The sequence below is a fragment of the Mytilus californianus genome, unplaced genomic scaffold, assembly GCF_021869535.1.
Source record: "Mytilus californianus isolate M0D057914Y unplaced genomic scaffold, xbMytCali1.0.p SCAF_3, whole genome shotgun sequence".
NCBI lineage: Eukaryota > Metazoa > Mollusca > Bivalvia > Mytilida > Mytilidae > Mytilus > Mytilus californianus.
In genome coordinates this window covers 129632166-129704254 of record NW_026262679.1, presented here as the reverse complement: position 1 = coordinate 129704254, position 72089 = coordinate 129632166, and the positions used below count along the sequence as shown (strand labels likewise).

General features: G+C 32.5%; 1 protein-coding gene across 1 annotated transcript; it reads left to right on the top strand.

Annotated features, from left to right (window-relative positions):
* Window positions 1-29077: 29077 nt before the first annotated feature.
* On the top strand, window positions 29078-59619 carry LOC127736196 (collagen alpha-1(XXV) chain-like). Its single transcript, XM_052246790.1, has 13 exons — window positions 29078-29205; window positions 40623-40674; window positions 41360-41386; window positions 45600-45689; window positions 47635-47715; window positions 48880-48960; window positions 51469-51651; window positions 52059-52130; window positions 54018-54044; window positions 54597-54686; window positions 55987-56055; window positions 58721-58824; window positions 59468-59619. The coding sequence occupies exons 2-13, from the start codon at window positions 40626-40628 to the stop codon at window positions 59483-59485; spliced, it is 891 nt and encodes a 296-aa protein (XP_052102750.1). The 5' UTR covers window positions 29078-29205; window positions 40623-40625; the 3' UTR covers window positions 59486-59619.
* The last annotated feature ends 12470 nt before the right edge of the window (window positions 59620-72089 follow it).

Genomic DNA, 72089 nt, shown 5'->3' with positions numbered 1-72089 from the left:
TCTTTCAATAATCTATATATCATTCGGGGAGTTTATAACACAACACACACTTAACATAATGCCATAACTTCTTTGTTCAATATTACTAGTGTATATGTTAATTGCCTATTGGAATTCCAACAATATTTCAACTCATTTTGGTCATTTTTCGGGACTCTATTCATTTGGTCAATTTATTGTTTTCACTCAATGGCCTCTAAGTTACTTTTTTACTTTTACCTAGGGCATTGATTTGATGAACACTTATGAGCTAGTCGTCACTCAGTCCGTTTTGCTGTTGACGATTCTATTCTTTTTTCAACAAACCTTTTGGTTAAGAAAGGCGCTAGTAGTTTTTCGATGTTCACATCTCGTAAATCGATTAGAGAGAGACAAATCAAGATAAAAAACAGAGACTGAGGGAATTCCATAAACTCCAAAAAGGAACGAGAATGGGTGTGTCTACAAGGTAATCATCTCCTGCTATTACTAGACCAATTCTAATCTGAATTTTATGCGACTGTCAGAGTGAAAGGTTTAGCTGGCTATGAAACCAGGTTTAATCCACCATTTTCTACATAAGGAAATGCCTATGTCAAGTCAAGAATAAACAGTTGTTTTCCATGCGTTTTATGTGTTTGAGCTTTTAATTTTGCCGTTTGATAAAGGACTATCCGTTTTGAATTTTCCTTAGAGTTCGGTATTTTTGTTATTTTACTTTTGATCTGAAACGGTTATTTTGATCTAAACAGATCTCAAAAGATTAGACAATAATTCATTAAGTCATCTTCAGTCTTAACCACTGCGGTACATTCAGTGCTGTTCAGACAATTAGCTTGTAATCAATCAAATCTGTTCAGTCTATGTTCAGACTATTCAGTAGTCGTTATTTACCTGTACACATTAATATCATACTGAATTGTCTAAAAAGCTACTGAACAGTGATTGAATAATTTATTGTTCAGACTTTTTAGATATTGTTAATATCAAATTGACCGTTTAATACTTTTAATGCATTTACAAGTGTAAGCATGAATCACTCGCCATGCCAATTCAAACAATGTAAAATTGTCACAATCGGGAATAGGACACAGTCGTTAAAATTAAAGATCAGACGACTATTCGGGTATCTAAAGATCTAAGACCGCGAAAACATGTTACTAGTCAGTTGAGACATCAACATATCGTACAGATCAACCAATTCGTGATGGTGATGTAAATCCTATGTAGATTTAAATCGTTATTCCTCATAACTCTGTTTGAGCAGTCTTTGTGTAAGGAGAACACAACTGTTAACGTCCGCATAGTGCGAAAACGCACGAATGTAACGTATTTACTAAGATAAGTAAACGCCATACGCTTGAGCAGAGGACATGTAAATGCTGAGAAATGGAAAGTTGACAATTGGTAAGTTGAAGTTCTCACGTTTGTCATATGTTCTAGTATGAAGTCGATCATATGTCAATATCGAGGAAAAGATCAATTTATGAAGCATACTTCTACTTTCGGTAGTATCCTTAATTTAAGTTTACTGGGATATCAAAGGTGTAATCACTTAAAATGATGTTTATTGAGTGCATTAGTGAGGAAAGAATAAAAAAAGTACGGTTCCAACCCCAACAGGAAAAGTTGACCTTAAGCTTTGCCTTTTATGTCCCTTATGGTCATTTAGCTTCTAATTAAATATTAACGAATTTATACATCCATGATTTTCAAATATTTAGGCCTGAAAGTTTCTGTTGAAGATAGGTCCAGAAAAGCGCTTCGGACACACGAAATTCATCAAGCATAATTGTCAATAACTGCCATTCAGTACATTACTTTTTGTTAGAAGTATTTAAATATCATGATTTGTATTTAAGCAACAGTAGTGTATCGATGTTCAAATCCCATAAATCGATTAAAGCAGCAATCAAAACTGAGGGAATCGCATGAACTCCGTAAGAAGCGAGACTTGGTTAACGACGGCGTAAGCGTCTCAAGCTATGCATGCATCACCCGCCATTCGATAAAAGGTCCAAACTTTTCCTACATATTATAGTTAATGAGACTTTTTTTTTATAATTAACAGTATGCTTATCACGTTTTTTTTATAATAGGTACAACATTAGCCTATTTCCTGTTTGTTTGAATTTTCACATACTTTTTCCGAACATGAATTGAATCTGGACAGAAGTTGTAAAAAAATGGGACAATTCTTTTGGCATAGTTGAATGGGGACTTGAACCTTTATTTCGTATATAATAAAGATGTATCCTCACAAGTGAAAGCAATTTTGAATTGTTCATTAAGGATGATAGCTGGCGTATGGGTATCACTGTATAATAAACCATCGTTTCCCTCTGATTGGAGACACCTCAGTTGTTTGTATTTACTTTTAATGCATTGTCAGAAGGTTTTATGATTTTCCTCTAAAGCTCCTGAGAGCTATTAACATCTTGCATATATTTAATTTGATCTTTCCTTATCAGTATGTGTGCTGTTGCTTTGATTTTTCATATGTCTCAATGGGGTTTAATGCCAGTCTTTTTAGTCTTGTTACCAACTTCAAGCTGTTTATGAATATCTTTATTAGCTGAAGGGTTTGTATAGTTAGACTAATTCGTATTACTTGGTACATAATCTTCTAGTATTTTATTACTGTCAATTTTAAATTTATTTCACAACTGATCTTTAAATAAATCTACTTTAGCTTGTGATAAGGGCACAGAAACAAATTAAGTAGTTAAGGATTTTATTTTCTGTAAGTCAACTTTGTCAATAAATACATTTCATGCTGGGGTTGTTTGGCTCTCTTGGGCCTGCAGATTGCATCTACCAATACAATATTCTGATCAGATATTTCATTTCATTTTAGTTATCAATGCAGGTTGATTTGTTCAAAAAGGTTAATGATGTTTTCTTTCCTAGTTGGAAATTCTACGACCTTAAACTGCGAAACTACTTGGTTTAGTATTCATGTGTCAAGATTATATTAACACAGAAGTAAAAGAGCTATGAACTTCATACAAAACACACACCTGTTTATAAAATAAACTGAATAAAAACAGAATCAAATATTGTCTTTTGCAAGATATAAACGGTAAGCAACTCATTCATATTATATCTCAATCGTGGAATGAATGCACTAGTCTTTTGTTTATAAATATCTCCATTTTAGGTTTTCTTTGTCACGTCCTGGTAGAACAAAACTACTATGTCGACTTATGGCCACACATAATCTTTTCTCGAAATTCGGAAGTAGTGGCTCTTGGACGAATTAAAGGTTAAAAGTGTGAATGAACTGTAAATAATCTCAAAACAAGGACGATACTTATAAAATAATATTAACAACAGAAAATATTAAAAATCTAATACTAGTTCTTGTTATAATGAACGTTTTCAATACTTATCACCACGTTTGTTAAGAGTCCTTTTTTAAAACACATCTGAGCTATATTTGCGTTTTATATACACATACATATTCTAAAACAATTGCGATTTATGCATATTCATTCAAGGTATACATAAACAAATGCTTTTATCCTTTAAACAGACATTTTACAGATATTTCCTGTGCATGTATTGCAGTGTTAGTAAATATAGTATTATAATAGTTAGAGTTGAACTGTGTTTATACCATAATAGAGTAATGCTTGATTGATGTGTGCTGTGCTTACTGTGGATTAAATAACACCCAATTGAAAGATACACCACTCACATGCCATTTTGTCGACCAGCACTTTCCACACAGTGCATAACTGTATTTGTCATTTGCAGTTAATTAGATTAACCTGAGAAAAATCCTCTTTTATGTCCTCATTCAGGTCTCTTTTAACAAGGTTTTATTGGTGAGAAGGTTCGTTGTTATTTTGTATTGACAGTGGTTTACCATATTCATTTGCTCCGTAAGCAACCTTTGGCAATTATATTAAAGGAATGCATGCTAGAGGGAATTGAAACCCTTTTAACAAATCAGTAGACAATTCTCAGAAGTATCGTATGACTTTTATTACAAAAGCTACGTATCCGACAGTCATATTAGTGAAAGGTTTAGCCAGCTATACAACCAGGTTTAATTTTTACATAAGGAAATGCATTACCAAGTCAGGAATATGACAGTTGTTTTCCATTCGTTTGATGTGTTTGAGCTTTTGATTTTGCCATTTGAAAAGGCACTTTCTGTTTTGAATTTTCCTTGGTGTTTGGTATTTTTGTTATTTTACTTTTTATATAAGAACATGTATGTCTTCCAAAATGTGATTTAGCTATTTTCAATCAACGTAGTCAAGTCACAAAAAGGATATTATTTGCATTTGCAGTTATTAAACTACTAATACTAAAGATATTCTGGCTTTTGAAAATCAACTTACACGAAATAAAATGATATCTTCATTTTAAATTCTCGCCAATAGCAGAATCATTCCTATGTTTTCATTGATAGCTCTAAATAAAAGAATTGATAAAAGTTACAATGCACTAAATAATATGCACGTCTAGATTATATGTCCTTGTTCTACGTATTCAACAGTCTGAAGCCGTTTTCACACATTCCAAATAAGAATAACCAATTGATTGTTGATATCAACAATAAATTCCAAATAAAGACATTATTATTGCCATTCTGTGTAGATCAGCAATTTTTTCACGTCGTCATGTTATATTAATGTTCCTTCATATAGTTATTAGAAGCTTGATTGTTTTCTACTGGGATCATCAAATTTGTACAATGTATTGATGCGAATTGGAACCGGTAATATAACAATTAATGAATGTAACTTAACAGACCTTAATGAGATGCTCTAATCCACCATTTTCTACATAATGAAATGCCTGTACCAAGTCGTTGTTTTCCATTCATTTGATGAGTTCGAGTTTTTGATTTTGCCATTTAATAAGGGACTTTCCATTCTGAATTTTCCTTGGTGTTTGGTATTTTTGTTATTTTACTTTTTAACAAGCAACGTGTCAATATCTGGTCATTTTCATTTTTCAAAAAATACATTGTAAGGTATAGCAATTGTAAACTGAATACTGAAGTCGTCTTTTAAAATACGAAAATGTAAAATGAATAAGAATTATTATTAGAAGCTAATATTTCCATTCATCGTATTAATTTCAGACTTTCATATTTGATGACAGAATTTGTATGTATTGATGTAGCATAATGTTGTTTGTGTATATAAGTTAGACAAATCATTCCTACCAATCCGTCTTATTGAAATACGGGTAAGATAGCAGTTTTGAACAAGTTACAAATTAAATGGCCTTAAAGCTTGTATACTTTTTGCCAGTGTAGTTGTCTGTCTTCTTTGGCCTTTTGTAATTTCTCTCACTAAGTCTATGCCATTTCTTATTTCTGTCTTATTTTTAACACTTTTTCTATTTATCAGATTGGATAGAAACAAGCAATGCTGACGCTCAAAGTAAACGTCTATATTCATGATTCTTAAATTTGCAATGTAAAATTTGGACTGTGGTTACTGATATTCGAAGGTAGAAAATAAAAGATTGAAATAAGCAGCACTAGTTTTACTGTAAAAACAGTGTCGTTTACTCCCATTCCCCTAAAACTTGATAACCAAATTAAAAATCAAACATTTATTACAATTGCTAACAGTTTGATACAATTCAATGAATGGTTTTTGTTGTGATCTAATATCCTGAAAACATGAAAGATATTACCATGAAATGACCAAATATTCTATTGGTTCTCAGGTTTTTCAACAAAGCATTTATTTAAGTAAAAAGGAAACAGAAACATGGATAGATTCGAGCAATCAAAGCGCGATTTTATTTAATATTTTTGGTTCTTTTACTTTCTTTCTAACGATTTTTTTAGAATTTGTGTCTTTGCTATTCATAAGCATGAAAAATTGAAATAATACTTTATAGATACTATGGATCCGCGATGCTTTTTAAATTTAGCTTAAACTCAATGGTACCGGAAATAACAGAATAAAATTTACCAGACATAAAATATCTATACTTCTTTGAATTGAGGAAGCATGTGAAAAGGATAAAGCAAGTACCTGCTAAGTACTTAATTCAACAACCTCATAACATAACAGAACATAACAACATTAGAAGAAAAGCTTCAAAATACGGTCTTAAAGAATGTTCACGCTCTTTAGTAATTGAAAATCTCATAAATCTAAACTGAATATTGTAGCCATTTTTTTCACAATAAATAATCAATTATTTAACAAGAAGCAATTAATTTCTTACATAGAATTTTAATTTTATATTCAACAATATTTTACCGATGTTCAAATTTGAAAAATTATTTTATCTACTTCTGGCTTTTACTTTAGCAAAACCTGAATGTAAAAACTAATCTTAAACATGTTATAAAGAATGTGACGAATGAAGTATATGACAGTACATCGACATTCTACCAATATATGTAAAAATACTTAGTTTCGAAAATAATTGAGTCGAATTTTGGCTGAACGATTAACTGTCGGTCCCGCCTCAATTATTGAAGATATTGATATCTAAAATTAACAAATAAAATAGAAATATGAGATTTAAAGTAAAAAATGGTAACAGATTATGTGTTTTGTTAAAAAAAAATCGTCGAAAATACGCTAATAGATGATTTCTAACCGAAATTTTAACGAAAGATTTAAAACATAAAAACCTTTATATTTCAAAAACTTGATTATATTGACAGGAAAAAACATTAAAAATCATTACATCATATTGTTTTTTAGAAACATAAAACAAAACCGTTATATCGAGTTCTAAAATAAAAAGGTGATGTTTCAATTTTGTAACAAACGTATTTTACTGTATTATTTATTTGTAAATTATGTAACTTCTAAACAAAAGTAAAAACGCATCCTGTTAATACAACTGACTGATCATTTTCATGAAAAATTAAAGTATGGCGTTAATCACTTCTCAAAGTACTTTCGAAATTACTTTACTTCCTACAACATAAAACTATAAATATATTTTGAAATGATGCATGCATTTAGAAACTGTATTTTAAAAATAAAACAAAATGAATAAAAAAAAGACGTAATTTCGATAAGACAATAAACCATGGACACAAAAAGACATCTAGAGAAATTATGGCTAATTTTTTTTTCTGTTTAACATGAGATATGGCATGACAGTTATAAATAATTTAATGTTTCTAGATATTTGAATTCTTGTTCGTTAATAATATTGTAAGGTGTCTAAAGGTCTTCCTCCAGTGGGGGACTTAATTGTTACAAGTTTAGTTTATGATGACGTCGTTCTCACAACAAATGAATCATTTACTTTTCATAAATGCATTTACAAGTTAACATTGGTAGAACATATAAAAAAAGACAGTACTAGTAGCTTGCAAAATTTCACAATCTTGTAATATGGATTTTCCACTAAGGTACGAAGTGAAATAATACTGCGAGTATTAAAAATCAAAATTTTCATTTTCCCCAGATGTGTATTTGGCAAAACTTTTAGGAATATTTGGTCCTCAATGCTCTTTAACTTCGTACTTTATATTTGGTCCTCCATCTTTTGTCGATCTACTTTCTAAAAACAACCATTCGGATGTATTGTCCTGAAATGCAGAAAATATTTAAAACTAAACTTTTAGCCAAAAAAAAACTAAAAAAAATTAAACAAAACTGGAACATTTTTGCATTTTTGTATTTATCAATTAAATCTAATCATTGAATATATACCAGTTACTTTAGATATTCCTAAACTATGAAATTCTTATATGCCTTGTTTTTAAATTTGCAGTACAATTTCTGAATGACTTCGTATCTTGTTTGTTTGCTCTTTCAGTTCTTATTTTTTTTAATGTCTTCTATGGTAATCTCCTAGGTTATAAAGACTCAAACCAGAAGCGGAAGATACCAAAGGTAGAAGGGAGAATCAAAAAACAGAAGCGGAAGATACCAAAGGTAGAAGGGAGAATCAAAACACAGAAGCGGAAGATACCAAAGGTAGAAGGGAGAATCAAAACTCAAATAGAGACCGATAAAATTATCGCAAACAACTATAACCACAAAAAGACAAACATGTCCGCAAACACTACATCAGAAACTAAGGACTGAGCAATACAACCTTGCCAAAAACCGGAGTGCTCCAAAAGGGTAAGCAATCCTGCACCACACCCGTCGTGATGTTCATGGTTAGTACAAATTCAGAGTTTAATCTTATACAATGATATCACAATTGAGAGAATAATGACGGGAGTGTGGCTACGATAAGTGGAACATATCCGTGGTCATCTGTGACATACATATTCCATAATGATATTTATATGTTGATAAAAAATGTTTATCCACAGTAGTCAACCGATTGTCATCTTATTAGCAATTGCTTTGTTCTTTAGTAATAGGAAAAAGAGATGTGGCGTTTAATTCAATAACACAGCAATTAAACGACACAAAATAAATATCTGAAGGTCAATATTCGGTCATCAACAATATTTAAGTTGAGGATAAACAGAGACAAGTCTATATAAGATCTAACATCTACACCAACAACCCAAAATAACAAAAAGCTAAAACTAAAATCTACCATTGATCAGTTTCCTGAATGAACATGTAGAAACAAGGTTTTTTTTATATCTCAACCCGCCACCGTTTAAATTTCGATCATTGTAATGACAAAAGATAAATAAAGAGTAAAATCAATACTGAGAAGGAATTAATTCTGTAAAACCGTAAAAATATAAACAAAAACTGTGTAAAAGTAAACCAGTATTGAACACATGCTTATCAAATAATGATCGCAATGAGTGATAGAAGCTCAAATTTCTTAACCTGATGGTTCAATATCATGCCGTTTTACATAGTAATATTGTCAGATGTACTTCGGAGTAGATTTCATAAGCAACCTAATAAAAAAGTAGTAAATCTGCACAGAGAGTCAATATAGAAAACACAAAACAAACATTTGCCCATAGTTCAAACTATAAATTAGTAAGCTGATGTTAATCTCTTAAATAAAGGCAACAGTAGTATACCGCTATTCGAAATTCATAAATCGATTGAGAAAAAAACAAATCCGGGTTACAAACTAAAACTGAGGGAAACACATCAAGTATAAGAGGAGAACAACGACACAACAGAAACTCAACACTAAAATGCAACACACAAAAACAAACTATAATATAACAATGGCCATTTTCCTGACTTGGTACAGGACATTTTAAGAAAAAATGGTGGGTTGAACCTTGTTTTGTGGCTAGCCAAACCTCCCGCTTTTATAGCAATGTTAAATATAACATTAAAATGACAAGATTACATGACAGGACTACAATACAAATAAATGGGAGAACATACAGGACAGAGACACACACAAATAATAGCTATCAAAAGGTTCCAGGCTTATAATTTAATACGCCAGACGCGCGTTTTGTCTACTTAAGACCCATCAGTGACGCTAAGATCAAAAAGTTCGAAAGCCAAAACAAGTACAAAGCTGAAGAGCATTGAGGACCAAAAGTTCCAAAAAAATACAAGACGCAATGATTAATGAAAATACTTTTTTATAGGTAGAATCATTCTTCCTTAATTATTTTATATATTAATGATAAAAAAAAACAGAAATAGTTTTGACTGTTATTCTGTTATTCAAGCTTTAAATAAAACCATGAAAATATTACGCCTCTATGAAATCTAAGACGGCACTGCAAAAAAAAATGCAATTATTAGACCATTGCATGCATATATATTTCACTAAGTCCTCTGTGCACGTTTTTTTTTTTTCTTTGACATTTATTACAAATCCATAACAAATGATCGACATTAACATTCTGTTTGGTGATTGTTGATTGAAAACAATGGCTTATAATTAACTTTCGGGTTTTGGTGTCGAAGTTTACCGATCGTCAAATTGATAAACAGTCAACACAGAATCAAGGACTAAGTGTATGGTATACGTGAGATGATAGAGCGATATGTTTTTGTTGTTCGTTTTATATTTTCCGTGCGTTCCCATTTCTTAATTAAACAATGTCATACACGTTGTTAAATGAGTTGGGGTATTAAATAAAGGCAACGGTAGTATACCGCTGTTCAATAGTCATAAATCGATTGAGAGAAAACAAATCTGAGTCACAAACCAAAACCGAGGGAAACACATCAACTATAAGAGGAAAACAACGGAACAACAGAAACACTGAACTGCTACAAAAACAAACGTCAACTTACATAGAAACGGACTACTTGATAACAACTGCCATATTCCTGACTTGGTACAGGACATTTTTAAGAAAAAATGGTAGGTTGAACCTGGTTTTATGGCTAGCCAAACCTCCCGCTTATATTGCAATGTTAAAAATACCGCTAAAATGACAACATTACTTGACAGGAATATAGTACAAATAAACGAAAGAACATTCAGGACAGAGAGATACATTAATAAATAATATAGTACATTACAACATGTAAACCACAGAATAACAACGAATACCTTCCATTAATTTACGACAGTACACCGCAATAGAATTATGAACTTTGCGTCACACGAATGTATCAACGCACAAATGGTGACGTCACAGGTAAATTTCTAAAAATAGAATATAAAATTGGGATTAAGTTTGTAATGGTGTTATTTTATGTATTTTCTAACCATTACAAGAATATTAATATAGAATTTTGATAGCTATGGTGTAATTATTTGTATTTTCTAACCATGTCGGTTTTTCTTTCAAATCAAAACTGTGCAAAAACAAAAACCTGTGCATATAGTTGCTTTAAACCAAAAATCATATAAATGAACTAGTTGACCAATTATCCTAACCCTACATACATATAGAAAATAAAAATAGAATTCAAACCACAAACGATAGGACATAACACAATATCGAAGCAGACTCACAAAAGACACATCGTAACTAAATACTAGTACATGAATGTTGGATGTATAAATACCGAAACACGTCTAATAGCAATGCGAATTCACACACGGCAAAACAGTCATATTCGGGAATAGGTCACGTTCGGTACTTAGCAAACCAAACGACGTAGATGGTAAACTACAATCTAAGACGTGGTAAAAATGTCGTTAGTTAGTTTAGACACAGACACATCGTATAGATCAACCAATTCGTGATGGTGTCCATAAAATTTTCGGAGTGTCATTTTTAATCTTTCCTCCTCATAACTCTGTTGGAGCAGTTTCTGCGTAAGGAGCACACTCCTGCATATGAAGTCCGTATAATATGAACATGCACGAGCATAACGTATCAACTGAGATATGTAAACACCATACGATGGGGCAGAGGGTATGTTAATGCTGAGAAATGGGAAATTGATAAATGGGAAGTTGGAATAGTCCCGTTTGTCATAGATTTTAGTGTGAAGTCGTCTATCTGTGTCAATATTGAGGAAAAGATCAAGGTATGAAGCAGTCCTTCTAGTATCAGTAGTATCGTTAATTTCAAGTTCACTGGGATATATGAGATGTAAGTACTGACGACTAAAATATGGGTTAAAATATTTCCTTCAGAATCAGTTATTACTATCTTCCTACCGCGTTTGTTTACTGTTGCTTCCATCACGGTTTTATACGATCATGATTATGAAATTAAACTACTAGTGTAACGAATACGTAGTTACTCTCAAAGAAACGACATTTGCATCAGATACAGGAAGGTTTTTCATCATTTTATTTAATCTTTCGGTATTTAAATTCAAGGTTTCACTTAATGATATTATGATAGAGCAATTTGAGAAACAAGACCTGCGAATTTGTCTAGGGACTGAATGCATCTCTTGTCTTCTACTAGGGGTTTAATTTTAATATCTTTATCATTTGGTGTGTTCATTTATTTGTTCTTTCTGGTCACTGTTAAGTTTATATGTTTGTTTAATATTATTGTTTGAAAAACAGGATTTTTCTACCTCAGGAATAGAATGTACCATAGCTGAATTTGACTAACCCTTTCGGAATTTTTAATCATCAATACTCTTCAACTTCGTACTTTATTTGAATTTTCACTTTTTTATTCGAGCGTCACTGATGATTCTTTGGTAGACGAAACACGCGTCTGGCGTACAAAATCATAAGCCTGGTATCTTTGATGACGTTTTCTTTTTTTACTTTTCAACTTATTTACGCACGAAAATAAGACATAATAAAGTTATCTTTGTCATTTTGATGCACATAATTTTGTTCTTAAGTGACAAGCTTTGAAAATGAAACTTTTTAATTACTTGTGGGTTTTACTTTATTTTAGTATACGTTCAAATATGGTTAATACTTTTACTATCACAAGAAATGAAACGTGATCCTATTAAGACATCAAAAATAAATTATGGAAGTTTTTCTTGACTATTATCTTTCTCATACCCACTGCATTGAATAATCGCTTCCAATTACCATTTCCTTTTTTACCTTTAATCAACAAACATCAATAGCCTTAGTAGGCATACAATATAAAAGATACATTGGCTTTCTCACGTTATTCATGGACAAGCTTGCTACTTGACAAGATCAATGAAGCGATGGATTATTGTCTTAACTATCAGGCGATTGTGTAACTGCTTCCTTGGAACGATGCTTAGACATTGATATAGTGGAGAGATAAAACGAAAGCACTTTTGATACTTTATATTTGAGAAAAAAATATCTGTTAAATTTATGAGATAAACTTTTCATACTTACATGTATTTAAATTATTGATTATCACACGTGAATTCAAACCAATTAAAGTTATAGGTAGAAACTTAAAAGTTATTGGAAGCAATGAATTTGTTTGGAAGATGTGCTCGTCAGACAAACCAACCGAAAATGAAAAATGGAATTTATATCTGCATTTAAAAATTATATATTTTTCGTTGAGTTTGAATGTTGCATTATGTGTACTCTGTCTTTACCTTGTTGGAATTTCATATCAGACATGTACTTCTCTTAGTTACTTACATTTTGACCATGAAGACTCCCAGATTAAAAATTCCAACCACAGGATACATCGACACAAAAGAGCTAGCTTTAGATCGTATAGAGAGGTAAGATTTCATTTAATGGGGAATAAGTTTACTGCTATAATACTTTATCCAGATTTGTAACTCTACGTTGGTGTATACGTTTTTTGTATTTAACCAAATTTTGTTATAACTCTCAATTCAATATACTTAATCAACTTTTGTAACTATATCCGTTAAATGTATTTTCTTGTTAATGGAAAGAAAAAACAAGATAGTATTTTGACCTTGAATGAAGTAAATTTAATCAAGGGAAACTAATTTATGGACTGAAAAGTCGAGTTTTCTTGGCAGCCTGAAAGTTCACTCAATCTAGGTATAGCTTATAATTAGAGAAATAATGTTTAAAACATATTTCTCCAGTGGGAAATAACAACATGTTCTTTACACGTGCACTCCTATAAAGAAATTGAATAGCTGCCTCAGAAAAAAAGGTGAATGAGAAACGTCAAACTAGAAGTAATGTCATCACTTTGAATGGATATATCCTCAATGACATATGTTATACGTTTTCGAATGAAGCACGTTTAAACTGTGAAATACTCGACGCTTTGTAATCAATTTTGTAAAACGAAACGCTAAAAGTTATTGTTTGCACGTGTGTCCTGCTCTTCCATATGTCCCTGTAATTAGAGTATGTGTGTATCAACTTTAAATTAAAGGCTCCTAACTATCAACTGGTACATATAACTTATATGTTATTAGTTCTATTAAAGAATGCTTAACATTTTGCTCTTGACGGGATCTGTTGGGAAGAAATTTTTCACGTTCAAACTAGGCCATAGGAAGATAATTTCGAGAATTTAAAAGGTTAAAATAAGCAAAAAGGGTTGATAAAAACTGCAAACATTCTTTATGTGCCTGTCCCAAGTCAGGAGCCTGTAGTTCAGCGGTTGTTGTTGGGTCATGTCTGTCATATTTGTTTTTTCGTTAATTGTTTTGTTATAAATTAAGCCGTTAGTTTTCTCAATTGAATGGTTTCACATTTTTCATGTCGGGATCTTTTATAGCAGACTATACGGTATGGGTTTTCCTCATTGACGAAGACTGTTGTCTATAATTGCTCACATTCACTACATTTGAACTTTGATGGATAGTTGTCTAACTGGCAACATCTCCTTATTTTTATATAGCTAGGAATATCAAGCAACTATGCCAAATCATAAGGAAGCTATAGAAGATTTGGTAATCAAAGATTTTTACAGGATACTTGCGAACAACTTTTTTCAAGGTTATATTAAAATATATATACTTGCATCGTGGTATGCTTGCAATTAGGTTGTCAGTTTTATTAAGGCTTCATTGAAAAATTTATACTTATGAGTTTTTGGAGCCTAAGTGAACAATGATATTTGAGGTTCCTTTACATCTTCCGTCTGGCAATAAAACAAATTTTAAGAGTAAAACTGTTAACTGAGTAGGATACGTAATTGCACAATCCGGTCTGTCTTGATACGTTAAAATCAAGACCTCCTCTAAAGGCAAAGGCCACACATGTGAGAAAGAAACTACATCGACAACTGTTTGGATGGGTATGTTAAAAGATGACCTGATGTTTGGCTGAATTCAGATAATACTAAAGCACCTTTTTTTCAAATTGCAGACCAAATTAATCGCCTCTTAATCGTCCAATCGTCTTAAAGCTTCTATCTCTATTTATTAAAAAGAATTATATGAATTACCTAAAATATTAAACAGCACAACAGACACACATACCACCAACACTCGACTAAGACAGACGCACACACAAGGACAAGCAACAATGAACAAGACATGGTCCATATAGCCTGACTTGGTACAGGCACAACACTCGACTCTACTGATAAGACAGACGCACACACAAGGACAAGCAACAATGAACAAGACATGGTCCATATAGCCTGACTTGGTACAGGCACAACACTCGACTCTACTGATAAGACAGACACACACACAAGGACAAGCAACAATGAACAAGACATGGTCCATATAGCCTGACTTGGTACAGGCACAACACGTAGTAAGGTTAAACCAGCCCAAAGTGTGAACAAGCCTCCCTCTTTGCTGTTCCAGAACAAATGTCGTCATAGTAAAACACACAATGAAAAAACTGTATAGTCTAGCTTCAAACAGCATGATCATTAACTTGATCAAGAAATAGAAATGGCACATAATTTGGAAAGCAGGGTCTGAAATCTACTGAAGGTAGCCACAGCTGTAGGTTAAATACTGCCGCCCATATAAACAACTGTATGTAAATACTGCCGCCCATAAAAACAACTGTATGTAAATACTGCCGCCCATCAAAACAACTGTAGATATTTGATGAACACAAGTTGCTAAAAGGGCATTGAACGGTAAAGAAATCAATGTCATTACCACGTAGGATTTGATATAATTGTAAATTCATAAATATATAATATTAGGTATGGCGTCAAAACGATTGTTGTAGAATTGATTAGACAACAAAGAACGACGCCTGTAAATATCCCATCAGCAGTGACATTTAAGTCAAAATTAAACAGGTTGTTATTTCAAAATAAGTTACTTAAATGTAAAGGGCAATCTTTATTTTAAACAGGGTAGTAAATGCAAAGGAGATAATTTTCAATACAGGATTACTTTTAATTTTATCGGCTATAAAAGTAAACAAAAAAGCCGTGTCATGATATTCATAGAATTCTACTGGCATATCCTTAACAGAGGGTGTGTATGGGGGTTTACAGAATGGAGAATAATGGGCAAAAAATATAAAGAATAGAGAAAAATGGAAAAAAATAAAGAATATAGAATAATGAGGTGCTTAGATATAAAGAATACAGAATTATGGAGAAAAAATAAAAAGCATACAGAAAAGTGGCCTAAAAATTAAAGAATACAGAAATGAATGACCCCCATCCAGACCCTCATAACACTCGTCATCTTAAATTGGAATGTATGTAGCGTATGCAATATAATAAGAACGTTATACACGTTATAACCTACAATATTCAAACTGGTAAATTGAAAATAAAGTTACTAAATATAAAAAATAGGGATTTAAGGACACAAATATCCACTAAAGATCAAAGTGTGATTTGTTTTTTTTTTTTTTTTTTTTTTTTTTTTTTTTTTAATGTATTCTTTTTTGCATATAGTGTAAATAACTGCGTCAATAAGTTTTCATACACAAAATACACTTTAATAGCATACGAAATGTACAATTATGTCCTCTGTTCTCATTCATTTATAATTATGTCTATGAGCTATGATCAGTTTCTTCGATTTTTCTATCATCCCATCCCACGACAATCTTCATGTTCAGTTAACTTGATTTCTTGACATAAACGCCATAATTTCTCCTAATTAAGATTGAGTATATGTGTAAAGGAGTAACAAAATTAATGTACGTCTATTAAGAAATTTTCAAATGATTACAATATAAATAACGGATATGGTCTTATTCAACTTTATTTTAATTTATAAGGAATGCACGCACATATAGTAGCGAAGTATAACAAGTATCTGTAAGTCCCACAGTACAACACAGTTAGATGTTTTACCTGATATGTTTGTACTTTAACAAAGCCTTGATTTATGTACTTACAAATACATACTCGCTAGTTTGCGTGTCAAGTATATAGCATGTACAATCTTATTAATACGACTTTTCTCAGTAGGGCAGATAAATCTCGATTAACTTTCAGGTTACATTGACAGGAATGGTTTATATTATTTATGACATCACGTTTCCCTGGATCATTTATTTCTTTAAGGGTTGATCGTTAGTCTTACAAAAGAGGGGCGAAAGATACCAGAGGTACATTCAAACTCATAAATCGAAAATAAACTGACAACGTAATGGCTAAAAACAAAGACAAACAGACAAACAATAGTACACAAAATTAAAGACTAAGCAACACGAACCCCACCAAAAACTGGGGGTGATCTCAGGTGCTCCGAAACGGTACCTGCTCCACATGTGGCACCCGTCGTGTTGCTCATGTTAGTACAAACCGGTAAAAGGTCTTAATTCGATAGGTCACATTTGTAAAAAGGGAACGGGATTGTAGTTACGATATAAGGAACATATCTGCTATCATCTGTGAAACGGATATTCCATAACGGTCAACCAACTCGTGATGGGGACCGTAAAATTACAAAGATGTACTTAAATCACATGTACAGTAGCGAAATGTGTATGCTTCGATGGTAACAATAGTTCCTTCCACAATTTGTTTATGTATTTACTGATACAAAGTATTTTGATTCACTAGAATTCATATATGTTTATTAGAGACGCATCATCCATATTGATAGTTAATAATATTGATTGATTGAATGATTGATTGATTGATTGATTGATTGTTGCTTTCCTGCTTAACGTCCAATGGCAGATATTTCAGGATATTCAGGAAGAGAACAAATAACTAATGCAACGATTCAATGTAGGTAGGTTCTTCGGTAGACCAGGATAAAGGTTGGGTGGACCGTAACTGGAAACTGATGAGCACTCGATTAATATGTTCATTTCACTTCCAATCTCTAAAATGTGAAGTGTTTCTTGAATCTGATCCTTTTTACTTCAAATATTTTTAAATCAACTTTTCCAATCAAAAAAACTCCAAAAGTTGTAAAAGAAATTAAAAAAAAAAATAAAATCAGGAAAAGTTAGTAAACTCAGATAACAAAAATTCACATTAATGAATATCATTTTTACATATTAACTTTATATACCATATGAATATAAAAAGAGTAGAGACACTATCCTTGATTTTCTCCAAAACTTTGGTCTAACCAACTAGATGTATTGTCCGAGAAAACGATGTTATGACATACTTTTTATAAAAGAGCACGAAGGAGCTTCCAGCATTTTGACATTTAATAACAGAAGCGATTGTCGGAAACAGAAGAGGTTAGAATAAAGGTTCAAGACATCGTACTTTTGAATTTAGAAACAACAAGATAATGTAAAATAAATTAAAGAATTTTAATTTTTTTTTTGGAAAAACATATAGAAAAAGCTTCAATTTACTTAAAAAGGAGAACTAAAATTCATGGTTGTACTATTAAAAATGTATGATTTCACTTCCATGATATAATAATGCTTTGTATTTCACTGTTGTTATCTATACTGATATATATTATATCATGGAAGTTGATTGAATTCATTTGAGTTGGTTGAATTGTTTATACAAGTTGATATCTTTAAGAAACAGTGACAATCACATAAGGCATTGTATTAAGAATTGAATGCTTCTTCTTGTAACTTCATTGGGGTGTAAAAGCGTTGACCGAAGTACATTTTGTATGAAGTGCGGAAGCGCTTAATTCTAAAAATGTGCGCACGGTCAACGCTTTTACAACTCTATGAAGTTACAAAAAGAAGCATTCAATACTTATAGTTACATTTTTCAGATAGGATCATGAAAACACGATTTTTATCAAGTTTTTATTTAATTTACCTGTGCACTTTATTGTGGGACCTCGTGTCATCATGAATGATAAATTTCATTGTGTAATGAAGTTGATTAAGGAATAACGCGAGATTGCAGTTTGCCAATCAGAATAACGTATTATAATGAAACATACATCTAATTTAATTATTTGGAATTAATATACGGAATTAATGTAAAGACGAATTTCATTTTATACTTCAGTGTCCGAAATATATTCAATTACTAAAACATGTTATAGAACAATATCATTCGATGAAACCATCTGCGTTGAAATTAGTCGAAATTTTGAGCGTGGACAATGTAAATACTAAGAAAAAGCTGTTAGTCTTCGTATTACACTGTTGTTATCTATACTGATATATATTATATCATGGAAGTAAAATGATACATTTTTAATTGTACAACCATGATATTTAGTTGCTATTGTAATGGGTTTAAAAAGTGCATGTTTAACTCCATGTTGGAACACATTTTACTGTGTTTGGGGTTGAAATAGTTTAAAAACTATTGAGCGAATTCATTTAAATTTCTGTAAGAGAGTTCGAAAAGTTCTAAAACAGTACTTTTTTTATTTTTTATTAAATTAGTTTGTGGGCAGCTTTTTAATTTTCTCTTTACAATCGGGTAAGATTAAGGTGGTACCTAACACTACAGGGAGATAACTCTGTAAAAATCAGCTAAACGTTTTAATTACGTTGTATTGTTAAGGAAATATTAAGCTTCTCAATGATCAAAATTAGTGTTTGTCAAACTGCTATATAACAAACGAAATTTTTCTGATAAAGTGGTTGGTTCAAATTTTTGAAATTTTTATATTTTTGTCAAAGGGTCAAAGTAAACATTTTGTCAAAATTTTATGAAAATTAAACGAGCCAAATTAATATTAGTCAAGGTGTTGGGTACCACCTTAATAATGACTTAGTTTGCTTTAGGGTGTAAATTAATACTAAATAAACTATATCACAGTAGTACGTTATATAGGTCAATGCTTTGTTCAAAAACCAGAACTAACTTAGATTCATTAAAGTATTATTAATATAGGTTATTTCTTTATTGGCCCCGGTTTAGATTAGAGGTTAGCTGCATCGTTTCCGAAACCCTGAAGGGTCAAGGACCAATACAACTAAACGTGATCCGTAACACTGCCAATTCAGAAACAGAGAATTCATAATTAAAGCACACGCTATTTCTTAACGGAATAAACATTTTAACATGGTACCATAATACCAAGGTGTAAATAAACTATTGATCTAATGGCGTTGACTCAGCTGGGTAAGACATTAACTCGATATTTTATAGTTTATTGTCTGAACAGTATTAAATTAGTATATATGATCTGCAGGAGAACTTTTATATGTATATAGTCCATACGCTAGAAGTCAAACGAATTGCAAGTTTCACTATAGAAACCAATCTATTACAGTAGGTTTTACAAACGACTAAGCTGTATAAGATTTGCTCATTGTTGAAAGTCGTACTATGCCCTATGGCTGCTTACGTCATTTTGAACACATGGGCAACCATACAACATCTACTTATTTTTGTATAGCACTGTGGATTTGAGTACCCGTTGTCTTTTATCATTAGTAATATTAATGGTTATGGTATATCGTTATACAATACAATGCGTATTCATTATTCGTTAAACCGACAGTAATATTGATAGTTATGGTATATTGTTATACAATATAATGTGTATTCATTATTCGTTATACCGACAGGATATTGACAATATCCTTACCAACATTATATCTATTTCTTTGTCTCAACTATTTAATGATTGGACATGAACGTTATGCAATGCATTGTGTTTATTCTCCAAAACATTACTTCCGACTTGCATCCATGTTTTGAGTTCTACGTCTTAAATAAAGGATTTCTCGCCTACTCAAAAAAAGCAATCGCATCAACCTGCTTGAAAAGCTAATAATCTTTAAAAAAAACAATGGTTCGTCTTAACATGCAACTGTCATTATGGCGGCAACGTTGCCATGCATTCTGTAAAAGGTGTTAGCCAATAGTATCCGTTAATAACTAATTTCCATTTTGTCAATAAAACACACATTAAACACACTATAATATTCATTAAAGTCGTTAAGTTATAAATTAAATTTGTGTACTCTTTAAAGTGAGTCCCGAGTGACATTCGAACTGTTATTTTTTTCTGATAGATCTATCGGGTTTATTTTTCATGGTTTGCAACTTTCATTAGAAGAATCTGAAAGTGTTGTTTAACTAAATCATACATATGTAATACGAATAAAGTATCTTTATTAGTGTGTTTAACTAAATCATACATATGTAATACGAATAAAGTATCTTTATTAGTGTGTTTAAATAAATCATACATATGTAATACGAATAAAGTATCTTTATTAGTGTGTTTAACTAAATCATACATATGTAATACGAATAAAGTATCTTTATTAGTGTGTTTAACTAAATCATACATATGTTATACGAATAAAGTATCTTTATTAGTGTGTTTTCAGTAGCTGTCAATTTAAACAGTTCGAAATCAAAAGAAAGGCACCAAAAGTTTGGGTCAATTAAATGTTGCATTTACACATTTGCTCTCTTGGTTGTGAGTGTTCCCTTTTAAAATGTTAAGTTATAAAATTATTTCCATATAGATAGACAAGGTTTTTAAAACGATAAATGTCGTAAATAAAGAAAACATCATGACTTTTCTATTGATATAAGATAAACCGAGAATATTTCGTAATGAAACGCATTAAAACTTAGCGTCAGTTGTCTCAATTGGGTAATATAATACCAATATACTACCTAACTTGTGCCATGTACATGAACAAGCGAATTAGCAAAATGTACATGTAATATTAGTATTATTATTTTTAATATAATTTAAGTTTGCTAAATAATATGATACATCCGTCGGAGACAGAAAAATTTTACTGTACAGATATCGAAACTTTTCATAAATCAAATTATTGATCAAATATCTTAATGATATATTTGAAAATGAAAGTCTGTATCTAGTTTCATCAATTTATTCCTGCAGTTAATGATAAAGGAATCATTAGAATGGCTATAAAGCTTTTAAGATATTTGCGTAATACTACACATCTCAACAAGTATAAATTCTAATGATTTCATTTATTTAGAAACTTAATATCTCTAAATTATCGAATGTTGACTAGTGAACATTTTCATGATGAAACTTCTCAATACAGATGTTTTACATGTATTTGTACAGGAAGTTTTGTATTCAGCAAGTGATTTCCTACTTTGCGATTAGATGTTAATTGTAAAGTAACATTGTAGATCATTGTACTTTTGTCTGAATTTATCACATCCAATGGTTTTCAAATAAGCACGGAAATATATCTACGGAATCTAGAATAGTACAAGCCACATGAATTTACAAAAAAAATAGATAAAAATATAGGTTCTGTGAATTCAAAATGTTCCAATTCAAATGCGTATTATATAAACATAAACATAATACGGGTTATGTTCTTCTCATATATTTTATGATGGTATGATACTCAACCCCTAACGGGAGGGATTGTCCTTGATTTTCATATGATGAAGACATAATCTTTCAATCAGTTTAATTGAAGTCTGGAGCTGGCATGTCAGTAACTACTTGTAGTCCTTTGTTAATTTATGTATCATTGTCATTTTGATTAGTTTCTTTTGTTACCTATTATGACATCGGACTCGGACTTCTTTTAAACTGAGTTTTACTGTGCGTATTGCTGTGTGTTTCTTTATTCTACATTGGCTAGAGGTATAGGGGGAGGGTTGAGATCTCACAAAACATGTTTAATCCCGCCGCATTTTTGCGCCTGTCCTAAATCAGGAGCCTCTGGCCTTTATTAGTCTTGTATGTTTTTTTAATTTTAGTTCATTTATATGTTTTGGAGTTTAGTATGACGTCCATTTTCAATGAACTAGTACACATTTTTATTTAGGTGGCCAGCTGAGGACCACCTCCGGGTGCTGGATTTTCTCGCGGCGTTGAAGACCCATTGGTGGCCTTCGTCTGTTATCTGCTCTTTGGCTGGGTTGTCTCTTTGACATATTCCCCATTTCCATTCTCAATTTTATAACATATTGAAGTTAAAAACGAAAAAAGATAACATTAGTTTTATGCTATAAAAAATTATAAAAACTAAAAGATTACTACTTAGTAAATCGTACTACCGAAATAGATTCTGTTTTCTCACATGTACATTCCGGCTTTCAGTACCTTTAAAGTATCTATCTCAGAGAGTGTAGTATTGGGTTGCCTTTTTGATACGATGATTGTATGACCTCAAAGAGAAAAGGTCAAAAGTGTGAAATAGGATAAGAAGGATTTAGTTCTATTTAAGAACTGTAGAACTTAAGAATGCCTTCCTTCCACAATTTATTCCACTCTGTGTCTTGGAACTTATTCAGCCAATTCTTTATTGGCCCTGAGATACAATATTATTACGTGATACCGTGTCGAAAGTTATAAAGAAGTCAATGATTACATTTTCAATTTGTAAAACCGACATCAAATGATTTAATGAAGTCGTTTAAATTTAAAAAAAAAAAAATTATCTGTACTCTCTCTCCGAACGATATTTGTTATTTTCGTGTTTTTATGTCCTTTGTAACTTACTCGCATTAATTACACATTAAGGCTACTGGCATATTATTTGCAAACCTTTCAATTTGAAGAGATTTTAGGATGTCAATTTTTCAATGTCAGAATAAACATAATATATACAAAACGTTCATTTTTGTACAGCACTTTCTTTATTACATATTAGAATTTCGGAAATTTATGATGTCTACCTCTGCCATCTTTGGAAAATCCTGAAACCACCACTAATACGTTTTATGTATTATATATATATATCAATAAACGGGTTGAAATTGAGTCGTTTAATATCAAACTTCTGACAAACTGTCCAATGTTACTTAACTAAACGTTTTATTTAAGGCGAAAAAGAAAACATTTGATTTAATTGAAGGTTGCATAATTAAAAATATTCTTAAACCCCTGCCGGTTGATTGTTAAGTTTTTGTCACAGTATTCTGCGCTCTTAACTTTGTATTCCGCGATAATAATAAAAGATGTTTAGTATACCTCGATTAGACAGCAACCTAACGACACTAATAACAAAAAAGCATATAAGAAGTAAACGTATCGTCTTCAAAAAAACCTTGCCTTTCGGTCTTCAAAATTATACTCAGTTATCGAAGTTCAAATATGTGCTCGAAAGCACCAAATCCAGTATTGTGATTGGATGAGTTTGTGTACGATTATCGACTGTAACCCTAGGTGTCCACACAAGAAGAGATATTCGTCTTAAATATACTTAACAGTTCTGCACAACAAGGACATCAGACAGAACGTGATGAAATCATCAATCAAACACTTAATAATTTATGGACGCTAAGCACCCAACCATCAATCAATCAACCATCACAATATAGACATCACTTGGGATTACACATATCTGACAATGATCAGAGAACTTGAAATTTAGAAAGATCTGAAAGATTAAATATTGGAATCAAAATACGTTGTTATCACTTGTATGGAATAATAAATCATAACAATTCTACAACCAGAAGCAGAAATTTACATAAATATTCAATTTCAAACGAACTAACATCACAAAACATAAATGATTAAAATTCTTGTCAGCTATCTGTGAAATTTCACAATTATTATGTGGTTTTTAATGCATTGACGTGAAATATAGAGATAACTGTGTATATGACATTATTTTCAGCTGTTAAGATATCCCCTGAACATTGTTTAATTACAAAAATATTGGCATTCATATCCACACCTCTTTTGCACAAAAAGATGGTGTTGCAGTATGAATTTTTTAAGCTCTTGAATTAGGAATGAGAAATCGTACATAAAAAAGGGGGCAAGGTTAAGACAAATAAATAGTCGACATGAAATATTAATAAACATTATGAACAGTAGATAAACTCATCATAGATACCAGGATTAAAATTTTGTACGCCAGACACGCTTTTCGTCTACGAAAGACTTATCTGTGACGCTCGAATCAAAAAAGTAAATAGGCCAAATAAAACACGAAGTTGAAGAGCATTTCCATCAATATAGTCTCAGAAGCAAAAGGTTTACAATAAGGCTTAAAAACAACATGATGACACGTGAGTGTCAAGTTCAAATATTAAATTAATTTGCTCCAGACCTGTCCACTGTCTTAACAGAACTAAACTAGGGCTATTTCGTGGCGGCCAGTTTTTTATTGGTGGAGGAAGCCGGAGTGCCCGGAGAAAACCACCGACCTTCGATAGGAAAACTGACAATCCTAGTCAATTAAGATTGGAGTCGAGTGCACCCGCACGAGCGGGGTTCGAACTCACAACCTCAGTGTTGACTGGCTAGTGATTACAGTAGTAACTACTTAGACCACTCGGCCACCGAGGCCCCCGATTAAGTATGTGAGCAACGAACGTTACATATACACCAAAATGGCTTTGTACTCAAATTTATAGTCTGAATATTACAGAAATCATATAAGTTAAGCACTTGTGGATCATTTTCGCTAAGTTGCATGATGCGTATATGGTGCAATATTACAAACTCTTTTGTTACCGACATGTGTATGACTTACGAGTATTTTTACTCTTTAAGATTTTTTGTGAAAAAAGCCGATTAAATAACGAGTAAGATAACGTATCGATGTAAGAAGTAACAGAAAGTTGTATTTATCGGAAGCGGCGATGAGAATCGGTGAAAGGCAGATTATTTTTTATATTTTACAAATCCCTGTTAATGTAGAAAAGAAAAGCAATCAAACATCTGTATAGAAAGTTTTGATGTGCATCAACGAAAATTACAGATTACAGTTTTGTAGTAAATGTACTATCAAATAGAAATTCATTATTATACTTGAGAAAATATATGGAGAATACTTCCACTTCATGTGTTCAAATCATTAGTGGGTGAATTTATTGGTTTCTTTCCTCTTCCAACAGTTGCAAATTACAAACTATTCATTAGACAGTGCTTCAGTATATTTCATTTAGATGCCATTTCTTCGCCCCGATAACAAATCTTGATCTTCATAACAAACACAACAAAAGGGATCATCGACAGCTAATGCAGGAAGCAGTATTGCTTAAAGCATCAATTACCAGGTTCAGAAGCAGCGGACGACGTTAACTGTGCTGGTTGATTTCTGTCAATTATGAGGTTCAATCAACAAACAGCCTTGCCAGGAACCAATCTAAATGCTTCGTGATCACATCAAGCAATACGTGTAAAGTTTTACAATATTTCCTGACTGACATTAAGGAATCAAGGACAAAGTCTGTAGGGACTTACACAATTCACATGTTTATTCATTATGGTTGCATGTTTTTATTTGATGTTTCGTTATTTATTTTTTTATCTTACATATAATTGCCAATAAAAGTGGTAGCGATACATACATATTACATAAAACTACATTAACCAGCTTCATTTAGTCATATATAGAGTTTGGCATCAGTATTTGTTTAAACAATAATCGAAATTGTCTTAGTTTCCGGTAAATACCAATTTTCTGTCCATTTACACTAAGCAAATTAAATAAAAATATGTCAAGTCTATATAAACATGAAGATTTCTGTTTAAAATGAATTTAACCCGCCACATGTGTCTGTACTGTCGGGAACATCGTCAGTGTTTGTCCTTAGTTTTATACCACATGTGTCTGTACTGTCGGGAACATCGTCAGTGTTTGTCCTTAGTTTTATACCACATGTGTCTGTACTGTCGGGAACATCTTCAGTGTTTGTACTTAGTTTTATACCGCATGTTTCTGTACTGTCGGGAACATCGTCAGTGTTTGTCCTTAGTTTTATACCACATGTGTCTGTACTGTCGGGAACATCGTCAGTGTTTGTCCTTAGTTTTATACCGCATGTTTCTGTACTGTCGGGAAGATCGTCAGTGTTTGTCCTTAGTTTTATACCACATGTGTCTGTACTGTCGGGAACATCGTCAGTGTTTGTCCTTAGTTTTATACCGCATGTGTCTGTACTGTCGGGAACATCGTCAGTGTTTGTCCTTAGTTTTATACCGCATGTTTCTGTACTGTCGGGAACATCGTCAGTGTTTGTCCTTAGTTTTATACCACATGTGTCTGTACTGTCGGGAACATCGTCAGTGTTTGTCCTTAGTTTTATTCCGCATGTTTTTGTACTGTCGGGAACATCGTCAGTGTTTGTCCTTAGTTTTATACCGCATGTGTCTGTACTGTCGGGAACATCGTCAGTGTTTGTCCTTAGTTTTATATCGCATGTTTCTGTACTGTCGGGAACATCGTCAGTGTTTGTCCTTAGTTTTATACCACATGTGTCTGTACTGTCGGGAACATCGTCAGTGTTTGTCCTTAGTTTTATACCACATGTGTCTGTACTGTCGGGAACATCGTCAGTGTTTGTCCTTAGTTTTATACCACATGTGTCTGTACTGTCGGGAAAATCGTCAGTGTTTGTCTTTAGTTTTATACCACATGTGTCTGTACTGTCGGGAACATCGTCAGTGTTTGCCCTTAGTTTTATCTTTCCGTTTCAAATTTAGGGATTATTTTTATAACAGATCTTCTATATTTTTATTCCCAACTTTCCTAGACTCGGGATGATTAGATCTTGACATATTGTATAGACACGTATCTATTGTTACTGTGGACGATCGTAATCTATGTCGACTTTTGGTTTTTATGTCCTTTATTCATATACAATATTTTACATTGTCGGAACATATAAATTTATTTGTATGAGCTTTAGAAACAGGAAGAAAAGCGAGGCTCGCCGAGCTTTTCTCCTGTTTCGCAGCGAATTTTATATTTTCCGACAATGTACATATATTGTTTTTATCCTTAAATTTACACCCAACACTTGGAAGTTTTAAAGTTGTTAAAATCTAAATCATTGTCTCTAATTTTTCAAAGTAATCGACTTAGTTTAAACGCGGACCGCGAAGAGGACCCAGAAATGAATTGGTACGCAAAAAGAAATATCCACATTACTGCTTGCTCAACATGGAAGAGGGGTAACAGGAGACTTTATTTGTACAAGTACAAATAAAGCAAAAAATTATTTGTGTACCTGTTATTTGTACAATAGTTGGCTGATTGCAGGATAAAATTTGAGAATGTAAGAGAACGATGGCGCATCCTTTTATACAATTACTAGCTATTTGTAGTTTGTATGATACAATTTTCAAATATTATAATGAAAAATATATGTCATCAAACTTGTTTTTAAAATACAGTTTTGTGTGCAAATTTCTCCTTATGTGGCCTTCTGTAAGGCACAAATTAAAATTGAGAATGGAAATTGGGAATATGTCAAAGAGACAACAACCCGACCAAAGAGCAGACAACAAGTTGTATGCTTATTCAACATACCCTCATTTTCAATGGCAGTCAAAATTTCCCATCCTTCAACTCGGTCGATCCTTTTCCAGCGACATTGGTAAAAATGAATAACGTCTGGTATAGCACTATTTTAAGCAGAATATATAATACGCATGTGTAATATAATGGGTTAAACAGCTGCGAAAGAACTGAGATAGTACATGTATTAGGACAGGAAATAACAAATTATCTTAACTTCAAGGTCAAATTTCAAAATCGTCCAAATATTCTCTATATTTTTTCAGAATATCTATTCGAACGGTCCACATAAAAGCGATTGATTTACGTAATCTTGACCTGGCTAAAACACGTTAATTCAAACGTTCTACTAGAATGACAGTACTTTCAATTCCAATTAATTAATAATAAGACTTAAAGTATTTGCAGTTTGGCAGGAAATATGCTTGGTAAAGTACAGTGAAAGTTTTATCGATTTATGTATACATATCCTGTAACATGAACATGCCAAATTCGAAAAAAAATATACTGATGCGGTTAATCTAAAAATAAACTTGTAAATGAATGACTGATTGATTTATTGATTTGCTTTACGTCCAGTGACGAATAGTTCATGTATACTCAACGACGAGAACAAATGAACAATAAATCTAAATGATTAGCTCTGAAAAATGGGTCGACCCAGTTGAAGAATTGGAAATTGTGACTGCCATTGAAACTTTAAGGGTATGCCGAATAGTGAAACAAGTTTTGCCTTACTGGGGTCACCTACGGAGACGTGGAAAAATTGTAAGGGAATTGTAATTGTTCTTGAACATAGAATTTGGCGTTGCATGGAAGTCATGTCCCTCGTCAGTGAATCTGGTATCAATGTCTATACCCTAGGGCGCATCCTTGTGTGTCCCTCGTCAGTGAATCTGGTATCAATGTCTATACCCTAGGGCGCATCCTTGTGAAGGTAAACATGAAGCTGTTATTGCCATTGTCAATACAAATCAGTTTGGTATATTACAGGTATGTTGAAAGGTTTCATGCAACCAGAGAAATGAATTTTGACACTTATCGGGTAAATTATTTTGATAACAATATGACCTGATACTTGTATTGTAATATTATGAAGTAATTATATACTCTAGATTGATTAACTTATCGTAAGGGTAAGTGGTCTAAATTGGTTCTAATTACAGATATTGTTCTCAAATTAAGATAGTCAATAATTGGAGAGATAAAAGGTTAATAAAGAGCTTTTCAGTTACATAGATGGACATTGTAATGGCTGAAAAAATGGAAGTAAACACCACGGTCCATATCAGAGTTTTATACATTTTAATATTTGGGCTTCACTTTGGATTTTTTATTTTACTATACTGTAACAATGCCTTATGGTGGAAAGTTGAGAGTTTTGATAGTACTTATCGTAATACTGACGATAACAGCGATCATAATCCTAAGATTTCAACTGAAAATGAATTACTGAACGAATCAACACGATTGAAAAGAAGTCGGACTTTTAGAAGTCCGGTCAGCACAACGGTAAGAATATATACTATTTCCCCTTTTTTATGTGCCAGCTGAACCCCGCATCCGGATGCGGGATTTTCTCGCTGTGTTGAAGACCCATTGGTGGCCTTGGGCTGTTTTCTGCTGTTTGGTCGGGTTATTGTCTCTTTGACACATTCCACGTTTCCATTCTCATTTTTATTTCCTCTGTTGGTTTTGTTATTGTCCTGTATAAACGGAAAATATATGAAAATTCTGCTTGACCAAGGTTCTAACATACTTTCTGATAGTTTGTTTTCTTCAAACACTTTAAAATGAAGTTGCAATCTATGTGGTACACGTTTTAAAATTCCAGATCAAATACTTATGTATGGTGTCTTAAAGCTAAGGTTGCATTTCCCTCAGGCTAAGTTGACCTTCAACGGTTTGATTGTCATTGCAAGGCCTTTAGGATTTTTAGTTTGTCAATGTTTTATATATTTGTTTCCCAAGCTTCCAGTCTCGAGCGTTCTGATGGCGATTAAATCCAAACCATGAGCACGTGTAGTATGCATGCGTCCTTATGACGATTAAATCCAACCCATGAGCACGTGTGGTGCGCATAGATATCATATCGTATCTAGTTATCAATTGAATACTTTTAATATATTCTTTATTTATTTGACAAATATGAGGAGTTAAATGGAATAAAATATAACATATATCTAAGCATTAAAGTTTAATGAAAAATAGCACAATAGTCCGCCAATAGTTCAATGGTTTAAATGTAGTTATAAAGTAATGAAACGACTGAAATTGATCTGCTCTTCCAGCTCAGATAAATGGCAAGCGCATATCCTACTGGACAAATCTGACAAGAGAGTATGTTTTTGACATTTTTAAAAGTGGTATCACGTGGTATCACATCAACTAACTGGAAAGTAATATGTCTATATCAAGCTGGTGTAGTTAACAAAACTATCGTTCGAAAACTCTACAAAACACAAAATTATGAAGAAATATGTAAATATAAACAAATGATAAATAGTATACAAATAATTACTGGTCGTAAATCGTTCGAATTTTAGTTAAACACGTGTCAGAATTTTTGTTTTGTTTTCATATATATTTATGAAGTTATGAAGACCGGCAATTAAAAGACCCCTAAAATACTGGTACCATAGTAAGATCGATGGCATAATATGATCAGTTGTGTACTGGAAGATAGGTATCATGATATTATAGGATCCGTTGTGTGAAGGACGAATAGTCCAACGGTACTTTAATGAATGATCAGTCGTGTTTAAAAGAAACAAACGGTACCATTGATTGATAAGTCGTGTAAAAAAGCAACAAACAGTACCATTAGATAATCAGTCGTGCAATAAAAGAAACAAACGGTACCATTGAATGATAAGTCGTAGAAAAAAGCAACAAACAGTACCATTAGATAATCAGTCGTGCAACAAAAGAAACAAAAGGTACCATTAGATGATCAGTCGTACAAAAAAAACGCTACCATAAGATGATCAGTCGTGATAAAAAGAAACAAACAGTACCATAAGATGATCAGTCGTGTAAAAAAGAAACAAACGGAAACATTTGAAGATCAGTCGTGACAAAAAGAAACAAACAGTACCATTAGATGATCAGTCGTGCAATATATGAAACAAACGGTACCATTGAATGATAAGTCGTGTAAAAAAAGCAACAAACAGTACCATTAGATAATCAGTCGTGATAAAAAGAAACAAACGGAAATATTGGATGATCAGTCGTACAAAAAAACGCTACCATTAGATGATCAGTCGTGATAAAAAGAAACAAACGGCACCATTAGATGATCAGTCGTGATAAAAAGAAACAAACGGCACCATTAGATGATCAGTCGTGATAAAAAGAAACAAAAGGAAACATTGCATGATCAGTCGTGTAAAATAGAAACAAACAGTACCATAAGATGATCAGTCGTGATAAAAAGTAACAAACGGAAACATTGGATGATCAGTCGTGTAAAAAAGAAACAAACAGTACCATAAGATGATCAGTCGTGATAAAAAGAAACAAACGGTACCATAAGATGATCAGTCGTGTAAAAAGAAACAAAGGGAAACATTGGATGATCAGTCGGGATAAAAAGAAACAAACGGTACCATTGCATGATCAGTCGTGATTAAAGGAAACAAACGGTACAATAAGATGATCAGTCGTGTAAAAAAGAAACAAACGGTACCATATGATGATCAGTCGTGTAAAAAAGAAACAAACGGAAACATTGGAAGATCAGTCGTGTAAAAAAGAAACAAACAGTACCATAAGATGATCAGTCGTGATAAAAAGAAACAAACGGTACCATTTGATGATTAGTCGTGATAAAAAGAAACAACAGTACCACTGGATGACCAGTCATGTAAAAATGAAACAAACGGAAACATTGGAAGATCAGTCGTGTAAAAAAGAAACACACGGTACCATTTGATGATTAGTCGTGATAAAAAGAAACAAACGATACCATTGGATGACCAGTCGTGATAAAAAAAAACGGTACCATAAGATGGTCAGTCGTAATAAAAGAAAAAAAGGTACCACAGTATGACCAGTCGTGATAAAAAGTCAAAAACGGTACCATCGGATGCTCAGTCGTGATAAAAAGAAACAAACAGTACCATTGGATGATCAGTCGTGATAAAAAGAAACAAACGGTACCATTTGATAATTAGTCGTGATAAAACGAAACAAACGGTACCATTAGATGATCAGTCGTGATAAAAAGAAACAAAAGATACCACTAGATGATCAGTTGTGATAAAAAGAAACAAACGGTACCATTAGATGATCAGTCGTAATAAAAAGAAACAAACGGTACAATTGGATGGTTAGTTGTGTAATGATGCAGAAGTATCTAACGGTACCATAAGATAATCAGTCGTTTAAAGAAGAGACATTCGGTACCATTAGCAGATTAGTTGTTTAAAATATGAGGATCAAAACGGTTCTTTATATGAGATGAACTGTACGTTGTATCAGTTAGGAAGATAAAAAAGAGACAAACGGTACTATTGGATGATCTGTTGTGTAAAGAAAGGAGAGAGAAAACGGTACCATTGTATGGTTAGTTGTGTAAAGAAAGAAGAGAGAAACGGTACCATTGTATGGTTAGTTGTGTTAAGAAAGGAGAGAGAAAACGGTACCATTGAATGGTTAGTTGTGTAAAGAAAGGAGAGAGAAAACGGTACCATTGGATGGTTAGTTGTGTAAAGAAAGAAGAGAGAAACGATACCATTGTATGGTTAGTTGTGTAAAGAAAGAAGAGAGAAAACGGTACCATTGTATGGTTAATTGTGTAAAGAAAGAAGAGAGAAACGGTGCCATTGTATGGTTAGTTGTGTGGAGAAAGGAGAGAGAAAACGGTACCATTGTATGGTTAGTTGTGTAAAGAAAGGAGAGAGAAAACGGTACCATTGTATGGTTAGTTGTGTAAAGAAAACAGAGAGAAAACGGTACCATTTTATGGTTAGTTGTGTAAAGAAAGGAGAGAGAAAACGGTACCATTGTATGGTTAGTTGTGTAAAGAATGGAGAGAGAAAACGGTACCATTGTATGGTTAGTTGTGTAAAGAAAGGAGAGAGAAAACGGTACCATTGTATGGTTAGTTGTGTAAAGAAAGAAGAGAGAAAACGGTACCATTGTATGGTTAGTTGTGTAAAGAAAGAAGAGACAAACTGTGGCATTGGAATATCTTTAAGACAGTAACAAGTTCAATATCATAGGGTTTTCTCGACCTATTGTCTTCCCAACTAGAAAAAACATAGTCACTGACAACTCGAAATTCCTAACTTGGAACTGACAAAACCAATGAGCGATCGAATACTAACTTGGTTTAAGTACATTCATTTCTAGATTTCTGACTTGGTACATACATAATCGAGGCATTCCGGCTTCCTCCACCAATAAAAACTGACCGCCACGAAATAGCACAATAGTGTTGAAAGAGGCTTTAAACACAAATCAATCAATTAATTAACCTTACAATGTATTATAGACCAAAATATTGCCTAAACATATTCTTTTTCATACATTTAATACTGTAAAACAAGATTGACTGCTCTTATTATCAGTTACTAGTCCACAAAATCATGTGGAAAAAATAAGAATAACAATAGACTATAATGCTCTCACTTTCCGATATGACTTTTCATACCATTTGACATCGACCTCATTATATGACGAAGTTTTTAGATATTACATAGCGTGATTAAAACACTTAATACTTTTATTCACAAACTATTGCTAAATCTAATACATATGTTTAAAACGACATTCGTAATTCTAAATAATGTAATGTCATCGGTTGATCACAAATTCATGAAGTAATCATTTTCATTTGGTCTTATATATGTTCCTGTCAGCTGATATAAATATTTCATTTTTAACAACATCCATTTAGCAATATATTCCATCAATCTAATGTCATAATAGTGTCGATCTAAAGCATTTTGATAATACATCTGAATCTTTTTCTTTCTTAGTTTCTAACTAATTGCTTAGGTTTTTCAGTGTGACTCATGGGACTTATTTATATTCTATATAGGAATGTTTCTTTAAAAATCATAATGCATACATTTTTGAAAAAAACATACAATTAACTCCAATAATTGGTATTCTATGAAAGATGTAAACGGAAATAATTTGAATCAGATTACAACTGTATACCTCTTTAAAAAAACCTTTATAAAACCTTTTTTTAGAAATTTAGAATCGGACAGTATTTTAGTTTAAAAAGAGCATGCCCTCCCCCAAATAGTATTAAATGTCGGTGCCAAATAGATAACAATTACAAACAGATATAGTACACGGTATCAGAGAATATTCGAAATTACTGTTGGAAATATCGCTGATGTGAATTAGCTGTCCAACACTCTAAATTCTGTGTTGTAATTCATAGAAAATATCACACAGCAACGTCATGCATATGAATTTATCCTGCAATCGATTTTTTTACTACACAAATATATGTGGTGGACAGGGTTGGAGCCTGTAATTCTGTGCCTGTCGTTTGTTGCTGTATATCATATTTGTTTTTCGTTCATTGTTTTGTACATAAATCATGTTTTACATTTGTCATTTCGGGGCCTTTTATAGCTGACTATGCGGTTGAAGGCTGTACGGTGACCTATAGTTGTTAACTTCTATGTCATTTGGTCTCTGGTGGAGAGTTGTCTCATTGGCAATTACACCACATCTTCTTATTTTTATATATAACACGAAGCGATAAACGTATAGTATAGTTTATAGTTTCCTGGTATCCTGCTTCTGTTGCAAGCGAACGTTTATGATCAAATTATTGATTACATCACAAATCAATTTGGGGTACTCATCCGCGATTTTTAAGTCATGTCGATTTCATTTACAAAAAACAAACAAACTCAACAGTTTGGATGTAATAACACCTAAAGGTTTATGTTCAATTTCAATTACAGGATAAAACAATATTTCTACAATATTCCTACAGTGTAGGACAATAAATAATTTATTTGTACTCGCTTCGAAACAGGAAAAAGCTCGTCGAGCCTCGCTTTTCTCTCTGTTTCTAAAGCTCGTACAAATAAATTTTATACTTTCTTATACATTGTACGAATTTTGTGTATGTGTCCACTGTTCAAATGTTTAATCATGGTTAATTGGCTTTAAATTGCTACAAAGTTAACACGTTAGAGTTTATGATTAAGTCAATTTAAGGGGAACCACCATGACTAATAGTAGGGCAATGATGTTTGGCAAGCAGTTATATCAACATTGGCACATCTTTGAAAAAATTGTATAGTTTGCATTTTATTGTTTGTTATATGTAAATTTACCTTTAATTGGATATAAGAAGATGTGGTATGAGTGCCAATGAGACAACACTCCATCCAAGTCAAAATTTATAAAAGTAAACCATTATAGACCTATCTATGTATTATGTTTCATTGAGCCACCAGTTTAAAAGCTTCCTTTTAAGCAGCAACTTTCTCTACTCGAAGACATATATCCTATATCAAGGTGCTGATGGAATGTTGCTTCATTTGTACAAAAAAATGGAAATTCCATAATGGCAAATTTGAAGTCATGTCTTTTGTCGTCAAGTTCTCAATATGCACTCTAAGTTAGGGTTAGGGAACTCAGTTTCTAGGAAAAGTCTCCATTTGTTGATCTGCATTGACAATAGTGATTATTAATATATAATAAAATGTCGATAATAAACTTATAAAACTATTTGTATCTTAGATTTCCAAATATATCTTTACAAGTTGAATGTGTTGATGGGAATTATCGACAACATATATCTTCATTTCAAAAAAATAAGTATTGAAGCGTCAATCACATTTAAAATCTAAAAAAGATATAGTTTTTATTTCTCATTGTCATTTGTTCTTATTATATCCCAAAACAGTGAATAAAACACTCTAATATATTAATTTTTGTACAATTTCTCATTTAAAAAGTCTCCTGTTAATATAATGTAGATGGATATCTATGATACTACATTAAGTACTCACGAAACGTTGTAAATCATATAACTTTCATCAAATATTCTCCAGACAAAGTTTGGCAAGTTAAAATAAAAAAGTCCTAAACAGAGAAAATCCATACTTGTGGTTGTCTGACTTTTGAGGGTTTTGGTGACAATGTACAGAGAATACAGTAACACACAAACTACATAGTAGATGTTGTCGACTTTTTTTAGGTACATTTGCAATATGTGTTGTTGTCTTTTTCATTGAAACAAGGTAAACAAAGAATTCAGTTATACACTTAGTAAATAATAGATTGCCATTGTTAAAGACGACAAGAACCACCAGAGATACTGGACAGTATAACAGACCACTCTAACTAAAGGTTACTCTATGATTAAAAAAAGATATTGTGCCCAGCAGACAGAACTTCTATGTTGACATGAATTATCATTGATATGATCATAATTATAAACTAACTGTTTCCAAAACTTAAAACTTAGAATTTACTAAGAATTTTCTACCCCAGGATTACCTTAGCTGTATTTGGCAAAACCTATCGGAATTTTGAGTCCTCAATGGTCTTCTACTTCGTACTTTATTTGAGCCTTACTGTTGAGTCTTTTGTAGACGAAACGCGCATCTGGAGTACAAAATTTAAAGCCTAATATCTATGGTGAGTGCATTGGATATCAATGTACACTGAGCTGATATTAGTAGTCCCATATAACATAGTTATGTTACATATTTTTATAGCAGATAGAATTAACTCCTGAGAAGCATGGACTTCGCTAGGTTCTCCACGGACTTATGCCGATGAAAGAACTAGTTATGGCTAACCAACACTAACGAGTCTCCCTCAATAGGCATTTGTTATCTTTAAGTTTTCAATTTCCTCAGTCAAAAGTTGACCTAAAATGGATTTGGATATAATTTGAGGTCATTTTCGGTCATATAGCTCTTTAATTGTTTCGGTTCTTAAACATCTTTGGCTTTCAAATATTCGGCTTTGAGCGTTCATGATGAAGATAAATCCAGAAAAGTGCTTCGAACGCATGCAACTTTTAAGTGGTTTTTTTTTTTCATTTTCTTATGATATGTATATTCATAAACGAAAGATGGCAATGTGAATTAAAATTACTCCTAGTATATGTCTATCTATGAAATTACAATAAAAAATAATTGTTATAATTTAAAATTGTCATACAAAAAGAATATTAAAAACAAACCTGGAATCTGCAGAAATTACAATATAATATATATATACTCCTACAGATTCCTGGTTTGTTTTTTGTTTTCTTTTTGTAGGATACATTTTAAATTATGATAATTATTTTTTCACAATTTAATTCAAATCGAATTTAGCAGAAAATCGCAGAAGTAATCATCCCGAAAGTGTAATTAATTCTAACAATGAAACACAATTGTCAGATTAACGTTTTGTATCCTACATCTCTTGTGAGAGAAATTCGTGTTTAATGTAAAAGCTGAAAAATGAGCTTTTAGGAGACAATCCTCGTTCCAGCTAATCCCGCGAGAGTCAATTCGTTTTATTGTATTCTAAGCAAACCAACTGTTTCAATAACTCTTTCAGAAGTTGTTTTGAAATGAGATAACTTTTGGAATCACTTAGGTAATGTTAGTTATTTTCTAAGAAGAAAAACTCTTTTATAGATGAACAAAACAAAAGATACATTAACAGTTCCGTAATATAACTACATTTGAATTACTGGTAAATATTGATCTCCAAGCATGTCAATGGTAATGGAATCGTAAAATATTTATTCCTTTTCAACACTTTAATTGTGTAAGGAACCGAGTCTAGTATGTTGGTCAATCAGATAAGAGTTCCAAATGGCCTTATGATTAACTTATATCGACCTATAAATACAAATAAAGCATACAGATTGTGTCTAATTAATATATTACACATATCTGATCAAAGGTGTCAAAATGTACACTGCAGGGATTCCTACTGGCTGTTAAAAGGCTTCTAATTTCCTTGAAAATTAGTGTTCCGTTATATTTTTTATTTGAAAGTATATTCTTATGAAAAGACAGCAACTACTGAATTTCTGCATGCATAATAATTTTTGATATTATACATTTTAAAGGCATTTCGTCTAGTGTTTAAACATTGCATTGATATTTAGCGTGTTAAGAAATTTGCATAGGTAGGTTCAGCAGAGTGGACCGAACGAATGGAGAGCGGAAAATTTTGAATCAATAAAAAATAGGATATGTAGGCTAGGTTTAGACTTTTTGTCTAGCAAGAGGTCACGTACCGATCCTTAGGTATTTGTTATAAGGTTTTGATATCAAATAAGGAAATGTGCATAATAGTAAATGAGACTTCTATCCAACGGAATCCAAATATAGCGGATTTAAGTAATTGTGGGTCACCGTATGGCCTTCGACAATTGGGATCTGATATAATATGCAGCTACATAATTATACATGTACTTTAGTTTGTGGAATAGTATAAATCTCTTTTCCGTAGTCATGCCACTTCAGTCCATATATGGAGTTTTCAATTTACTCAGTTAGCGCTTTAAGAAATATTAATTGCAATTCAATGAAGATATTTTGAATTTGATTGATTATTCATTCAAATATAAGTACAAGTATTTGCCATGATTGTGATGCCTGATTTATTTGAAAGTTTTAATTGGTCAATGTTAACATTTTCAGATAAGTAAATCTAATAGAGCGACATCTACTCCGATATAGAATATAATAGTTAACAATTTACTAAGCAAATCCAGTGAGACATATTTCTGGGTTAACAGTTTCATTTAACATGCAGAGATCAAACGTGACACTCTTACGCGCGGTGTTCTATTTACATTTGCAGCTCATTTAACAACTATTCTTCGATGTCAGCTTTGGTCCATAAATAGGTGCTTGTGATAGGGGCAATGACTGGTAAAGTGACAGAAAAGGGTTACAAACAAGCAAAATAATTTAAAACTTTAAAACTCCTGATTTCTACTACAATTAATGATTTTGTTGGGTATGTGTACTGTCACTCCATCTTTCGAACTCTAGGCAGTGTTTTGTGGACTTTTATTTGTCGGATAAGTCCATTTTCTTTTTGTCATGGTTTTGTCTGCGTTTCTTTTTGCGACTTTTTGTAATGCCTCCTTGGTATTTTACCAAAAATTGATTTAATTTTAATTGACTATTCATTAAGGTTTATCTTTTTTCCGACCTTTGCTGTAATAAGAGGAAATTTAATATTGGCTTGGAGATAAGGAGATAAATGAACCTCAATATATCTTAATTCGTAACATTCCATATTTGATTAAGAGTATAACACAATGTTGACTGTTGTATCACTATTTTTTACATTTTTATCTATTATGTCTTTTTGTTTTGTTCACACATTGTTGTCAATATACTGGAAATTTATGCGACTGTCATACAAGTGAGAGGTTCAGCTAGCTATAAAACCAGGTTAATCCATCATTTTCTACACAAGGAAATGCCTGTACCAAGTCAGGAATAACAGGTTTTTTCCATTCTTTTTAATGTGTTTCAGCTTTTGATTTTGTCATTTGATAAGATTTTGAATTTTCTTTGGAGTTCGGTATTTTTGTAATTTTACTTTTTACTCAGACCATAATTGTAATAGATTTGGTATCAATATAATACTTAGATCAATGCTTTAATGCTCAGATCAAAGCTTAAAAGATAACCTTTCCAAATAAGATTGCATTCCTTAAAATATTCATAAAATACATACACGGAAAATAGCTAATAAGCATTCACAAACACATGAAGCTTCAATAAATATTTACTAGCTGGAGTTGTTCTAATATCACACTTGTTCTGGTTCAAATAAAACAAATGACTTTTTTATCAGTATAAACATCTAGAACAAATAATCAAGAACATTAGGTTTGTTAATTCATAGTAATTTGGTAATATAGCTGCAACCCGAACCTTTTATCTTTCACCGTTACTGCAATAAATAAACATATAAATGTTTTACATATTAAAACTGCGTCTAATTATATCACAGAGTTAATTAGGCCACGCTAATTACATTTCAAAGTCAAATACGGTCATAAAAAAACACTTTGTTTTAGAATAAAATCAGATCAATGACGATTATGTAATATAAATATTTGGTATTTGTGAATAAATATATCAAACATTGATACTGGCATTTCCTTATGTAGAAAATGATGGATTAAACCTGGTTTTATAGCTAGCTAAACCTCTCACTTGTATGACAGTCGCATAAAATTCCATTATATTGACAACAATGTGTGAACAAAACAAACAGACAAAATAGATAAAAATGTCAAAAATAGTGGTACAACAGTCAACATTGTGTTATAATCCTAATCAAATATGGAATGTTACGAATTAAGATATATTGAGGTTCATTTATCTCCTTATCTCCAAGCCAATATCAAATTTCCTCTTATTACAGCAAAGGTCGGAAAATAGATAAACCTAAATAAATAGAAAACAACAAACCCAAATAACACGTGTACAGCATTAAAGTTTAACATACATCTTTCAGTTAAGAATAGTAAGATAAGTTGCTTTAATAAAGGGTTTAATATATAATATCGATGTGGAACTGGAACAAACAATTACCTATGTTTCAACTTTAAATATAGTAATTGGTATATCCTACTCTCATCCCATTTGTATTTTAATTATTGAATGATGTGTTCAAATATACCTTGCCTGTAACGTTCAATACTAAAGATAACAAAATATTAGTTTTTTTTCTTTTTTTTTTTCTTTTTTTTGTCATATAACTCTTCAACTGTTTCTGTTCATATACATTCTCGGCTTTCAAATATTCGGCTTTGAGCGTTCCTGATGAAGGTAAATCCAGAAAAACGCTTCGGACGCTTGAAATTATTTAACGTGTTGTTTTCATTTTTTTCCAGTAAACACTTTTAGATATGAACATCTTCCAGTCAATAATTAAGCTTTCCCCTTTTTAACTTTCAGACTATGCAAGAATGTGCATATCTAACGAACATATGCAAAGAACAGAATTTAGGTAAGATGTAATTAAATAACTGTTTATATAGTTTGTTTGCTTTGCTTGTCGTTTTGTTTTTTGCTGCAAACTTACAAATAAAAAAGTACTTTTTATTTTCTTAAAAGTGATCTGTCAAGTAATGTGACCCGTCCAGTAAAACATAAACAATTAATATTTACATTATTCTTTTAAAATTGAGAATGGAAATGGGGAATGTGTCAAAGAGACAACAGCTCGACCAAAGAGCAGAAAACAGCCGAAGGCCACCAGTGGGTCTTCAACACAGCGAGAAAATGCCGCACCCGGAGGGTGCTTCAGCTGGCCCCTAAACAAAATTAGCATTATTCAAGTATTATATACAAAGTTCACCGTTTATATCAACTTCTCCAGAATACATTCAAACGTGACTATAAATGTTCAATATAAAAAAAGCTTGTTATATCAATAGGACTCACAGGACATTATTTTCTCAGCTTCCAGATTCTGGCACCTCACAGGACGTGGTGTCTTCGAGGAGAGCAACTCTTGTGCATTCGAATTCTCTTTTAAATAAATCTGTGATTATGTTTTTTTTTTTTATGTTTCGTAACATTTGATAATTTCATATTGTTTATATGCAGCTAAGTGCTCTGTATGTATTTAGTTCACTGCTTGGTTTGTAGCTGCTTTATGAATTTTATGTTATTTTGCTCCCATATTTTAGGAATTCCTGGGCCACAAGGAGTCAAAGGTAATTCAATATGAAATATGCCATTATATTACAAAACTGTAATTCAGATTTTTTTGCATGTCTGCCTTTGTTTGACTCGTATAGTAGATCAATATACATTTATAACGATATGTATTTCTATTCATGTCTACTGGTTACATGGTCTGTTGATTTGAAAGAATTTTCAAAGTCCTCCCCTTAAAACCCATGCATGATGTGTATGTATTATTATTTTAGTTTGCTCTTTATATTGTTGTGATCTGTTTGAGTTCCTCAACATTCGCATGCACGTCAGTGTCCTCTTCCAATCTCAGTTCCCGGATAATTTTTGTCATACTTTAATCATAGTCTGACATTAATCCATCAATCATTATCCACTATGTAGATCATCTTAAGAAAATCTGACCGTGTGGTAAAAGATGAAGGTTATACACTTCATATTTGAGTCAAAGTTTAACATAAAATTAGAAACAAACAAACGGAGTTTGTCGTAGTTTATGTTATTTTTGCGAATAAGCTTCATCTGGTATACCCAACGTTAAAATGCGAATAAGCTTCATCTGGTATACCCAACGTTAAAATGCGAATAAGCTTCATCTGGTATACCCAACGTTAAAATGCGAATAAGCTTCATCTGGTATACCCAACGTTAAAAGATCAAGAAGCAACAACAGACAGATACGTTGGATACTGCTAAGGTACAGAGTGCTTTTGATAAGTGTGGTTGAATGATCCATATAAAGGAGTGTACATTATTCAAATTTATGTAACAATGTCCTTAAATGGTACATGTATTTCATTTAAACAAAAGTAACGTCTGTTCTCTTTTCTTTTAATTGTGAATCAACGCTCATTTTTCAGACACTAAATGACCTGCAACTTGTAAGGATACATTTAGCGCTGATTTTAAGCGAATACAGCTTTACCTTAAAAGGATCCGTCGCTTATCAGCGTTTTATGATTTCTTTATTTATTCGATTGATATTTAAGAATTTGAACTAAAAGATATGTGGATTATACGTAAATTAGACAGCTACCAGAACATATAAACTTAAGATTTCTTCGGGTTATTCTACTGTCTAGACCAAAAGATAACTGTTTATACGATAATTCATGCTCTAAACTTGAGTTGATTCTCCAAAAGTAATTAATCAATTTAACAGAGACAGCACAAACGATCTGCCCTCAACAACACATTCTTTAAAGACAAAACATTAAGATGAAATATAAACAACCACTGACAAGGTTCCTGACTTTGGACATGCACCATGTGGAGGGATACCGGTAAAAACCTGACTTTGGACATGCACCATGTGGAGGGATACCGGTAAAAACCTGACTTTGGACATGCACCATGTGGAGGGATACCGGTAAAAACCTGACTTTGGACATGCACCATGTGGCGGGATACCGGTAAAAACCTGACTTTGGACATGCACCATGTGGCGGGATACCGGTAAAAACCTGACTTTGGACATGCACCATGTGGCGGGATACCGGTAAAAACCTGACTTTGGACATGCACCATGTGGAGGGATACCGGTAAACAAATTACAAAAAGACAAGTAAAAGAACAAATATTAAGCCATAATACGTGGCAAGGAATGCTAACAGCTACTGAAATCAAATGCAAAGAGCTAAACTTGTTTATAAGATATGCCATCACACATGTACTAGTATAATATCAATGGCTGTACTTTTCTCTCAAGTACTTAGTGAGCTACAAGTTTGACTGTATATAATGATGCGTCAGGGTAAGGTATCTCTCTCTCTCTCTCTCTCCCTCTCTCATTTCATGTTGTATTCACTTTAAATTGAGTACTATGCCTACTCGGAGTGTTTAACCTTTATTAATGTACATTGTAACAGACACAAATACATAGATGTCAGACAGATTACTTCCACCATAAGACTTTCACCCTCAAAAATATGTTTGCTGATATTTAATTGATCTTTTGTCAATGTTTTGTTTCAATAAATTTTGACCTGCGCGAATGTTCTTATGTATCCCGGTATATATACTATTAATGTCGGCCACAATCACATTTATATATGAGTGTACGGAGATGTGGAAAGCGTGTCAATGAGACAGAAACTGACAACTACAAACAAGAAAGGAAAAGAAAATAAGCAATCATTAAAGTCGTTATTTTCACAACAAAAATAAAGTTTTTGAAAGCATCAACTTATATAATTAACCCATAAATAAACTTTTAAATTGAGAAAGTAGCCTAGCATGACAATTGATTATTATTTATTGTAAGACAAGCTTGACAAACTAACAATATTAAACCTTTTCAATAATTACTTCACAGCTTGTTTTAGTTGGGGTAAGGTATTTAAACATGTCTTCTTACAAAAAGACTTTATGACTGCTACTGATCATAATATTGCTTAAACTAATCCGGTAATAGAGCGATTAATTGCTGTTTGCATTAAGAAAAACAGAAACATATCCCCAAATGGTATAAGCAATAGGTATATTTCATATTCCCTTTAAGGTTAAAAAGCAATCAACTAAGCTGACATTAAATATAAAATAGATATCATCTCAGTGTTCAGACAATTACTATTATATAACGAGGTACATTAATATGCGTGAAGCCTTCAATTGATTCATAGAACCTATACAATTTGATAGAAAAGTAAGATTGAGAAAAAGTTATAATTATCGACGGAATAACGATATGATTTTAATATTTAAAATAACTACCCTCAACATATAGAAGATTAGGTCTGAAATCCATTAAAAAGTAGAAATCGTTTACCACCATGGATTTTAATATCTATTGTTAACACAATCTACAATCGCATCCACGAATCAGATACAACTGTCTCTCTTTGTAACATTTTAATTTTTCAATTTTTACAATGTATGGCTTACCAAGCGTTTCTTATGTTCAAAATTCAAATGTCAAGAGAGGTGAATGTATTTTTAAATACGTGGTGAAGTAGTAGACTGTTTTCTAAAATGGTTAGACCATATGTTACACAGTCTGACGTCAATAATATGACTCACATTTATGCGTTCTTTCTATGTGATGTCAGAAGACTCGGTCGCATTTACCATGTTGTTATTAGGGCAATCTGATTAAAATGCAGATCCTCATGTCTACGCTCTACTTTCAACGATCTGACAACACTGCGTTCTACTTTCTGTTCTGGTAATAATTGCATAAGCCAATGACATTCCAGCCTTTTAATTTTTGAAGATTGGTGTCATATAACGACAAAACCAGATGATCCCGAACATCTTTAGAACAGAAAATAGAACGGAGCGTTTTCAGATCCTTGTACGCAAAGCTTGGACACATGTTCTATATTTCAATCAGATTGTCATTAGCTCTTAACCAAGAAGTTATATATAGCAATGACATTAACGTAATAATTAAATAAAGAGATAAGAACAAGCAAATCACAAAAATAAGCCATGTTTAAAGAAGGTATGAGTCAGCATAATACTAGTGCAAAAAGTGCTTGACGATGTTAATTTAGAAACGCATCATATTCTATATACCCTTTCGAGTTTGAATGTCCCTCTGGTATCTTTCGCCTCTCTTTTGCTTATTATCAGCCTATAATTGTGTAAATAAATGAAATATGATCATTATATAAAAGCTGCATGATGAAATTTAATCTGTAAAAGATCTAAGGTTCCTATTCCCGCAGGCAAAGTTGGTCTTGGATGGATGGTCTTCGGAAAAAAATGTGGACACATTTATTTAATCTCGACAATATTCAGATATTGTTCAGGTAGGATCAACCGTTTCCTGTCATATTCGTCACGATTATCCTGTCCTCAATCCGATTCTGATTCGATTTTAATCTTTCGCATAGAAAAAACGAGAGAACATGTCCCGACACTCCCGATTGCGATCCGGCAAAGATAAGACAGTGACCATACACTAAACCGACACAAAGGGAAGACATTCGGCAAGGTCTGGACGAAATCTGGATTCAAGCGGCAAGAAACGGCATTGAAAAATGTCTCCAGACAACATAGGACATTGTAACGGTTTTGATCCGATACAGCAGAATCTGTCACGACATAGTCACGATTGTCTTCCAACTAGACAAAATCGGTTTCCCAAATGTCACGGGACGATCCTAACTATCGGGAGTGATAGGCCCACCTCTCCTGACTATCCGTAGGCTAAGAAAGTTAGAACATTGACAAATAAGATTGTAAACAATCGCTTTAATATCACATAGCTATTTCTTATTTTCTACTCAGGTGACCAGGGAGTAGCAGGAGAGAAAGGTGAATATGGAATATCAGGAATGACTGGGCCAATGGGACCCCCTGGTCCAGCTGGTCTTAAAGGTTAGTACTGTTTCTTATAATACGGAATGTCGGGAACGACTAGACAAATGGGACCCCCCTGGTACAGCTGGTCTTCCAGGTTAGTACCGGGTTTTAGTGTTGTACGACTGACTGAGCAAATGGGACCCCAGGTCCAGCTGGTCTTCCAGGCGAGTACTTGGTCTTAAAGATATGGAATGTCAGGACTGACTGGACCAATGGGACCCCTAGTCCAGCTGGTCTTCCAGGTTAGTACTGGATCTTAATTATATCGAATGTAAGGACTGACTGGGCCAATGAGACCCCCTGGTCCATCTGGTCTCCCAAGTTAGTACTAGATCTTAATGTTATACGACTGACTGGACCAATGGAACCCCTGGTCCAGCTGGTCCTAGAGGTCAGTACATTTTCTTAATTTAAACGACTGTCTGGGTCAATGGGACCCCTGGTTTAGCTGGTCTTCCAGGTAAGTACCGGGTTTTAATGCTATACGACTGACTGGGCAAATGGGACCCCCTGGTCCAGCTGGTCTTGTAGGTTAATACTGTTTATAAATGTCATACGACTGACAGAACCAATGGGTAGTACTGGGTCTTAATGTTATACGACTTGTCATCCATTTGAGAACTTTAACATGTTTACATATGTTTTACTTTATACTTTCATGACGTAGATAAAGCCACATGTTAGCTTCCCCTCAACATCAGGCTAGTTATCCTGAGCAGTATTTTGCATCTAGTATTGTATTATAAATTATAAATTACAATATTTTGTTCAAGACTCTGCGAAACCGTTACTTTAGAAAATAGTTATCATATTTGAATTAGTTCAATAAGATATAGAATAACAATAGTGCTCTCTCTTCAGTAGGAATGCTCAAAACATAAAGTGTTGAAGCAGGGGATGTATAAATACTTGAGAAGCTGTATGATCATATAGTACCTAAACAGAACAACCGTCTACAAGCTCCTTTTTTAATGATTAATAAATTCATCTATGAAAAATCAAAGAAATATAAAAATAAGGGGATGTGGTATAATTGCCAATGAGACAACTATCCACCGAGGAATGTATGTTATGAATCATGCCAGTTGTTACGCATTTAATGTTTGCTGATGATACCCCCCAGGGACTTATAGCCCAGCACAACGATATCCACCAAGTGCTAGAAAATAACACTTTATACATTTTCTGCCGGGATTTATCTTCATCATTTCCGCTTAGAATTAAAAAAAAATATAACCCATAATGACTGTTGAAGTGCCAGTCTTTGCAAGAATCAGACAATTTAGAAAAAATTTAAAACATGGCCGGAAAAAAACCAAGGATCTAACCACCCTATTTTGAAGGTACCCTCATCCTGAGTTAGAAATGGTAGGTCTTTCATTTCTGCGTGTCTGGTAATTCGAGAAATATATAGATAAATTTTGGTTAGAATGATAGCAAATTACGGAGTTAACTCCCCTTAATTGTTAATTTCTATAGCATTTCAACCAAATTATATCTTGAATTACCTGAACAGGGAAATGAAAGGAATGTTATATTCATACACCATTATACATTCTGAACTTGAACTGATGTAAAGCTGAGTGGGTTTTTGTTAGTCATGTTTCCACCACTGCCTGATTCTTAGGCAGAATGGTACTTAAATACTTGTGGAGCCATACAATCAAAAGGTACCTAACCAGGATGGTCAAAACTATCTGAGGTCAATTTTGCCAAAGGGAGCACAGATGAGATCCGTCCCTTTTAAATAATTATTTTCTTATATAAGAGAGAACTTCTTTTATACGGTTTAAAGTACAATAAAAAATAAAGGCAAGATGAACATAACCATTCACAGATAGATATCATTGGTCCTGATAATTTCCTATAATATCACATCAAGGTGGAATCAATGTTCTGGGATAATGCGGCTTTACGTAACGAAAGGTTATTGAATTCATTTTTGAAAGACGTTTTCTAGGAAGAGATGGTGCTCAAGGGGACAAAGGAGAAAAGGGCCATGATGGTTTACTGGGATTTCCAGGATATAAAGGAGAACAAGGTTTATGGATGTTGTCGTAGCATATTTGTGTTTTATTACTTTGGTTTGCCTATTTTGGTTTTGTTTGGGTTTTTTTTTTACATGAATTTTCGTGTTTGTGTTTGTAAATCAACCTTTGAAATCATGAATGTCGTCGTGTAAGTATATTTTCTCATCAATGTAATAAATGTATAAAAGCTCAATATGCGTTGTAAAATAACAATAATGTAAATTTAACGTCATATTACAATATGCTAAAGAAAAGTTTCAGTAATTACTATATTTTATTAAAACTGCAGCCTGAATTTATTTATTCCCATAGAGAATGTCAATGAAAATACATGAATCAGTGACTTAAACTTCAAGTACCCATAAGAATGATTTAAAAAGTTATTTGAGATTCCAAGACGTCTTTTGGATCAGTAAAACAAAGCTCAGAAACAAACTTACCAGTAAAACGAACGAAAAATGTGACTAAACGTCCACACATCTACTCTAAAATGAAACTGGTGTTGAGGTACTCTTTGGTTATATACATCTACCATGCCAAGAAGATAATACATTATTGGGCTTCAAAGCCTCTACATTGACTATTACTCATACAGTTAAATTAAACAAAATAGCTCGACCACAACAAATATTTCGGAATGTTTTACTTTGAAAATAACGTGGCAATGAGAAAACTTGTGAAAATAAAACTTTGAGGGTAGTTTCTTGAGAATAACAAAGGGAGCTATATTTCATACGGTATGTTTATAGGAACAATTAACCTTAGACACCTTCATTTGCCAACTACATTGACCTTGACTGTCAAATTATGGGCTAGAGTGCTAGTTTTGTGCTTCTCTGACGATAATTGGGAAAGCTTTTTGTTGCATGAGTTTCTGCTTTCCGGTTGTGCCACTTCTTTTGCTTTTGTTAACACGTAGTTTGTTTACCTTAACATTGCTGTTGTACTTGTTAAATGATGATTTTTGTTTCAATGTTTTTTTTCTTGGTACATGCGGACAAAATATTTTATTTAACGCTTCCACCATACATGTATTATGCAAATGTAACACACATTACTTACGTCAAATTTCCAACAATTCATTTCTTTTAATCGTAGCGAAGGTCTTTTTTCTATTCAAGCGAAAACTTTACATTTATGTGATTTAAAATGTTATGCAATGTCTATTTATACAGGCCTATCCGGAGTAAAGGGTGATAAAGGAGACAGAGGAATCATAGGCCCTATTGGTCCTAAAGGGACAGGAGGACCTAAAGGTAAGGCTGATTCAAACTTTTATTTTCTATTCTTTCGCATTACTGATAGATAAGTATCAGATACTACAGCAACTGTGTTAAAATGTAAGTTACATAAACTTTGAATTTCTACACGATAATACACGTATTGGACAAAATATTACATATGTACCGTACCTGACACATGTACCAAACCTCACATATGTACCGAGTTTGGTATATGTTATTGAGCATGACATATGTTACAGTATCGAACCTAATGTATACCCTGAACCTATCATATGTACCGTACCCCTGACATATGTACCAAAACATCACATATGTACCGAGCTTGGCATATGTATTGAACATGACATATGTTACAGTATCGAACCTAATGTATAATACCCCGAACTTATCATATGTACCGTACCTGACATATGTACCAAACCTCACATATGTACCGAGCTAGGCATATGTATTGAACATGACATATGTTACAGTATTGATCCTAATATATACCCTGAACCTATCATTTGTTCTGAACCTGACATATGAACCGAAACACAAAGTAACAAAGTCAGTCAATAAAAGAAGACTAAACTTTTACTTTGGCACATTGAACCCCTAACAAAATAAGTCCGTAAGAGCCATCAGATGCTTCGCCAAACCAAGTATTGCATTCAACAACCGTCGTATGACCTAGTGGTACCAAATGGGTACATTTATTTCAAATATGTAAAGAGGCGTACAACATTTACTTCATACATTACATTGAAAAAGAAACTGTTCACACTTCTTGAGCCCCGGGTTCAGCATAGGTTTTATTTCAGTGGGACCCGTGTTAGGAATTTAATGCTTCTTTTGTAAATTTATTGGGGTGTAAAAGCGTTGACCGAAGTACATTTTGTATGAAGCGCTTAATTCTAAAAATGTGCGCACGGTCAACGCTTTTACCTTCCTATAGAATTACTAAAAGAAACATTCAATACTTATAATTACATTTTTTTTGCAACGATCATGAAAACACGATTTCTTTTATTTACCTGTGCACTTTATTGTGGAAGCTCGTGTCATGATGAATGTTACATTTCATTGAAATGAAGGTTAATTTCAGAATGACGCGAGATTGCTGTTAGCCAATCAAAATAACGTATTATAATGAAACCTACATGTAATGTAATTATTTGATTGTATTGTTTTGTGGGATAATTTTGTCTGTTCGTCTGTTTTCCTTTTAGCCATGGTGTTGTTTGGCTTTTTTCAACATAAGGATTTGGTTGCCTCAATGGTAATTTTCATCCTTTTTTTTAGTCAGTTGTGTCACATCGAGATCTGATAGCAATACCTATTTCAACAATTAAGGCAAATGTGTAAAAAGAATAAACTAAAGTAGATCGTTTATCATAGCCGTCTATAATTTGTTCAGGGAAGATTTATTGTATATATATCTTCTATTCAAAATAGGTCTCTAAGAGATAATGGAGTTTATGTTTTAGCACATTTTGCTGATTGATGCTTCTGTTCATGAACTACTATGCATTCCATAAGTTATCAGTTATACGTTGATTTTTTATAAAATGTTTATAAAGTAAGCATGCTTGTTTTGATATAGTCATATAGACGTTAAGATGAAGGCTAAACGAAATGAAATTAGAAATACCATCACCATCACTTTCATTTGTTTCAAAGAGACAGTTATCTATATTAATCGTCTGCGGTAATTGAATTGTGTCCATAACAAAAAGTTAATAAAACATCGGGATGATGCCAGTCCAGTACCGATTGGTACTTGACAATTGATTATGTGACGCGAGGTTTGATTTCCCAATACCCAAATGACCATTAACAAAATCCAACACAAAAGTAATTTATAAAGCTGGATACTCATTAAGAAATTTGTTTCTTTTGCATGGCTGGTCAATGATCTTTGTTATACGTAGGATTATTAAATCCTTCAAGAATAATAAAAAAAAATCAAATCAGCGTGAATTTGTTGTTATCAAAGGCTAAGGTTCAAATATAAATGATCTTTTTGATAGCTTTAGAATATAAAGGTTCTTTGAAGACGACGACCCTTTTAACTGTTTTTTAAGGATGTTCTTATGATTGATTGATTGATTGATTGATTGGTGTTTAGCGCAACTTTCAGCGCTATTGGCTATATCGCGGCGGTTAGTTTTCATTGTTGAAGGAAGCTGGAGTACACGGAGAGAACCACTGACCTTCGCCAGGTAAACTGACAATCCTAGTCAATCAAGATTGAAATCGAACGCACCTACATATAAGTGTTGACAGACTAGTGATACAGTAGTTGGACTACTTAGACCGTTTGGCCACAGACGCCCCTGTTCTTATGATATGGTGTTACTCTACCTATTGTTCCAAACCAGGAACATGTTACCATCAGTTGCCGTTGGTTTATTTTTGAAGTGAAATACAGGAAAAATACAGAAGCAAGAGTTTTCACGATTTTATATAGAATAGTCTGTACCAGGCTAAACTAAATGAGTTTTTTTTTTCTTAGACTTAATAACTATTTTACTTCAGGAGAGATTGGAGAACCAGGAGAAGATGGCATTTCAGGCAAACGTGGCCGAAGAGGTCCAGACGGTCTTAAGGGTCAAAAAGGCATTATGGGAATAGCTGGTCCCCAGGGTCATTCAGGTCTAAAGGGACAAAAAGGAGAGAGTGGGGAAACAGGAGAGCCTGGTTATAGGATCACGTGTAATTGTAAGTGTTCCTAGGATTTAACATAATTTATTCAAAGTAAAACAAGTATATTAAATTCCCATACAGGAAAATATCATATTCTAAAATTTCAAATTTTCAAAATAGGAAATATAACACACGTGATGTATACGTCATTTTAAATGAACTATAAATTAATCAGATTTTGTTAGTGTCCTCTCTTCTTTCACAAGGAAACGACATGATAGTATTTATATTTAATACAGTAAAAAGTTAAATAACAAAAATACTGAACTCCAAGGGAAATTCAAAACGGAAAGTCCTTTATAAAATGGCAAAATCAAAAGCTCAACCACATCTAAAGAATGGAAAACAATGACACAGTCTCTTATATTGTTACATGGTTATTATGTTTTATTTGCATGCTTATCCTACCAATTAATTATCAGGTCCTAGTGGGGAGAAAGGTGATAAGGGACAAAGAGGATTAATAGGTTTTACTGGATATAAAGGAGATAAAGGTAGGTTACATGTTGTTTTGTTGTGTGGCGACAGATATGTCGGGGGAATGACATGTCAGTTGATGGTGGATGTATTGATAGATGTTTAACATCCTACAGATGAATTTTCAAATGTGTTCAGAATAAGAATAAAATAAGTTTGATATTCTATTCTATGAATTGTTTTTAGTATTAGATCTGCTCACTGAACGTTACGACAATGTGACAGCATGATATAGTCCATAGTTATGTTACTAAAGCTTATATGTTATTTAGGTTTCAGACAGGGTATATTTTACGTAACATATTCCCTGTGCCGAATGCTCATTTACCCTGTCAGTGTTTCCTGAGTCGTCATCAATATCCCCTGTGTAGCCCGAGTAACAATTATATTATACTTAAGTGTCCTGATTTCAACATTATTTACCATTCTGATCCTCGTTTATATCCTGTCAAGGTACCCTTTCAAATTGCAGGATTTGCCGGGAAATTTCACGCCAGTATAATATTTCAAGTTACTAAAGCATAAATAGATTTATAATGTTACACCAAGATTCTGTTATTTGCAAAATGCAAAATTCTGTTGGAATTGAAATGTATACTCTTAGTCTGAGATACATGATTTTTTTATTAGCTGTTATTGCCTTTGAACTAGCTGTCAATAACAGCGAGTACTCTCAGATATGTACTTGCTTGCCTTTTTTTTGTGGGGATGTGTATATACCCTGCCACATCTGGTCTGTGTCTTTGTTACTTGTTTTTTCTGCTTTGAATCGATCTGATTAGTTAAGCCCTTTTCAACTGATTTCTATAGTTTGTTCATTTGTTATGCTGTTACACCACTATCCAAGGTTAGGGAGAGGGTTGGGCGCCCGCAAACTTGTTTTACCACGCCACATTTTATATGCACCTGTCTTAAGTCAGGAGCCTGTAATTCAGTGGTTGTCGTTTTTTGCTATATATCATTTTTTTTTTTTCGTTCGTTGTTTTGTACATAGATCAGGCCGTTGGTTTTCTCGTTAAAATTGTTTTCCATTTGTCATTTCGGGGCCTATTATAGCTGACTGTGTGGTATGGGTTTTGCTCATTGTTGAAGGCCGTACGGTGACCTATAGTTGTTAACTTCTATGTCATTTGGTCACTGGTGGTGAGTTGTCTCTTGGACAATTATACCACATCTTCTTATGTTTAAATCTACTATAACCTTATTTGGCATGAACTTTAAGGAATATTTTGTTTTCAACGCTCTTCAACTTCGTATTTATTTGGGTTTTTAACTGTTTAGATTTGAGCGCCACTGATAAGTTTTATGTAGACAAAACGCGCGTATGTCGTGCAAAATTATAAGCCTGGTACCTTTGATGTGTGTTTATATCGGTGTAATGTAGTAAAGTGATACGCTTGAGAGGGGTTATCATGTCTACGTTGTTTCTGACCTACAAGTTGTAATGACAGCTGTATTCGGCGCTAAAAAAATCTATGTTATGTTTGACATATTTAAAAACTATGGAATTTCATGTAAATCGTCACATATAATGATGAAAAATTGCAAATAAAATGTCTCCCATTCTTATATATTCCACAGCTAACTTTAAAGTAAAGTTCATTTATAAATAAGACGTAGAATAGTCTTTTGAAAGTTGACGCCAACAAAATGAAGCCGCATTTATTTTGTTGTGCACAACTCATGTGTTTTGAAAAACCAATACAAAACAGATGAACGAATGCAGTATGAAAAAAACCAAGAAATGAAAAAAAAACAAGCGAACCAGTTTAGAAAAAACTTGACCATGGTCAAGTTAGCTGTATATACATATATATATAGCTCAGTCATTGACTTGTAAATAATTCAGCTACAAAAAACCTACTTTGGTTAAAACTGTCTAAAACTAAAACTTTGTTTTCCAGGTTCAGATGGTCAGAAGGGTGATACAGGTAAATAAATTCAATTAAGTATCAAGCTTTTATAATATTGAACACCTTTTTTAACGAACAGCTGCGGCCCCTCAATCTTTCGATACGATAAAAAGGAAAATAACGATTCAACAATAAAAAGAGCAAAAATATTTAATATTCTGAATTGGGATTGGGTAAACTTTATGAATATTTTACACTTCTGCTATTTGAGGCAGAATACTTTAAAACAATTGGAAAACATGTAAAATCAAACCAACTAAAAATAATAAATTATATGATGGATACAAGTTGATGGAAATTTGTTCGTACATATAGATTGGAGCAAAAGCAATGAAAGTGCATAGAATTATCATTTAGCAACAAAATACTCCCACTTTTTATTCTTTATATTGAGAAACACAAGTTCAATAACAACGATTGCATTTAAATATTTCCCGAAGTGTAATTTTAAGACGAAAAAAAAACAAAGCATATAACACAATTTTTAAAATGGTGTTAAAATCATAGAGATGTGATATCTAATGGTTATGTTATGATAATGCATGGTACATATTTGATATACTATAACAGGATTTGGATTAAGAGGTCGACCAGGAACTCCTGGTAAACCCGGAATTAAAGGGGATATCGGAGACAAGGGTTCAAAAGGAGCATGTGTCGGTAATATATCTGTTGTGTCAAATGTTGTTTCATTATTCATTAATTGATTTAATCATTATTATGTCGTTGAATGTTTTCACTTTGTTTCTTTATAAGGAAAAAGGTAAAACGAAATAAAATGCAAAATGAGAAAGTTTTCACATGTGCGATAATATGTCACAATACAAGAATGGATACTATATTACCGTCAAATATAAGAACCCGTTGTTGCGTTGTGCTTTTTCATTTGCGTTTATCTTTAAATGTGATTTCTCAACAATAAATACTCCGTTTTTATTTAGAAAACATTCAGATTTGTAATGAAATGGATCGATTTACATTTATTGCAATTATAAGTATTTAATATTTCTTCAATAACATTTTCTTTTCTTTATATATATTTTTTTTTCAATTTATCATTTCATTTACACTTATATAAGTCAATTTGCTTTATAATATGAGTAATTGGAAAATGATTGACCCTGTCTCGTTCAGAAACATCAGTTATTTAATATATATATTGCTAATTCTAGTTGACGATTCGAGTTTTCAGAGCATAGTGGGGGATGTTTAAACAACTTTGAGCTTACGATTAAATGTCGAATGTGTTGCAACGTCAAAGTTAATATTGAACCATGACGAAGCCTTTAGTTTATATTGGTATATTTGAAGAGAATGGAATAAATCCAAGTCTTTGCAATTAGACATTAGCATTATGTACTAATTCCATACACTGCAGACTCTTATTATGGAAAACAAAATGACTCAAATCGGCTTAAAATATAAATCCACATTGTTAAATTCCATTGCTGTTAGATCAAGTCTGTGATCTGTAAAAGGCAAGATTGTCGGAAAATCAGGGTTTATGAAATCAAGGGAGTCAACTTCAACCCTAAATACTATCCATTTCTGTTTCTAAAGTCCGGACACGTTGAGCTTGAAGTTAATTAAAGCATAACATTCTTGTGAAAGGTTAGATTGAACTTTTTGAAAACAAGCTTATTGAAATTAAGGACACATTGATGTTTGAATGTTCAACATACCTTACGAGACAACCGCGAGGAACAACTTTTTAAAAGACGAATTCAATTCAATTGAGGGGGGTTATAAATGCTTTTTTTCTGGAGAGTAATTTGCCTAAGGCTTACAATGTACAAATGTGTTTTCGATACGTAGAATTCATCATACTCTGCTTCTGCTGATTGCACTACAGGGTCAATTATTTTATTAAAGTAAATATATTAACGTCAAAAGTAAAATTTTTGTTATAACCTTTAAGGTATACATTATAATGTTTTGAGAAATACCCTACATTTTGCAGTTTCTTCTCCCATAGCAATGGAAAGTTGGAGAATCAACAGTGATTCTCCTTCATCAGCCGTCCAGTCAGGTAACATTAAGTGTTGTTTCAATCAGCACTGCTTTCAATGACGTTTTCCACACATTGCTAGCATGACTTATGCATTGTTATGTGCAGGTGTACCTTTTCATTTTTATTTGTAATCAATGTAGTATTTCTGGTGTTTTGTGTATAGCTTTTCCTTGCAAAACTCACTTTTTTTTTAATTTGATTTTCAAATTTATCATGCTACGTGTTCTAACAATCCATTCTTTATTTGATATCTTTATTAATTAAATCCCATTTATTGTGAGCTAATTTAATTTTTGTGATACCAATTTTCGTGGAATGAAGAAAAAAACTGTATTTTCTTGGAAATTTGATTTCGAGGTTTTTTTGAAAGTCTGCATTCAAACCAATAGAAAATGTGAACATTCTTAATTCATGGTTTACCTACACCCACGAAATCAACAAATATAGTATCCCACGAATAATAATTAATCCACAGTATTGCTTATAAAGAACTCTGACATGCGTACCACCGGGTATTGATAGATGAAGTTTACTGCATAATGGAATATTTGTATATTTAAGTACAGACAATAGTACATGCAATATTCTGTACTTTCCGTCTAGACATTGTTAACATCAAAACTTTAAGTAAAAAATTGTAAGACATATGATGCACTAGTCTCAACGATTGCACCATAATAGAATATAACAGTTCGTAAGCTCTTGTTTTAATTTAGATCATGTGATATAATAGTGAATAATTTCTTACTTTTGGGAATTATTTTACGAATTAAATTCAGACATTCTACCATAAGATAGCATAGTTTGCATGTGGGAAAGTAATGTTTCCTACTGGTTAAATGTCACAGGTAGAGCTTATAATTATAATGTAACGAATTTTTTAAAGTGCATGCCATAACTACTGATTGCAATTAATAAAAACTAGTATGTAATATGTTGAAGTACCATAAATAAGATGCGTGGGAGCATGTAAGGTCTACTCAACACGGAGCTCTACAAAGTTATATCGGAAATCAGGCTAGATTATAAAAACAGACGTATTTTACAAAATGAATCTTGAGTAATAGGTGCTATTTCACAAAAAAGACAGTTAAGCTAGTTCTGTACTTAGGTTTTGTATTTAAAAATCTTACTATTTCATTTTAGAAACGACACAATTACCTCCGATAACAACAGGTATGCTGTACACTTAATCCTTTTAATATTTCACAAAATTGATGAAACGTAAAATAAATATTTAAAATTTTATATTCATTACTTGATTTCAAAAGATATGCATAAAAAAAGAAAAAAGAAAATAATAAAACTTAATCCTCTCCTCCGATAACTGGCTACTGTTAATATCTAGCAAAAATCGTTCACATTTTATTCCATTTAGTACCAAATACGACAGCATCAACGACAACGAAAACCACGGTGATCACAGCATTATCAACAACAAACTGGACACCTACATTACCTCCTCGGACTAAAGGTTTCGAATGTGCATCAAGTTATCAGTTTGTGGCTTCTTATTCCCTGAATATTTTCTCTCAAATTAGTTGCTACTGCATGGATGCAATTATACTTTATTACTGCATGGATTACAATTATGCTATACTTTCCCTGTTCTATTGTCTCTTGTTACATTTGCTATGCATTTTTAACTTTTAAACTTATTTTATCTATCAATTGCCATCCCATATGCATGCAGACTGATTGAAATTAAAAAAAAGTCTTCTTTTGCCTCATTAACTTTGCAAGGTGTTTAGTACCTACTATATCTAATAATCTAATATTTTATTCACAACTTTTTATTAATTTTCTACTGGAAAGCATTTTGTAATCAGCAAATTATTTCTTTTTTGGGGTCTTAATGTCTTGATATTTACCATATTTAGAATGGACTTTTTCAATTTGTCTACCATTGAAGGAGTAAGAACATTATTGGTATTTTTTTTGGCTCGAAATAAAGAACTAATGGAGGAATGAGCATTGAAGGATAAACACATGTTAAGACAACTGTAATGTATACATGGGAGGTACACTGTCCTAACGTATTATTTAAATTACTTAATTTCGTAGAAAATTTGTGGGAAAATTTTCTTACAGGAATTGGATTAAAAAAAACTGTATGACCCTGTTTGTTGTTATTATTATTATTATTATTCAACATGTACCTCTATCTATATTTAAGGTTTCAACATGTAGCTCTATCTATATTTAAGGTTTCAACATGTAGCTCTATCTATATTTAAGGTTTCAACATGTAGCTCTATCTATATTTAAGGTTTCAACATGTAGCTCTATCTATAAGTAAGGTTTCAACATGTAGCTCTATCTATATTTAAGGTTTCAACATGTAGCTCTATCTATATGTAAGGTTTCAACATGTAGCTCTATCTATATTTAGGGTTTCAACATGTAGCTCTATCTATATGTAAGGTTTCAACATGTAGCTCTATCTATATTTAAGGTTTCAACATGTAGCTCTATCTATATTTAAGGTTTCAACATGAAGCTCTATCTATATTTAAGGTTTCAACATGTAGCTCCATCTATATTTAAGGTTTCAACATGTAGCTCTATCTATATTTAAGGTTTCAACAATGACAAGACGGAATGCATTATTAACTTGTATGATATATTATAATAATACTAGAGATTAATGAATGCATGAATATTTTCATTAATGCTTACAAAGGAGTAAAAAATCCAGTCGAAGTAAAAACAGAAAACCAGGAGAATGATGCAAATGCCAACACCTTCTCTCAATACCTCATCTTATCTCTTATATTGACTTGTAGTGTATGTAATTATATCACCAGCTTATAATATATAGCATACTAGTATTATAGTATAATGCAATAGAAAATGATATCAGACGGTTATTGCTGCTCTGTTTAGGCTTTTTTTCATATAATGCGCTTTCTAATGTGTTGGTCTCAAGCACACCCTAAGAAGGTTTATAAAAAATCACGTGTGGTGCGCACTAAATTATCTGAACTGTTCGACACCTAACCGATACATAAAGAGAAAAAAGAAGGCGGCAATTGACAGCAATATTTCATTAAGTGAAACACAATGTATAAAATGATTCATTTTAATTCGTTGTAATGTCTTACTAAGCATAATAATTGCGTATACAATATGTAATATTAAATTTGTTTAATTTTAAGTAATCTGTACAACATCATAAGATTATATTTTAATAAAGAGAAAAATACACAACCTACATTATTTAGATTGAATTTTTTTTTTTTCAGTCATTAAACATCTATCTTTTTATCAATAGCAAAACAAATTTGCCGTCTAATGATTAACAAACTGACTTAGGTAGCCATTTGTCATCAATATTGTCATCATAACAGTCAATATAAAAATGACAGGTTCCCCTTTAAAAAAGATATACTTAAAAAATTAATTTTCATTGTTCAATAAAATCTTGCAGTTCGCAAACTTAAGATGATTGGAATTCCACTTTTTCTAAGACGATCGGGACCAGTGATTGGTTGTTGGATTCGAGATTCCGCGTTGCCTAATAACTATTATGTGACATATGACTTCTATGGGCGTTATGTGTATCAATACACATCCAATGAAAACTTTAAGTCAGCCACGATTGATAGGACACATGATCTTCGACGTTATCATTACTATGGGAATAGTCACGTGGTTTTTAATGGTTCTTTATACTACCATAGATCTGGTGAAAGTACAATTGTAAGGTTTGACCTGACACATGGAGCCATTACCACTTTTAAGGAAATTCATGGTGCGTCTTACAATGATAGTAACTATTTATATGCTAAAAGTCATGTGTATTTTGACCTAGAATTTGACGAAAATGGATTATGGGCCATATATAGAAAGCCACGTGATGAAAAAAGATTATATATTATGAAAATTGATCCGTTGACAATGCAGAACATAAAAACATGGCGTCTTGAGGTTGATCCAACAGAATACGGAAATGGATTCATTGCAGGTGGTGTACTATATTTGGTTAGAGACATCACTAAGACAAAATCAGCAATTGATTATGCTTATGACTTATACACAGATAAACAATACAAAGTTCCAACTCCAGTATTCAGAAATCCATATCAGTACAACACAATGATCAATTACTTTCCAAGAAATAATGCCAGAAATAGTCGATTACTTGCCTGGGATAATGGCGTACAGATGGAATATGCGCTACTTTTTTGAACACATAGCCTATTAAAGCATGTACATAATTCTTTAATCATACAGATACATTTTTTTTTCTTTTTTTTTTTTATTTCTTAATTCAAAACAATAAGATTACAAAAGATAAAACATATTTAGAATTGTACGAGATATTTTATTCTTTTTGGATGCATTCGAAGTGCATGGCTTTCAACGACTATTTCCGATTTTCTCTGTTTTATAATGCTTTTATGTTAAATTGTTGACAATGAGAAAAAGAAACCTTTCTGCTCTTAATGTTTCAAGGTTTTTGTTGTATGCATTATTTTTATTCTGAATATAATGTGATAATTTGCATTAATTTTATTGTGAAATGTGATTTTTACGTATATTATACGAGATGCTTATTAAAATATTGTTCTTCATGTGATTGTTTTTATAGGAAATAAACTTTTTAAAAAACAGAAAATGTAATATGTTTGCCTCTACACCACCATATGACATACAAAATTGAAAAATTGTCTAAAAGAAATAATCCACAATGTTTTCATCCAAAATGGCACCATACTCTAATGTAATGTTTGGGATCTTATTCGGCATATTTTGTTAAAAATGAGACCGAAAATAAAACATGTTACACCAAAGCTTAAGTGATCAGTATGCTGGAGTTTCTCATCTACAATATATTTGTTGAATTTGGAGGTAGAGTTTTCCAGCAGGTGGTCGGCATTCCTATAGGAACCAATTGTGCACCTTTCCTAGTCGACCATTTCTTTTATTTATATGAGTCGGAGTTTCTTCAGACACTTATAAAAACAAGAAGATCTAAAGCTAGATCATTTAATTTCACATACAGGTATATTAATGATGTACTTTCCAGTAACATTCCAATCTTTTCTGAGTGGGTCTCATCGATATATCCTTCAGTAGTAAAGATTAAAGAACCCACAGGTATAGCTTCATCTGTCTCAAATTTAGACATATACCTTACTAAAGCGGTCATTTCTGGACCAGAGTCTATGACAAACTAGACGACTCCAATTTTGATATTGTATATTTTCCTCACCAGTAGCAGCAATATACCAATTTTACACGCTTATGGACTATACATTTCTGAACTCACACGATATTCAAAAACTTCAAACTGCTACCTAGACTTTGTAAAACGTAATCAGTGTATGAGCAAAAGATTAATGAGCCAGGGTTCTGTCAAACAATGTCCCTTCCTTTTTCTCAAAAGGTTCATCGGAAAGTACCAAGACCTAATGGACAAACATTCAGTGTCTACTTCACAAATAATACCAGATTGTCTCGACTTATAGATATCAAGGTGCCGAAACTGTGTATCTTTTTCCTTTACTTTACAGTTTTCCCTTTATTTGTATTTGTGACTCTTGACGTGACTTACTATTTGTTTGTCCAGCTATCGGGTTTTTGGCTTTGGCCGTTCCTGGTGGAAGTGGGTCAAGAGGTGCGATTCGGACACATGAGGTTTTTACAGTGTTATTTTCATTTTGTTTACCGTTTTAATTTGTACTTTATCTAGAAAGTGTATACTAGTACTAGGCATTATGTTTTAATATACTATACGTTCTATCATCTACAAAAAAATTGTTGGCGACTTAGTCAGAATTACTATCAACTACATTGCTTTTCCTCATCTCAAAGTCACAATATGAGGCCTTCAACACGGAGTAAAAAAAACTCACCTCACTGCAAGTTTAAGACGATCCCTAGCACCGGTTTTAGCGAAATTCTTTTCTAAAAGAGGGACGAAAGATACCAGAGGGACAGTCAAATTATTCGAGAAGCCTTTGTTAGATGTAACACCACCAAATCGGGCCCAGCCAATGGCCAACAATAAAACAACAGCATTGATAAGCATACTTACCAAGCAAGTTCTTTTACTTATTCTCAAAATTATTTGATAAATGTACCCTTTGAATCCCTTTCCATATAAGCCTATGCTAATTCCGTCAATAGAGGGGGTCAAACGGAAATGTATTTCCCGCCAGAAAACAGTACGGATATTTTTCATAGAATTTCACATTAGTACATGTACTAATTTATGATTTATCAAATTATTCAGATCTATGGGATTATTTCACCTTCATAATCAAGGTTTATCGAAGATATGTTTTTCTTTATAAAAGTCTTTTTTTTTGTTCTTTTCGGTTTATTACTTTTGTCTAAAAAGAAAATTTGAAATCTATCACAAGTAATTTTCCTGTTTCTATGTCAGAACCTGTCTTTATGATTTTGCAAAATAGTTCCTACATTTTGTTTGGTTTTCTATTAATGATTAAAACTAGTCTTCTGACTTTAGATAGACCAACTTGACCATCGTGTGAGATTTGGAATTATTCTTTTTATAAAGATATCAGCTTGAAGCAACTTCCATGATGGCAACTGTTTTTGCGATTCTTATGTGTATATGAATATGCTGGTTTTTCACCCAACAAACTGCACGTACTGTTATGTATCGTCTACATTTGAGACGGGAAACACATTTAACTGTTCTCTTTAGAAATGTTATGATAATAATTTACCCATGGGAACATTTATAAAGGCTATTAAAGGAAGTGCTTTACGTTTTGAATAGAAGGTTTTATATTTTTGTCAATGAACTTTAAAATGCAATTTACAAATTGCATCATGCAGTTGCGTAAGGAAACTTCCAGTTATAACTATTATCTGATAAGATTCAATTAGTGAAGCCTCACCTTGAAATCATAAAGGAATAAACCAATGAATATTTTAAACCTTATCATGGCTGGCTCTTCCTATATTTATTTAATGATTTATTACGGTTTGATTTCTCTTTTGATTTGTTCTAACGGACCGGGATCAATGTCATGCTTATTTTTATAATAAATATAGCTATTTTTACTGTTAATAAATGTTTGCTTAAAAACATAAATGAACTAATAATTGAATTGTTTCACACTTAACTTTGTTCGTTTAACGTAGAACCACTAGACAGTTACAACTGGAACTTACAAGGTGTGTTAGTGTCAGATAAATAAAAAACAAATTCAATTGAAGTAAATGAATCCTTTGTATATTTTTTAAATTGATCGATTAGAGAATGATTAGTCGCCAAAGAGACCACAGAAGCGTTAAAAACTAAACGAAATGTTTCTATGCTTAATACAACTTGTTTTTTATTTTCACTAAACTTGTTTTATTAAAAATTCCGAGAAAGAGCAATAACGGTTTTATTATCTTTTTTGGAACATAACTGTGATCAGTAAAATGTTTTATCATTATAAAATTTTATTGCTACAGTAATATCATTTGGAATTGCTAATGTATATTTAAGCATCAATATTTATTTCCTCTGCGTTATCAGATAAATTACTGTAAGAAGAAGAAGATTCTAAGAGGACAATACAAACATGCAAGGGAGTACAAACAACCCCATGCGCAAACGAAAAAGACAAACAAATATCCACAAAACATTATACATTAACAACTGAACATTACAAAACACAAAGTCAGTCCAACACCGTGAATGAACTCTGGTACTCTGTAAATGTAAGTAGTTTCATCTCCTCTGATAGCACCCGTCGTGTTGAACATTGCAAGAAAACAAAGTCGCCCTTTTGCTGATGTCAAATTAAGTCAACAGACCTTCAAATCTATTAAATTTATTAGGAAGAGACAAATAAAGGAAACAAAAACTGAGCAAATCGCATAAACTCAAAAAAAAAGCGAGACTGGTCAATATAAATGAGAAGATGTGGTATGAATGCCAATGAGACAACTATCCATCCAAGTCACAATGTGTAAAAAGTAAACAATTATAGGTCAAAGTACGGCCTTCAACACGGAGCCTTGGTTCACATTGAACAGCAAGCTATAAAGGGCCCCAAAATGACTAGTGTTAAACAATTCAAACAGGAAAAACAACGGTCTAATCTATATAAAAAACGAGAAACGAGAAACACTTATGAACCACACCAACAAACGACAACCACTGAACAACAGGCTTCTGACTTAGGACAGGTGCATAAAAATGCAGCGGGTTTAAACGTTTTAACAGACGCCAACCTTCACCCTAACCTGAAACAAACCAGGATTGGCTGTGTTACTCGACTTTTGTATGATGATTACAAAAGGTACGTTGTTTCGCTTTTGTACTAGATAGATTTGATAGAAATATGTGTATATATCACGTATTAATTACAAAAGTGAAATAAGTTAGTAAACTACCTATAAAACTAATGTTGCAACAAATTGAGGAAATTTCATTGGCAGATTTGAATGTCTTCGGTTTTTTTAGTGTTTGATTTAAAACTATTTTGGATTCAAGTGTACCTGTTGTCGATTATTGTAGAAACCCGTGCAACTAAAATAGGTTTCATACGTTTATACTACTATTATTGGGTCGGGATGTTTACTTTTGACTGTCGTTGATTCTGACTTATAACGTATGATTCGGAACTGACATAGTTGATATGAAATTATAAATTTTAAGTTGAAATATATGCAATATTGTAAAATATGTTTTGGAAAGGCAATTTGAAAATGGACTTAAGTTGGATTCAGGAGATCTGGCAAGTCTTCTCTAATTAAAAGCTCCATGACACTATGCATTTGGCTTCTAGCCGTTTGTGGTCGACCGTAAGTGAAAAGATTGCTACTACATGTATTTATAGAAATTTTGTCGGATTATCTGAATGTAACAGTTTTAAATATTTGCTTCTTTTGATATAACTTCGGCCTCCTTTTTCTCTAAAAATAAGTATAGTGTATGTGCACAATGTACACATTTTACAAAATTATGCCTGCCATTTTGTTTCTGTTATTTACTTTGCATTTATTGTTTTGCTGTTGATGTTCATGTTTTATCACCAGAAAAGGCTTTTGAGAGCTTGTGTTTTATATGCCTTGCAAACCCTACTTTAAATAAAATTTATCTTATCTTATATCTTATCTTAAAACACCTCATCCTTTTTTAACCATGATATGCAATTGTTTCATGTATTTCCCCCCGTCAGCATTAAAATTCTTCAATCAATTAAGTTTTAAGACTGAAAATGACATTAATGTATATAATCTATTAGGATGTATAGCATTCGATGTAAAAGAGTCTATTATTAGGAAGTATAGCATTTGATGTAAAAGGGTATGAATGCATGATTTATACTAAAAAGAGATTAAGTACTTTAAATCAATGTCAGCATATTTTTATGATATGGGAGTTAACATTAATATTTTACAAACAAACATATTTAAAAAGAATTACATATTACTACTACCAATGGAACAAGTGAACTTCTTATTTCTAAACTGGTTTTTACAGTCTATATTATTATGTTTTGTTGAGATATTACTATCCAAAGTAAAAAAAGGGGGCGCTCACAAAATTGTTAAACTTTGGTTTATATGAATATTTGACGCATTAACAATCAAACACATCTCCTTTTTATATCAAAGGGGTTTTTAGGAGACATTTTCATCCTCAGTATCATGTTATACTATTTGCTAAAGCAATAATCGAGAGAAAAAGAAAGATAGTTGAGCACATATAAAGCTAATTTCATAAGTCTGTCGTCAATGGTGTTCATCGGAACTAAGTATTTTGACAATGTCTATATTGACAACAGTCCAGCAGCGCCTTCATATGGCGTATAAATCTCCCAGTTGATACAATATTCCAGAGCTTGCATTTCCAATCAGGATTTCCTTGATAGTGGATAACTACTTACAATGAAGCTATTTAACTGTGAGTTCCAAGTGGTTAAGTTGAAATCATCAATTCGAAAATTTCACGGACTCCATTACGAGTTGATTGACTGTTATGGAATAACTGTTTCACAGATGATGACAGATATATTCCAATTGTCGTAACCACAATCCCGGTCCCTTCTTCTCGAATGAAACCTACTGAATTAGACTTACACCTGACTTATACTTACATAAACAACACGATGGGGTGTGCCAAATGTAAAGCAGGATCTGCATACCCTTCCGGAGCACTTGCAATCATCCCTGGTTTTTGGTGTGGTTCATGTTGCTCAGTATTTAGTTTTCTATGTTGTGTTTTGTTCACTGTTGTTTTTTATTTCGTAGCATTTCATTTTGTCCATGTCATTGTCAGTTTGTTTTATCAACTTCTGAGTTTGAATATCCCTTTGGTTCGAATGCAATAATAATGTAATAGGTGTTGGAAACATATCTGACAAAATCGTCAATAACGGAAATATAGTTTTTTTAAGTTTTACTCATGAACCGAACGAAGTTAAAGTCACTTCAATCGTCCGTACGTTAAGAAAAATGCAGAGAAATATTGCCTATTATGCAGTTCAGCTCGTACCGCATCTTTATTATCATTAAATCTGTCTGGAACATTGTAATCATTCCTTCTGCATTCCTGGTATGTTTTCTGCAACATTTCAGAGATTATTACCTGTTATAAGCGAGCTAGTTTCTGTATGTACCTGTCCCAAGTCAAGGGCATGTAATTCAGTGGTTTACATAGTTGTTTTTTATAGTGATTACGATTATAACACAATGTTGACTGCTGTACCCCAATTTTTTACATTTTTACCTATCATGTCTGTTTGTTTTGCTCACATATTGTTGTCAATTCAATGGAATTTTATGCGACTGTCATACACGTGAGAGGGTTAGCTAGCTATAAAACCAGGTTTAACCCACCATTTTCTACATAAGGAAATGCCTGTACCAAGTCAGTGATTTGACAGTTGTTTTCCATTCGTTTCCTGTATCTGAGCTTTGATAAGGACTTTCCGTTTTGAATTTTCTTTGGAGTTCGGTAATTTTGTTATTTTACTTTTTGTTGCTGTATATTAAATTTGTTTTTCTTTTATTGTTTTGTACATAACTCATGCCGTTAGTTTTCTTAAAACTGTTGTCATTTCGGGGCCTTTTATTACATGCTGTGTGGTATGAACGTTGCTTAATTTTGAGAGGCCTGGGATACACGCGTACGTTAACAGACAAACGACATAAAACATAAAAAATATATTTTGAGGTCAACTAGCACTTATAACAATAAACAGGTGTGTAAGCTGTACGTCAAGCTCCTCTAAATCGCTCCATCGAGAGAATAACAAAAATCAACAATCAGATACAACCTACCCAAATAAAATGACACGAAGATCAAATATCACGAAAACAATTCGTTAGTGAGTTGAGACACCGACACATTGTTAAAACGTTTTAGCTTGATAATTAGTAGTCATCTTCTAAATTTTTAAACTTTGTAATTAATATTTTCGTAAACGCCTATTCTAATATAACATCATTTCAATTCATTTAAGCTTTATAATTAATATTATCGAAAGGTAAGCCTAATATACCATTATTTCAACTCCTGCAGGTGATAAAATTTTGAGAACAAAATAATTTATTTTTGATCATTTGCTTATTATGATCTTTTATAAATGTGATATACGAATGCCAAATGCGTATTTCGAGCCAATTGAAAAAAGGTAAACTCCATTATTAGGACAGCGAAACACCACCATGTACTAGAAATAGAAATTCAAAAACGGGCAAGAAAACGCATTCCGTATGTCATAATTTTGGCATGAATATTACCTTGAAAATAGATTATCAATGTATTAAAGGGACAACGAACAATTTAAACTTTGTGTTTTGTCAGAGTGAGTTTATGTGTTTACAGAGAATATGTTGTCTAGATATCAGCAGTTATTGTTCAAAATGTCTATTAAGTTGCTAGAAATTAAGACATTAACAGTAATTCATAGAGAAACAGAGGTGCAGGATACCAAAGGAACATTCAAACTCATAAGTCGAAAATAAACTGAAAACACTATGGCTAAAAAAGAAAAAAGACAAACAGACATACAACAGTACACACACATTGAAAACCAAAGACTGAGCAAAACGAATCCCATCACAAACTGGGGGTGATCTCAGGTGCTCAGCGGGAGTAAGCACATCCTGCTCCATATGTGCCACCCGTCGTGTTCCTCATGTTTGTACAAACCCAGTGATAAGTCTATTCGGTAGGTCACATTTGGGGAAAAGGGGACGGGGTTGTAGTTACGACAATTAAAACATCCGTTGTCATCTGTGAAACGGATATTTCATAACAGTCAACCAACTCGAGATGGCGTCCGTAAAGTTTCATAGCATTCTTTCAGAATACCAATCGAATAAGAAATTTCAGGAATATGACAGTTGTTTTCCATTCGTTTGATGTATTTCAGCTTTTGAGTTTGCCATTTGATAAAGGACTTTCCGTTTTGAATTTTCCAAGGAGTTCGGTTATTTTACCTTATCCTCTAACATGAACATAATTATTATCAAGAAGCAAAAATGAAATGGTTTCATTTGTCAATTAATGTATATTTGGCTATGTTATTTTCAAAATAGGAATCGTAATGACTACAACAGGTACAACTAAACAAATATTTATTCAAAGGTCAATTCATTAAATACGAATCTAAAGGTCACTTCATTATACAGGAAACAATTTTATAGCAGCTTCCTATGGTTTACTTCTAAAGACCATTAACTTGTTTTTCTACCTACACTTTATCATATAATCACTGGCACATTTAATGCTCAGTCAATCTTTTACCTATTCCCTTGTTTTTTTTTTGTTTTTTTTTTTTGTTTGTTTTTTTATTTTATTCTAATTTGTGAAATCCATATAATCGCAGTTAATTGAATGCTTTTTTCTATACGTTGACCCCTTTTCGTTGCACAGTACATTTTACTTCTTTCGTTTTGTAATATTCCTCTGAATTTTGCTTTACATTTCAACTTCAATATACCTGTCGTAACAACCTTTGCGTGATAAAAGATCAGAATTATTACATCTCTTAACTTTCTATTTTTAGAAGTATGATCTGATGCTATCAAAATCAGACATGTTTCTTTGTTTCATGTTTAGTCAAATGCAAGTAGAGTCTTTCTGTCTTGAGTTAAATAAACTTATCATAGATACCAGGATTAAAATTCTGTACGCCACAAGCTCCTTTCGTCTAAATGGCATTAACACATCTTATCCCTTTAACTGTTTATATAATAAAATGTGTATGTATATAAAAATAAGAAAACGTGGTATGATTGCCAATGTGACAACTCTCCACAAGAGACCAAATGACACAGAAATTAACAGCTATAGGTCAACGTACGGCCTTCAACAATACGCAAAGCCCATACCTCATAGTCAGCTATAAAAGGTCCCGAAATGACAAATGTAAAACTAAGCTTAATTCCAAAATCAATCCGTTCCTTTTATTATATTTATCTTTTACATCAACATCAATGCGGTTAAAAGTTTATATGAATAAAAGTATTGTAGGACTTTAACTTCAAATCTGTGGCTGTTTTCTCTTCTCTTTTCAACTATAGTTCCTGTGGGAATAAAGATGTCATTCATAATGAGAATCTTTGAAGTATTATATCTCAAGGCCCTTAATTTGGCTACCTTTAAATCATCAACAACTTCAACTTGATCATGAATTTCTTCAGGCTGAATTACAGTGGGTAAAATTGATCTGTTTGAAAATGAATTCTATCAGACACAAACTGTTTAAACGTTCGACCTTTTACCAGAATTTAAAGTAAAATGCTGTTGAACAAATCATGTGATCTTTAAATAAACATATTAAATTAGATAACCTCCTTTGCTGTTATCGCAATCCAATGATAGTTATCGTTGGTCAATGCTACACGATTAAAAATTAATAGGCTGAAAACTCAATTTGCACATCATTTAACTACTATTGCCTTTATTTGAAATTATAATGCAATATAAAAACTAATATAGAAGAATTAGAAATTGAATAAGCTCAGATTTTAGACATGAACGTTTTAATAAATGTTTATAAATCGTAACTAAAAGTAATATCATATTTACAATCGCCTGAAGTGAGTTTTTATTCGGTTACATCATTTAACAACGTACCAAATAACACATTCTATTAGCAAATTGGTGAAACTTATTCATGGAAATGGAATTAAATCGTAATACGTGGCGCAAATATTATCTGTCACCGTCCAATGCTTAGGTAATTACATTTTTGTTACAATTAATTCTTGTTAAAGCTGTAAACATGAACTTTTTTTGACACTAGAATGAAGAATTAAAGATTTTATTATAGTCGTTTTCCGTATCCAACAGTTTTGAAATTACTGCAATATCCCAGTATAAAAGCTTTCATACCAATTCTATGTTTATAAATAATTCTTTGGCTTTATTTATACTTAATGACATCGACATGACAGGAATAAAACGAAAGTCGGTAATCTGTATCAAAAGATAATGATTTCAGATTAAAAAGTAGGTCTCTGTGTTTAGCTACATACTGATACTGATATTTCTACTAACTTTCGACGGAAATCGAAGGAATAAGTTACATACTTACAACGATATAACCAGTACTTTCGGATGCATGGGTAGGTAAAATCAAAAGGTGCAAACAGACAATTATATCTTAAATACTGTAAGATTAAAACGTATGAAAAAACTATCAATAAACTGTATATTTGGTAAATTCAGATTTGACGGATGAAAACGTAGGTGTAATAAAGTTTCGTGTTCAATAAGACATATCTTATACTGTTATCAAAGATACAGGGTTAATGATTAAGTCAGTCCGACTACAGTTGCTCGAATCAAAATAAGTTGAGGGACAAATCAATTACGTAGTTAAAGAGCAATGAAAAACTATTATAGCAAATACAAATAGTTGGTCCAAGCTGGCTACGGTCATCTAAGTCGTGGGATACACAAACTGTTAAGAACGATATTAACATTTTATATAAAGTAAACACCAAACACCTTATGACCATATGGGCATCTAAATTCGAATTTTAGCGGTAATAGATGGCGTTTTTTAACTGTTTTATATTTCTAGTATTCTAGTATAAAAATCAGAACAATATAATCAGGTAAATGTGATAAAATTCTGAATGTAAGTGTTATTGTTTCGGGTAATGGGATGTTTAAACAATACATTTTCCGAATTCTTTGGTATTGTTAAAATCGTTCGTCTAAATGAAATAACTATAAATAAATGAATGTGAGTTTTAAAGAAAAATCTAGTTTTGTAACATTTTGCGTCGAGTTGAACCTTGTTAATAAAGAATGTATTGATGCCGCTTTGCGTTTTGCATGATGAGAAGTTCGAATACATTTAATCAGGGAATGGTCGAAACCATAAGATTTGAAAGTCCCTGAAAATGATATAAATCTTAAAACAAATTATGGATCGTAACCCCAAAAAAAGGCCCAAACAGAACAATCAAGTGCATCTGGAATTAAACTTACTTAAGGTTGTTGCAACCTTACTTTCATTTTATTTGGCGTACCGAATTATAAGACTGGTAGCTTTGATGAGTTTTTATACCCATTGAGTGGATGCTGATGGAGGTTTTTAGCCAATTAGTCACAAACCTTGTGTTGACATCACATATCATTGCTACGGTTTTTTTCTTTAAATTGACTGATTTATGGATAGATGAATTATTTGATATACATAAGTTTTTCTATACAAAGGCAATAATGGCGTTTGAATTTTGTCCTTTTAACTGTGTAGATTCGAGCACCACTAATGAGTGTCTTAAGTAGACGAAACGCGCGTCTGGCGTAATAAATTAAAAGCCTGGTTTGTTAAAATATACATAATTATATGATATATGAACTGTATAATTATACTTTGATAGTTCCTTCGGGGACTGGTAGTTAAGAAGAAGTAGCTACCAAGTAGTACAAACAACGTATGGCACTTATTTCAATCAGCGCTTATATGATAAAACGTACCTCATCAGGTAAGTTATAGACCACGAGTTTATGAAACGGACAGATTTCAAACATTTCAGGAATGTCAAAAGGGCTGAAACTGAACAACCAATATAAAAATAAGAAGATGTGGTATGATTGCCAATGA

Bases quoted from the DNA above. Each gene is read 5' to 3' on its own strand.
- LOC127736196 (XM_052246790.1), top strand. From the start codon at position 40,626: ATGCAAGAATGTGCATATCTAACGAACATATGCAAAGAACAGAATTTA. The intron at 40,675-41,359 runs GTAAGATGTAAT...CCCATATTTTAG, and splicing joins ATGCAAAGAACAGAATTTAG to GAATTCCTGGGCCACAAGGA. The intron at 48,961-51,468 runs GTAAGGCTGATT...ATTTTACTTCAG, and splicing joins AGGGACAGGAGGACCTAAAG to GAGAGATTGGAGAACCAGGA.